Source organism: Phaenicophaeus curvirostris, chromosome Z (genome assembly GCF_032191515.1).
Source record: "Phaenicophaeus curvirostris isolate KB17595 chromosome Z, BPBGC_Pcur_1.0, whole genome shotgun sequence".
Classification (NCBI taxonomy): domain Eukaryota; kingdom Metazoa; phylum Chordata; class Aves; order Cuculiformes; family Cuculidae; genus Phaenicophaeus; species Phaenicophaeus curvirostris.
Window position 1 is genome coordinate 14,915,478 of NC_091431.1, and position 68,566 is coordinate 14,984,043.

The window sequence follows — 68,566 nt, forward strand, 5'->3', positions numbered from 1 at the left end:
GGCACCTGAATGTACACAGTTAGAGCTCTGCCACATAAAAAGTCTTTTCCTTTCAACTAAGTCCAGCCAGAAGCTCTGGCATGGATTGCAGCTAATGGCAGCTACTTAGGGCCAGGAAAATCAGCAGTGCCAGTCACACCTTTCCAGCAGGACTCTCTGGCAACTGTACAAGGGGGAAGACTCTCTGGCACAGATAGATAACTTCATTGAATGACAGACTTCAAAATGCAAACTGCAACTACTCCTTCTAACACTGGGCTGTAGCAGAGCTGTCAGCTGGATGGCTAATCCAAAGGGTAAGCAAAATGGCAAGGAGCTTAAGCAGTGAAAGATATTTTAAAAAATACATTGCACTGACCTCTTCTAGGCGTGGGGTAGGAGACTGCATGGATTCTTATTCAGGGCTATATTCAGATAGTGCTGCAGAGGGGAGTAACACTCTTAGCTGACGCTAGGACTATGGGAAAGATTTCATTTTTCTGCAGAACAAGTGGCGAAGAATAAGGCAGCATTCAAGCCCACAGGGTGTCTTGGGTGTTACATAAGTTGGATAATAAAAAGGTGCAAAACCATACCAGCACAGGCACTCCAGCAATGTGCATCCACGTAGAGCTGTTAAAACACAAAAGAACAAGACCTATGCTCTCACCTCTGCATTGCTGTGCACACTGTGAAAAGGCACAGTGAGGCACAGAGGCACCGCGCGAGGAGATGGTGCGAACCACACAAAGGATTGGATCCTGAGGGCACCCTGGCTGAAAGTCTCCCACTACACAGCAGTCCTGTACTTCTCCCCAGCTCCGTGATCCCCTTTGCCTCCCCAGCAGCCCCACCAGTTCACCTGCAAGGGCGGGACCTGAGGCAGGAGAACAGTTCCTAATGCAGACCAGGGAGAGAAGGAGCAGCAGGACAGCACTTACTTTAAGCACTGGTCTGGCCTCTGCCCTGGGATGCTTGCATGGTCACAACAAGTCCCGACATTTGGGGCTCGGCATCTCAGGGGTCAGACTGTGACACAGAAAACCGCAGGCTGGCTTTCTGTGATAGGATTTCCTTCACCATCAGAGGTCACCATTCCACCATCCATACCCCGGTCAACAGCCTGCCAGCCCTATTCCAGTGATGGCAATTTGGTGTATAAAAATGCGACTTCTGTCCACCTCCCTTTCCTCACTGCCTGCTGGACCGACAGGGTAGTGCTCACACACCAGAGCCGAGTTTGCTCCTCCCAGAGGAAGAACAGCTCAAACTAGGGGTTCTTCTGCTTCTCCTGTCACTGTTGCATGCAGTACTCTGGCTGCATGCAGCCCTTCTGTGAAAGCCTGAAACTGTACCTGTTGTGACTGCTTCCCAAAGCCAAAAGGAGAATGGCACAGCAGCCTCAAGCTGCAGCATGGAGTGGGCTGGTGGTGGTGCTCTAGCCGCCCCTGTCTGCTTCTGTCGAGACTGCTGGAACTGACTTGCTAGCAAAGAAGGAATCATAGAGTCATGGAATGGTTTGGGCTGGAAGGGACTTCAAAGCCCACCCAGTTCCAAACCCCTGCCATAAATAGTGTCACCTTCCACTGGATCAGGGGGCTCAAAGCCTCAACCAAACTGGCCTTGAATCCCTCCAGGGATGGGGTAGCCATGACTTCTCTGGGCAACCTAAGCCAGTGCCTCACCATCATCACGGTGAAAGATTTCTTCCTAAGATCTAATCTAAATTTACCCTCTTTCTGCCTAAAACCATTGCCCCTCGTCCTGTCCTTGCACTCCCAGATAAAAAGCCCCTTCCCATCTTTCCTGTATGTCCTTGAAGTACTTGAAGGCTACTGTGACGTCTCCCTGCAGCCTTCTCTTCTCCATTCTGGACAACCCCAACTCTCTCTGCCTGTCCTTATATGGGAGATGCTCCAGCCCTCTGATCATCTCTGTGGCCTCCTCTAGACTTGCTCTAACAGATCCATTTTCTTCCTGTGCTTTGACAGAGTCTTTGACTGCTTCGTGTCATGGGAGGCTGGGTCTGGCAGCCCAAGAGAGGTGAGGCTGGGTCGCACCCAAGCCCAGCCAGGTGCGAGGCTGAGCGGGTATGACCAGAAAGTGCATGGACACATATCATAGAATCATAGAATTATAGAATCACTAGGTTGGAAAGGACCCACCGGGTCTGCCTGATTCAGCCCATGTGAGGTCAGATAGTTTGAAATCACACATCAGTTCTCAATGCAGGTATTCCAGAGATGTCCCCGCTGCCCCACTCCAGGTCTGTTTTATCACCCTTCAGCTGGTTCTTTCCTTCTGCCATGGTCTGAGACAATAACACAAAGGGCTTAGGGTACCCTGGCACTCCTGGCACTCCGAGGGAAGACCTCTTTTCCTGCTGTTTCCTCTTAACCTTGGGAGGAGCAGAATATGGCCTTGCCAACAACCGGTTCTGCCGCTTATGCAGCTGCACAAGCTGCTGCCCACCCCCCTTGTTGTGCTTTGTATGCTCAGCTGGTGAAACCAGCCCTAAAAGCTTCAGTCAGAGACTGAAAAAAAAGCTAACAAGCATCAAGGCGAATACTTCAGACTTGCCACCCATCAACCTATGATTGTGAACAAGGAGAGACAGAGATAACAGAAAATTTGATACCCCCAAAACTGTGACATAACCATAGCATGCTCTGCACACATACCAGGTGATCAAACTTGGTTTCTGGTATCTTCAAGAGGTTTAACGCACTGACCTTTATGCTGAAGGAAAACAGAAAGGCTACATAATTTACATCATTTGCCTGTATCACTTTAAGAAGAGATTGCTACTGTAAGGAGAATTGGAGCATGTAGCAGAACATGATGCCACCTGTCTGCACAGTTTGAGTGAGTTTGAATCCTCAGGACAAATGTTTTCTAGTCACTTACATCATTAACAGAAGTGTTTCTCTTGCCACACTTTCTCCTTTTTGCCTTCTAGTAGAGAGAAAAAATTGTGGAGTCCTTTTTGAGCTCTAGCGTTGAAAAGTTGTCAAAGATGAGCATCATTCCTCTTGATGGACTCCAGTGCAACCACCTCTGCAATATGTCTTTCTCACCTCTTTTGTCTTCTGAGATGCTCTGATCACACATGCCACGTTATGTTTTAAGACAGTAGCATCAAGAGAAGGGTAGCCCGCAGGGTGATGGAGGTGATTCTGCCTGTCTACTCTGTTCTGGTGAGACCCCACCTGGAGCCCTGCATCTAGCTCTGCAGCTCTCAGCAGCTCTGGATAAGCAGCTCAGCATAAGAAAGATATGGATCTGTTGAAGCAGGTCCAGAGGAGGGCCACAAAAATGATCAGAGGGTTGCAATAGATTCAGACTAGATATAAGGAAAAAAATTTTTATGCTGAGGGTGGTGAGACACTGGGACTGGTTGTCTGGAGAGGTTGTGGATACCCCATCCATGGAAACATTCAAGTTCAGGCTGGAAATTTCACGGAAAGGGTCATTGGGCACTGGAACAGGCTGCCCAGGGAGGTGGTTGAGTCACCTTCCCTGGAGGTGTTTAAGGCACGGGTGGACGAGGTGCTAAGGGGCATGGTTTAGTGCTTGATAGGAATGGTTGGACTCGATGATCCGGTGGGTCTTTTCCAACCTGGTGATTCTATGATTCTGTGATTCTATGACAAGGCTCTGAGCAAACTGATGAATGTCCATTATGAGTTCTGAGCAAATGTCAGTTCTGAGCAAACTTGAAGATGTCCCTGCTAGTTGCAAGAGAGTTGGACTAGATGACTTTTAAAGGTCCCTTCCAAACCATTCTATGATTCTAAGGTAGTTTGGATCACACACATAATGTTCTATGACTTTTGATGGGTCAAATACCATCAGACAACTGGGCTGAGCAACACCAGCAGAGTGGAATGGCCAACCACATAGACAGAGCTGAAGAATAAAGTTGTGCCTTCTGTGCAGGTTTATCCTGAAGAAGGGCAGGCAGAATGTCAGGGAACTGGATCTGCTCCTGCACACTTCATGGAACTAAAAACATGCAGCATGAAGGCACTCAAACAAGGCCAGGTGACCCCACCACAACCAGACTGAGGTAGTTGGAGACAGTGCTTGCTAATCCATCAAGTTCAATTTCTCAGATATGTGAAATGTGAAGGTTTTGGGTTTTTTCTCCTTCATGAAATCTTAGTCATTCTCCTTCAGCAGACACATCTTTCTGGATCCTTAAGCCTGAAAATTTCAGAGCAATTATCTGGATCATGGGACATAGAGATGGGTTCACAGGTTCAGCTCATGACTAGGATGAGCTCCCAGAGGTTTGATATTTTTGCATTCTTCATAGAAGCTAGTTGGCAGGCAAGCAGCAATGAGTTGGAAGCTTCCAAATGGTTTTGAAATGTTTCCACAGATAGAAGGCTTTTTATATGTCAGCTGTGACATGATCAAAACATGGACAATGAAGAATGCTATTCAGAGAAAAACTGTCTTGTCATTTTCTGCGTAAATATTCCCTGGGCTTCTGAAACTTAGAATTATCAGGGAGAAGAAAACCACATGCTGGTTCCACCACACATAGAGGTACAAATCTAATACATTTGGTAGCCTGGCATAAATCCCTGGTTTCTCTTGTTAGTGGATACCATTTTTTGTCCCCAGGAAAGAGAACTATGCCTTAATTTCTTTTTTTAATTAAGCTTCTGCTTCCTGTGTGGATTGCTTTGAAAAGACCATCCAAGGGCATAAGTAGGAAGGGAAATGTGATGCAGATTGTCCAGGAAAGCTGCATGAGTCAGCAGTTGATATAAAACTTTTTCTTTGGTACTGTTTAATGGTATATTAATTACAAATGTCAGGCCCCAACCTCATTTTTTATTAAGTTCAGTGACCACAAAGTAGTACTGATCCGGAAAGGTGCCAGAAAAACTCAGCTTTTACATCAGCAGAAAAGAAAAATAGCCATAGTTTCTGTTGGGGAGTTGATATGGGCGAAGAGCAGTCCTTGAGAAAGGAGCAGAAAGAGCAGCAAAGCTAAAGGCAGAAGGACCCGCAGTGCAGAAGTACTCTGGCTAATTAGGGAGTATGAAAGAGCAAAACCAGAATGGCACAAAACAGAAAAAATCAATAACTTTTAGTAGGTGAGTCTTCGTTTCCTGCCCAGCCCTGTGCTAAATAAAGAGCTGCAGAGAGTCGCAGAGGGGTTTAAACACAGAACAGGGCATTTTTACAGCAAAGACTGGTGTCAGAGAAGGAAAGGAAGAGCTGACACAGTGGATGTGGGTTCCTGTGTCTCCATTTGTGCAGTGTCTAATGAAAGTCACACAGTGCCAGGCAATCTCCAAGCAACCTTGTACCCAATTTGCTTGTCCTTAGCATCACCAAGCCCTTTATGCTCAGAACACCAGCAGCAAGAGCACTGCACGCTGTGTGGTGTGATAAAACCTGCTCTGCACACCCACAGAGAAGCACAGAGAAGCAGAAAAGCAATGCCAGGATGGGAAATCCAAATAATATCCTGACCTGTCTACCTCAAAGCCCATACAGAAGTCACCAGCCCATTCCAGGCCCACCTTGACAAGCCCAGAGGACCACAAGGGGCACAAAGGCAGTTGGGAATGCAAATTATGAATGAATGGAAATCTGAGGAATGGAAATCCTGTCCTGAGCCAGGAAAGGCTCAGGCCTACAGTTCCAGCATGAAACCGATCAAAAGGAGTCAATGTTTGAGCACCACTGGAACCAAGAGAGGTCCCCGCCATGCTGTGGGGGGCTGGGAAAGAGCATTCCCGGATTACACAAGGATTATTACAGGATGCCCAGGGGAGGAACCAAAAGTGGAGAAATACAGGCATTGACATAGTTCGGGGAAAACAAACATGGGAAAGCAGAAGGATTAGGGATAATAAAGCACTGGCAGCATACAAATGTTTTTCTGGATGCTTGCCTGGCCATGTCCTGCACTGTGTCAGCATAGTCAGTCCTGCCCGCTCATCCAGCTCCACTTCTAGTGATTTTCCTGAGTGAGGGACTCCCCGGAGTGCACATGTGTGAGAGCAGCCCATGTGTCAGTAGCGTCTGGAGCAGTGCAGGTGTGCAAGTGATTGTGCACATGCTAGTGACGATCCAGCTGGACAAGCAGCGAGGAGGTGATGTGGCCGGGAAGTCAGGGGGGTATGGGTCAATGTGGGCAAGACCTGGCCATTGCGGGGACCAGGGCAGTCTGGGACAGCTCTGTGTGTCTGTGCTGGTCTGTGCAAGAGGGGCTGTTCCAGCAGCTGAAGTGAGGCCATGGCTTCAGGGACTCATATTTGCTTGTAGGTGCCAGCAGCTGGGGAGATTGTCACCCACAGGCAGCCACCAGGCTGGAGGGACACGTGTTAAACACACACAAGCACGTAGATATGTGATGTGGCACAAAAAGCCCCAAGACTAACTCCATAATTCAGGAAAAGAAGTGGGAGGGAGAGACAAAGAGGTGATTATAGAACATATTCTAACCTGTCACAGTAAGAAGAGGCTCAGCTCGATTGCTTCACTCAGCACGAGTGGACACATGTTCAAATACAGACATTTTCTGTCCCTTGGTCACAAAATGCTGGAGTGCAAGAGTGAACAAACAGTGAGTTAACATCAAGACACTGCACCAGACTGCAATGCTTTGTCTGTGAAGCAGTTTTTAACTAGCAACAACTTCACTGTGCTTCAGCACCCACCTTGTTCACCAGACTTGGCTCCATCTTCCCAAAGATCCAGTCAGTGCTCAAAGGAACCCACTGTTAGTAGAAGGTATGAAAGCAAAAATTATGGTGATCCTCAACAGCCTTTCAGAAAATGATCTGCAGAATTGCTTTGAACATTGGCAGCATCGTATACAGCTGTGTGTCATCTCAAAAGGGAAATATATTGAAGCTGATTGTAGTTAATTTTCTTAATTTGTTAAACAAAACAAGTTGCAGGCACAGCCTAGGGTTTTCTTTCTGTCCAGCCTCAGATGTATTTCCCACTGCAGGAGTTTTATGCTGATCAGCCAGGGAGAACAGCTGGGTTTGCTGGTGCTCTTTGCATGGTCGCTGAGCCCACACCGGTGTCATTCTGTGCTGTCGGTGTGTGTTTTCACACCTGCCTTTAGGGAACACGTTCTTAGTCTCTCTGCTGGTTGGACTTGGGGGCAAGGAGGTACAGCAGCCTCGTCCCTTTCAGGATGCTGGATTTGGCCTCTCCAAAACATTGGAAAGGCTGGGAAAACCTGGGACTTCCTAGGAAGCTCAGCACGGAGCCAGGCAGAGCAGCTGGGGAGGATGGGAGCTTGGCCTTGTTTGGGTAAGATAGGAGGACCCGAGTGAATAGGAGGACCCAAGTGACAAGTGGTGCTAGCCATTTTGACACCATAGGAGTTCAGGAATATTTCTAAAGACTTTGTTATGGAGTGCATGCATGGATGCATATGTAATGGTATGCACTGTTGTTTCACCAACTCAGTGTGACAACATTTTGGTTCGTAATATGTAGGCCAATATACTCATTAAAAATGTCTCCTACTAATAATGAATCGGAACGAATTGACGCATTTGCCTAATAAATGGATTTTATAAAGCTGAGAGCATACTAGCACAGACAGAGGTGTTTTGGCGGAATCTTCCTTTGGTAGAAAGGAAAGGGCTAGTGGTACAGTTCCTTGGTTCACAACTGGTCATTTCTCTTCTGGCTTCCTGGCCTGTATTTATCGTGTTTTAGGATGGAGCAAAATTGTAGTAAGTGAAAAGTGGTTATTTGGGTCCTTGGAGCCAGGGATAACACACATGCAAATAAAATATCTTTGCTTGCCACATTAAGAGAGATTCTTAACAGAATTCCATCCACCTTCTGACCACATCCCGTGAGCCAAGAAGTGTTTCATAGAATCAAAGAAGCATAGAATGGTTCGGGTAGGAAGGGGCCTCAAAGCCCACCCAGTTCCAACCCCCTGCTGTGGGCAGGGACATCCCACAGGATCAGGGGCTCAAGGTCCATCCAACCCGGCCTCGGACCCCCCCCAGGGATGGGGCAGCCGCAGCTTCCCCGGGCAACCTGGGCCAGGCCATCACCACTCTCACAATGGAGAAATTCTTCCACGTGTCTAGGCTAGATCTGCCCCTCTCCAGTTTATCCCCGTGGCCCCCAGTCCCATCGCCACAAGCCTTTGTGAGCGGCCCCTCCTCGGCTTCCCCGCAGCCCCCTAAGGCGCTGGAAGGTCGCTGGGAGGTCCCCCCCGCGGCCGCAGCCCCTCCCCGGGTCTCGAACCGGCGACGCGCGGCTCTTGGGGCGGGACCCAGGGAGGCACCGCCCGCCCCGCCGGCAGCGGCCGCTCAGCCCGCCAGGCGCCGCGCGCGCCGGCTGCAGGTAACAGGGCGGCCGCCGCGGGGACCGCCGGCCCCACGCGGTCCCTCGGGTCCGGCTCCTGCGGTGACGCTCGGGGTCGGGGCGGGTACCGCTGCCGGTGATGCTCGGGGTTTGGATCGGGTCAGGTCCCACTGCCGGTGACGCTTGAGGTCGGGTCCAGTCCGGCTGCCGGTGATGCTCGGGGTTTGGTCGGGTCCAGTCCGGCTGATGCTCGGGGTCACATTGGGTCCGGTCCTGCTGATGCTCGGGGTTCGAATCGAGTCCGATCCCGCTGTCGATGATGCTCAGGATTAGGATCGGGACCAGTCCCAGTGCTGGTGATGCTAAGGATTGAGATCGGGTCTGGTCGCGTGGCCGGTGGTGCTTGGGGTTCGGATCGGGTCCAGTCCCGCTGCCGGTGATGCCCGGCGCTGTGGGGCAGGGATAAATGCTGCTCGGCATCGGTTGGTGCCCGGAGCCACGTCCTAGGCTCAGGACCTTGAATTTCGTGTGCTTCTCTTTTCATTTAGGTGACTTGTTTCGTGGTTTCTGGCCTGACCTGGCACCAAATGCTGTGAGAGAACTTTCTTTTTCACGGGAGGAAGCTATATGCGCCCCTCCAAAACCAAGACAAGCCCACCAATAAACCCCGACACCTCGCTGTTGTGGAATTCACACTTGATTATTTTGGCTCTTTAACCGCAATGGGAAAATACTGTGAGAGAAATTTCACCTAAGCTTGAGGGAGCGAAGTCAGAGAGGCTTTAACATGCAAGCATCGGGCGCAGCATTCTGCGGAGAGCTTCCTGTGGGGCAGCTGGAGCACAGGGATAAGAACTCTGTGAAGGACAGCGGATAAGGTCAGGTCCCCGCGTCGGTGGCACCGCGTTTTCATCAGGTAGGTGTTACAGATCTGTGTTGCCAAACAAAGTGGTTAGATCTGCTCCATTTCTGTGTGCTCATGATTGCTATCTAACCACTGAAAACACATCTGTCTGCCAGCTTCCACCTGGGAAATCTGTTCCAGGTCTCCATCTCTTCAGCATCATGTAGTTTTCCTAACGGCTTGTTTGTGCCTCCCTTACTGAAAGCACATTTACTACAGTAGTGGGAAGGTATCCGAAGTTTCTTCCTGCAGACAGATTTGAGTGAGACTTATCCACCGGTGAGATGTGGGTGATTAGGCTGAAGGATCTGCAAGGCAAGAAATGTTAGGAAGTCTGTTAGTCATGGAGGTCTTGTTCTGGAGAAGCAGTCTTGCTGGCTCAGAAGAACCTGCAGAATTGGAGGTGGAAGTGGTAGTCATATTAGATAGGAGCCATCAGTGAGGTGTTTCCCCTGCTTCTTCTCTTTGTTTGTGCTGTTCCCACTCCTGTGTGGGGTTCTCTTCAGCAAGGCAGAGGTAGAAGTGTTCAGAGGGCTGTTGTACAACCTGATAAAAAATCTGGAGGTCTGCGAGGGAGCCTTTCATTCTCCCTGCATGAATTCCTGCTGAGGTCATCTAAGCCTTGTCTCATTCTCTGAGTGTAAGGCCAAAAGCAAGGATCATCTGCAAGGCACAGCACCACTTAAAGGAAGAGGCTGTCCCCTTTGCCCAGCCCCATGGTGCTAAAAAGACAGCAGAGACTGTAATGTGGAGACGGGTCTTTCCAGAGGAGCAGAAGGGCTCTGAATTGACAGAGGCTTACAAGAAGCTAATGAGGCCCCTCTAGGAAAGGGCAGGTGAAGTTCTTTTTCCCCAAACCTTTTCAGTCATGTCCTGTACCAAGTGCAGCTGCTATGGGGAGGAGTGGCTCAGCAGCAGAAATGGCAGTGTTTGCGTGTAGCTCGGCTTGCAGCCAAGTGTGGAGCTTCATGTGAAGACTCCTTTGCTTCTCTAATTCAGCCATTGGTCACAGGCATATGGCACACATTTCCAAGTGTAGCGCTATCTAAATTATCCCGAGTTTTCCCTCTTAATTTTAGTGAATTACCCTATATATTCTTGCTCAGCAAGATGCTAGCAAATAGAGCAGTGTGTTTGGTGCTGTGTAGTTATCTGGGCTGTAATGCTTGCAAAAAGTCAGACATTTTTAAAGCTGAGGCGAAGCTCTTAGTCTTCTTGTGAAATGGCTCTGTATGCAGCATGAAATTCCCAAATCAATATTTTTCAAGTGCATATGTTTTCTCTTTCTTTGCTATTCCTTTCTTGGCATTTGCCAAAAGACTATGCACAAGTTCATAGAATCGTAGAAAACCTAGGTTGGAAAAGATCTTTGAGATCATCAAGTCCAACCGTACCTGTCCACTGCTAAATCATACCCCTAAGCACTGCATCGACCTGTGTTTTAAATGCCAGGGATGATGACTCAAACACCACCCCGGGCAGCCCAGTGCTTGAAAACCCGTTCTGTTAAGTTTTTCCTGATGTCCTATCTGAACCTGCCCTGACAAAGCCTCAGGCCATTCCCTCTCTTCCTATCACCTGTCACTTGGGAGAAAAGACCAACACCCACCTCTCCACGACCTCCTTTCAGGTAGTTGTAGAGAACAATAAGGTCTCCTCTCAGCCTCCTTTTCTCCAGGCTAAACAACCCCAGCTCTCTCAGCCACTCCTCGCAAAACTTGTTCTGCAGCCCTTTCACCAGCTTCCTTGCCCTTCTCTGGATGCCCTCCAGGACCTCAATGTCTTTGTTGTAATGAGGGGCCCAAAACTGAACCCAGGATTCAAGGTGTGGCCTCACCAGTGCTGAATACAGGGGCAGAATCACTTGACTAAAAAGTTGTTTCCTACTGTGCAGTCTTCATGCTCAGTGAAATCTGAGGCACAGGTAAACCTTGTCTTTACTAAGAGGTCTGGGGAAACCTGTTGTGTTGCCTGCCCTGAACTAGCACGTGCTGAGGTGAGTTTTTTTCTGTACAAACAATCCTAGGAAGACACTGGAAATAATACTCCAGAGTGCTGAACTTTGCAGGCATATTTGTTGGTTTAAGGTCTGCACCAGGACATGGACATCAGTGCCTGTATGCGGAGTTCTGCACGTAATCTGTTTTTTCCCCATTGTGCAAATTGCAAGTGGCACAAAAGTGTGGCTAAGGTGAGCTGTTTGGTTTCTGGTATTGTGCGTACAGGGCCTGGGGAAAAATATCTGACTGAGCACGCAGAGGCAATTGTTTTCATCACTGTGAAAAGAGGTTACTCTTGGAAAGCTAAGCTAGGAAATTAGAGGGGAACATTCCTTCTGTGCTGACAGTTCTTGTCCAGAGAGATATAGCTGAAGGGATTAAAGTCTTCACACACTTCCACAGAAGTCTATTTTTAGAAGTGAAAGCTACTCAGGAGGGCAGGTATTGATTTTTCTCCTTTCCACCTTGAACATTCTGTTTATCATTTTCTTTGGTTTGTGTGTAATGGACTGTATACAAAGCTTCTGCTCTAAATATATGAGCCAGTCAAGGATGTAAGGCCTTTGCTAACGTGATTTTTATTTGGTGCTTGAATTTTTTGCGTGCTATGTCCAGAACCTTTTATTTTAAAACTAATTCAGACATGAATCCTGTCATGTCTGCAGGAAACCAGAGCACAATAAGGATGTAGAGGCCAGACTTGCAAATTACTTCGGCTCACGCTGCCCTGCAGACTGGCTGGGGAGAGCAACAGCGAGCAGCTAGTGCTCACGGTCACTAATGACTTCTGGCCACCAGTAGCTTGTCTGGTTAAGCTAAAAGAGACAAAGGGATCATCTTCATGAGTGTCTGGCATGATCAGGCAGTGCCAGTCATCCTGCTTCTCCGGTGTTCGTGTCTGTTCTCAGCCAAACTATAAGATGTGCTGCTGGCTCCCCGAGTCTGGTCAGGTGTCACTTGGCTTTAGCTTAAAGATGCCACATCTCATATTCCTATGGGCCTCTTGGAAGGTGGCTGTGCTTGGTGACTGCTGTGGAGAGCGCAGCTCATTTGGTGTCTCAGGTCCATCCTGATCTCTTCCTCGTGTTGTTCTGCTGCAACAAGGCCCTTCTCCGGGGTTAGGTGTGGAGCCACCTTTCCAGCAGTGCAGAGTCTGTGCCCCTGCCAGTGAACCGTGTGTTCACAGATTGCAGGCACCTTGTGCCGTTCCTCTCCTCCACAGGCACCTCGACCCCAGGCTGTGCCTGTCTGGTGACACATCTGCTGCACAGCAGGTTCCCCTCCTGAGAAAAGCACCTGCACGGTCTGCCTGGGGCTCCAAGAAACTTTGTCCTGTGTGACATGCTTCTGTGGAGAACCTGTGGGCTTTTGGAGTCTGGAGTGTGTCCATGTAAAGCCCGACCAGTGCTGTGGGAAAGAGGAAGGCTGGAGGACTTGGTTAGTCAGAATGTGCAAGTACAAGCTGTGCTTCTGGAAGAAGCAGAATCTTTCCTCTCTTTGCTGGGTTGCGAAGTGCTCAAAATTCTCCTGCTGACTGTTATTGACTGATGGCAAATGGCAAGTTTATATATTTTCTTTTTCTTCCTGGCAGCTGGTGCTTATAGGTGAAAACCTGGGTTTCCAAGAACATTAAAAAGCAATGGTGCTTTTTCAAATGTTTTTTTTTTTTTCTGGAGAATGGGGCAGTAGTGGTGGTAATTCTTTGCCTGGCATTACAAGGAGTGCTGAGCATCAAAGATTTCTCCATTTTGGATGAGAATGAAATAATGCTATGACTTGGCAGCACTTTATGGGAACTGTGGCTTGGGCACATAATGTTTCTGACTTGGATTGCACCTCCTGAAACACTTCACCCACATGACGTGCTATTTCCCCTTTTAAGACTGGAGGATGTAGTGCATCCAAGGACTGTGATTTCTTAAGTAGTTTCAGGAGGCATCAGAAATCACACTCCATCAGGCTGCTGCGATCTTGTCACAAAGCTGGTTCCATTTTCCTGGGGTCAGAAGCTGCCCTGCTTCTGAGAATGGGCTGATGAGGGGGCATCCTGGTGGCTGTCACTTTGTTGCTTGAGCTGTGATGAACCACTCAAGTGCAAAGTATTTTCATGCCATAGAAACAAAAGACTAAAACCCAAGATGCATTGACAACTTGATGAAAAACTAATTAAGTCAGATTGGTGTTTTTACACCTGCTTACTGAAAGCATGGCAATCCAAAGTGGTGGCTGCTTGCTTGAATGGTTGGAGAAGGCTTGTGCACTGTGGCACGGTAATCAAATGGTGCTGGACTTGCCTGGTTTTGCTTGGCAGACAAGGTCGTGTGTTTCTGGCACAGCACAGGTTCTCCTCTGGCTGTCAGCTGCAGTAGATGAACAGAGAATGAACAGAAGACTGTGTAAGATTGTGCTGGTATGCTGCCTCCTGACCAGCCTGGAGGGATGTGCCGCGTATTCTGCACAGCGCTATGTCTCGAGCTTGCTGACCAACTGTCTGGTGCTGTAAAGGTCTCCTTCCCCTTTTAACAAAACGAAAGCTGCTCATTTTCTGTGTCCCAGCTCAGCTTCCATAACATGAAGAACATGTCATGTGGTTAGAGGGACATCAGCTTGGCTGTGAAGTCCTTGTTAAGAAAGCCATCCTGCGGTACCAAAACAGTTATAGCCAGGGCCCCAGAGGTGATAAGACAAGCAGCTGACATAAGAGTGTAGAGGATAAACTGCTGAACAGACTTTAATCCTATTAGTGATATCTGGAAAACTGAGTGGTGTCATGAAGGTGGTTTCCTTGAGAGAAGAAACGGTGGTGCTGTAAGGTGAGGAGGCTGACATCACGACACATGGGGACATTTGTGGCCGTCGGGAGGATGCTGCTCTGGACCCTCCTCCTTGGTCAGCACAAGGGACCCCATATGGGCCCATGACTCATGTAAGGCAGAAACTTTTGTGCAGACAGTCTGGGCTGGCCTTTGGTCTGGGCAAGCCCTGTGTGAATGCAGCTTGTCTCTTGGAGAAACATCACAACTTTACTCGAGGAACGCTTGTGTTTGTGTTGGCTTATGAGAGAAGGTGATCATAGTGATTTTTTTTATTTTGTTTTGATTTTTCCCTTTTATTTTTTCTTTTTGAAAGGATTAAATCATTTAATTGAGTGATTGTGGAAACTAACAGCGGCAGCTCAATCACAGCCAAATAAAGACAGCAGCATGGTTCACCCCAAACCATGTGCTTATGTTCCTTTTTCTGTAACTGTGCACCTCCCTCGTCACAGGGACTGGAGATGGGATCCATGACACTGGCCTCTAACAACCCTTGATTTCTGTAAAACAAGCTTCATCACTGGAAGAGAAGGGAGGCTGTGTTTGCATGGAGATGAGCCTGGGGAGGGAGAGTCCCAGAGAATGTAGAAGCTGGGAGGTAATGGGAGAATGCTGGCTGCTTGACTGCACTTGTGGATGTGTGCACTGCCTCCATAACCATGTGCCATCCGACTGCTGCTGCTTCTGATGAGAACTCAAAATTGTTAGTTTGGGCATCTCAGTAGAATTTCAGAGTTAGCGTCTTGGGTAAAATACCTTCTAAGAAGATGATAGCTCTTGTGAGCAAGGTGCTATGCAGGCAGAAGCATTCTTGGAGGGGTTTCTAGTGTTGGCTTCCCAGCTGGGGTTTGCTTCCATTCTGGTGGGAGCACAGATTGCCATGCAAGTTTTAATCCTGGTCCTTTGGCTCAGTCATCTTCCCTAGCCATATCTCAGAGGATATCTTTACAGATTTTCCACACCATAGCTTCTAAATTACTGTTCTGTCCCAGTGTTTTGTCAGAGCTGGCTGACCTTCAAAAGCTTTGCTGCAGAAGTTCCCAGTCCTGCCAAAAATGTCTTCTGATGCAGCCCAGGCTCACAATGAACTATATTCGTCAAGAATGAACTTTTGTTTTGTGCTGCCTGCCTAGGAAGCAAAGAACATTCTTACCCTCTGGTGGTACTTACACAAGAGCAGCAGCAGCTGAAGGAGCAGACATCACCAGTTCTATCAGTACTTCCCTACCCTGTAGCTAACCCCATTACATGACCCAGATCCTCTGTATGGTCAGTAGAGGTGTGCTTTTGGCTGTGTGAGAACCTGCCGGTTCTGCTGAACCTGCATTTGCCTGACCCAAGCAACTCTGCAGCTGATTCTGCTGTTGACGGTGAAGACCCCTTCCTTGTTTAAGGGACCACAAAAGACATCTCTTGTCCCACAAGAGCCCAGTCTTTCTCTGGAGCCAGGGGTCTTCATTGGCTGGGGAGGACTTCAACAAGAACCTGGGCTGATTCTTTTGCTGTCCATACGATCTCAGGAAGCAGGTGGGAAAAAAGGGTAGCTTTCTGACAGCAGAGAAGCTGAGCATGAGGTGAAGGGCTTCTCTGTGCTCTTCTCCAAACCATGAAGATTGGCCGCATGGTGAAAGAGAACACTCCGCTGCTGCGGTTTCTGCTTTTCAGAGCTTGTGAGGGCAACACACAACAGATAACTGGTCTTCAGGGAAGACCACACCTGATGAGCTGGGGTAGCCCAGGCAGGGACTAGCTCTGTTCTGTCTCTGAACTGCACAGTGTGAGGATGTTTTGTCAGCTACACAGGAGGCAAAAATCATAGAATCATAGAGTGGTTTTAGTTGTTAGGGATATTGAAAGGCTAACTAGTGCAGCCCTCCTGAAACTTGCAGGGATATTTTCAACTAGATCAGGTTGCTCAGAGCCTTGTCCAATCTGACTTTGAATATTTCCAGGGATGGAGCATCCACCACCTCTCTGGGAAACCTGTGGCAGTGTCTCACCACCTGCAGCATAAAAAAAATAAAAATCTTCATTACATCCAGTCTGATTTTACCCTCATTTAGCTTAAAACCGTTGTCCAATTTCTACAGGCCCTGCTAAAATATTTGTCCCCGTCTTTCTTAAAGCCCCTCTTAAGTATTGAAAGGTTCCCCCAAGCCTTCTCTTCCCAGGCTGAAGAACTCCTCAGCCTTTTCTCATGGGAGAGGTGTTCCGCCCCTCTGACCACTTTTTATGGCCCTCCTCCAGACCTGCTCCAACAGATCCATGTCCTTCCTGTGTTGAGAGCTCCTGAGCTGAATGCAGGGCTCCAGGTGAGGTCTCAACAGAGCAGATTAAGGAGGCAAAATTACCTCCCGTGACCTGCTGGCTGTGCTTCTTTTGATGCAGCCCAGGATACAGGTGGTTTTCTGGGATTCGAGCATACATTGCTGGCTTATGTCCAGTTTTTAATGCACCAGTGTCCTCAACTCCTTTTTGGCAGGGCTGCTCTCAGTCACTTCATCCTCCAACCTTTATTGATACTGGGGGTTGCCTTGACCTAGGTGCAGGACCTTGCATTTGGCCTTGGTGAACCTCATGATGTTCTTGTGGGCCCACTTCTCTAGCCTGCCTAGATCTCTCTAGATGGCACCACATCCCTTGGATGTGTCAGTCCCACCACTCAGCATGGTGTTACCTGCCAGCTTTCTGAGGGTGCACTTGATCCCGCTGTCTATGTCACTTCAGACGTCCTTCTTCAAGTCTAGTTTAAAGCTCCAGCAATGATCCCTGCAAGCTCCTGAGCAAAGATCCTCTTCCCTCGTTGAGAAAGGTAAATCCTGTCTGACATCAGCAAGCCCGGTGCCATGCAGGGCATCCCATTATCAATACCTGAACCTATCATTGTGACATCAGCAACAGAGCCATGTATTAATATACTGGCTATGTTTGTGTCTTCCAGCGTTGCTGCTAGCAATTGCAAACTGTCCCAAGGCCCTGAAGTCTATTTTCGTTGTCGTCGTTGAACTAGAGCTTTTATATGGAAGATCCAGGATGAGCTGCTCACTTGTTTCTGGAACCATGTGCTTTTGCAGAGACTAGCAGACATTAGTACACTGGACCAGTTATATCAGTGACAAATTTGATCTTATGACCTTGGTTTAGGGACTGCATCTGCTAGTGCCAGGAGCAGTGTGCAGCAGCTTGCACTGCTCACTCATTCTTGTTTTGTTGCTGCTCTCAGTACAATTTCTGTGGCTGTATTAATCTAAGATGAAGTCTGCCACAAGGAAAGAACACACCAGCTCTCTGACTCCCCTTTACAGCCAGCAGTTGGCTCTAAACCTCGCTGTTGTGCCCTGAGGTGTTTGGCCCCCTAAGGGTGAAAGTTGCGTGCTTGTCCTCGAGCTGGAAGAAGCCTGTCTAATTTGGATCAACGCACAGGTGGGTGTTACCCAACTTATTGTACAGAGATCCCAGGCTAAAATGGAGAAGGGCTTTCCTATGACAGAATAGGACAGCTTTCTCTTGTTGAGAAAAGGTATCACTGAGAAAACCAGAAGTCATCCAGAAACCACAAAAAGAAATGCAGTGGTTGCTGGGTCATTCTCTGCTGTGAGGAGCTGTGGCCACCAACATGGACTAACCAAAAGCAACAGGCAGGGAAGCCTGGATGGACAGAAAGAAGCATAGTAAGTGTTACAGATGTTAATATCCTCTGTTAAAGCAGCTGGTCTTCCCAGGGTGCCAATGGATGTCTTTATTGCAAAATAGCTGTGATTTGGTGTTGATAACTGAACAGTGTCTAGATTTCTTCAATCTTTTGTCATTCTGTTTTCCTGTGATTTCTGTCACTTTCAGGTAGATGGAAGATTTGGAGGCTAACTTAATCCAGACACGCAAAACATGCAGAATAGAGCAAATGGTAGCAAAATGGCTTCATCGCTCTCGAGATGGAGCATCCAGGTAAACTTTTTTTTGTTTTATTTTGTGAAAGGAATAGCTGTTGATCAGCTTTGATCAGAGACAGCACAAGCTCATTCCCAATAAAGAGGGACAATCACAGGTTGCAATTCTTACTTATTATTTCAGATATTCTTGGGAAATATGCATGCAGTAGTCCTTAGAAAAAACTGTTTTTAAGCATCCCCCTTTGTTTCCAGGGACAGATGTTCCTGCTTTCACACGTTCTAGTTTCGTGAGCCATGTCTGCAGAAATATGATACTGCTTAACACAAAATGTACTATTCTTGAAAATGAGGTTGTACTTTTCTTTGTGTCTTGCCATTGGCGTATGTTTTGAGGACAAGACTGTTTCATTTACCAGGGGTCTTGACGTACAGCTGCTTTACTTTCCTAAGGTCTGTGAGTCAAAATTGAGCTGGACTGGATTCTGGCAGAAGCAGAGAGCTGTAAATTCTCTCCCTGCCTTGCTGAGTAAAGGTATTGCTGTATCTGTGGGGTCAAGGCTTGCTGCAAGGCATGCCCAGAGTTCTTCCTCCTGACGTTCTTCCTGGCTGAAAGAGTTGTAGTTACAACCAGCTGGTGCCTCTGATCCAATGTCTTCAGCTTTCTTTGGAGAGTGGAGGATCAATGCTGGCCTGCAAGGAGCAGAGCCACCCGCCAGTCCCAGAGAACAGCTGGCCTCTCTGCGCACTAGTGTGGAAGGGTGGAGGGGGGGCACTGGGTGTATCTATGCCCCTTCCATAAAGTATTTTGTGGGTAGATCTTACTTAATCGCTAGTTTCTTGTCTCACAGGGGCAGAGTGTCTGTGACAGACAGCACCAGTGATGGCAATGGCCAGCCTGCCAGCCATGTCAAACTTACTGTCACGGTATACAAAGACCTGGTCCTCCATCACTTCGGCTTTGAGATTTGTCCCAACCTTCCTCTGACGATTGCGTCTGTCACTGCAGGTAAGCACTGTTTCCTTCTTCCTACAATCACAGGTGTGACAAGCATGAGCTCTTCCGGATGGCCTTAATCATAAACTCCTGTCAGGTTTTTAAGAGTTTCTCACACGTTTCTACTTGGCATGTGATCCTTGAATGCCATGGGCAAAAACCTGGTGTGCGGAGTGCTTGAACATCTACCTGATTCTGATGACATGGAAGAAATCTAAGCCAACTGCAGCTTCACCACGAATCCTTCACCTGCACTTGGACACAGATGACCTTTAGGGATGCTTCAAAGCAAAGTTCTTTTTGGTGTTTTATCTGAAATGCAAAGGAAGGATTTCATCTAGAGTTCTTATTCTGCAGTGGCCCTGGTGTTCTGTTGTTGAAATTGATTTCTGGGCTTATGGCCTCATAACGTGGAGATCGCTGCTCAGGTGAAAATCTGAACAAATGAAGCAGTGCAAATCTTCCAGTTATAAAATGGAGGGATGTAACTCTGCTTTTTTGGTGGCTTGGGGGTTTTGAATAAAAAAAATGAATCTGTTTATTTAACTTGTGGGAAGGGTGGCTGGAGAGCTGGCTGGTGCTCTGCCTCTGGCGGGCCACGTGGGATGTGGCTTCCCCATCTGCCTAGGGAAACTGCCTGTTCAAATACTCCTGTTTGCAGGATGTTTAGCAGAAAGGCACTACATACAGTATGAATTCTGTCCTTTCACAGTGCTTTTGAGTAAATTTTCTCTTTATACACCCCCCCATGTGAAAAGTGGCTAAATTAGCTGAGAGAAGAAGGGAAAGAGGCTTTCTGTTACACTTTTCTTTTTACCTGATCAGAAGAAATCAATGTTTTATTAAAACTGAGGCACAAAGAAAGCTGTCCTTTTAAGTCCTGTCCTTTGCTGTGGACGCAACAGCTAAAAATCCTTTGGTTTAATTCTACATGATTGTCTGTGTTTTGCCTTTCACAAATGCTGCTCGGTGCTGAGGTTTCCCTGAGGGACAGGTAGCAGATACTAGGTGGGTGCATGGGCAAACCTGTCTGGCGGAGAAATTCAGTAGTGTGCCACCGCCAGCGGCTTGGCTGTGGTGGAGCTGGGGGCTGCATGCATGCTCCTCCTTCTCAGACCACCTGCACGTCAGCCTCTTGGATCCTGTGGCTGCTGCTTTCCCAGAAAGCAAAGCTCAAAAACCATCTTTTTCCCATATTGTGAGTCCTGTGAGGACAGACCGGGCAAGGTGTCGTGGACACAGGCATTGCTGCACCAGCTGGCATCGATGTCCTTTGGCGTCTTTATTTTGCCATCCAGAGGCACTGGATGGCCGTGCTGTGGCAAGTGGGTGCTGAGTGGGAGAGGAGGTTGCAGCGAGCATCCTCGGTGTTTGTCGGCATGGTGCTGTCATGATTAATGGTGTGCTTGTTGCCCACAGGGAGCACCGCTGAAGGGAAGCTACAGCCAGGCGACCAGCTCCTCCTGATAAACTCTAAGGTGGTGGATGATCTGTCTGTCGAACGAGCCGCTGACATCATCAGGTGTGGTCCTGCAGGGACAAGGTGGCAGAGGGCTGAGAGGAGAGGTGTGGGAAGCAGGTCTCTCCAAGGGTTGTAAAGGTGCATGGCTGCGTGGGGCCAGCCCCGCTCCCGAGGCACCGCGCTTGGTGGGCACCTGCCCCAGGGGGATGAGGCAGGTACAGCAGCCCAGGAGAGTGGGTTTTCCCCATTTTCCTCTGCAGTGGCAGTGCTTGTGGGCTGCCCCTGCCTCACCAAGAGCCATCCTTGCAGGGGTGGCAGAGGGGCCCTGCGGCTCCCTGTCATCGTCTGCCGCAGCAGTGGGGAGGAAGGCACAGGCAGCTGCTGACCCTGGCTGACTGCATGTCTCTGTTACAGGGAGGCCGGTGATGAGCTCCTCTTAACCGTCCTGCGCTGCACGTCGGTAAATGGCCTTTCTTCAGCACTCTCAACACTCCCAGCAGCACTGCCCCAGATGGCCCCACAGGGAAGGTGGGGCGGCTCAGCTGGCATGTAGGATGCACAACGGAACCCGTGAGGGAGCTGCGAGGGCCCTCTGCTTTTATGCATGCCCTTGAGGAGGTTTTGGGGAGTATCAGTGGTAACTCCTCACAGCTCCCCTGGGTGCAGAGACAGGGTTGCTTGCAGATCCCGCTGAGTGTTTGAGCCTGTGCTCCCTGAAGCTGCCGGCTCCATGAGTAACTGTGAGGCTACACCAACTGGAATGCGGGCAAGTCTTCTTGGCAAGCTGTGGCCACCCCACCAAGAACTGCCTGGAGTGCCTCCCATGTGCTGGGTCTGTCTGGGCCATGGGGACACCCTGGACATGAAAGGCTGGTGCCGAGGCTGCAGGCTCAGCATTTGCCCTAGGAGTTCGTTGGAAGCTCTTGAGGTTTTCCTTACTGAATGCTGCAAAAATTTATCCCCTTTTCTCCAAGCTGACTGGTTAGGGGCCAGAAACCTGGACTTTAATCATACTTTGGGAACAGACACAAAGTTTTACTCTGAAACTGGTGCTGATTGCCCATCTCTGTAGTGTAAAATTCCCCAGAAGGCCTGTGCTAGCATCATGATGTGTTTATCTACATGGATTCCAATGTGTGTAAAAGCTGAGCTGCAAAGCAAGGACAAAATTGGGTTTGTGTGCTTTTTGCCTTCTTACAATGTATGAAAGTGGCCTGAGGGGGATTTCTCCCTCATTTGTTTGGAGGTTTTTTTTTACGTTGATTTTTTCTTAGAAACAAGAATGATAATTTCTTTAAAAGAGTTACTGGAGTTTTCAGGCTTAAGGTCATGAGGTTTCTTGGCCATACTGTAAAGATACATTACAGAGAAAATATATTTTTCCTGCTCAGAGTTTCCCAGGTGTTGGCATTCAATGGATGTGCACAAAGCCAAAGTGACCATAAAACCTTCAAGCGAACCCACTGAACAGTGGCTTCCCTCTTTTGTTGATTTGGTCTGCTTTGCCTAGTACATTGGCTGTCAGTCTTGCCAGTGCTTGATCTGGCTCTGGAGATCAAGGGAAAAAATGAGAGTTAGTTATGTAAGAACTGAACGCCTGCCAAAAGAAGGAAAATACAATGGCTTTTCAGAGAGAGAAGGATTTGGAAAGCCTTCACAGGAGCTGGAACACCCTTCATAGGCCTTCATGCATTGTTGAGAAGCAAATGGGGCACAAACCCATTTTTGTTTTTTCCTTTGCAGGTCACTTTAAGGACACCTCCAAATACAGCCAAAGCTGATCTGGGGTTTGGGGTTGGCTCTTGCTCTACACTGAAGGCAGCTGTGCTTAGAGCTGAGAGGTAACGCGTCCCCGTTGATGGATACCAGACCCTCTGCTGGGGCTGCTCTGGCCATACTAAAAGGGACGTGGGAGGCCTTGGTGCTCCTCAGGGCAGCTGTGGGGCAAGATGCTCCGTACAGCCTGGCAGACTCTGGAAGGGCTTGCCGGTCAGGCACAGAGACCCCTGCCTACCTCCCTTCCTCTGTCCTTGCCAAATGGCCTCAGGGCAAGATGGGGCTGTTGTAAGTTGGGAGGCACCTGTGCCTTTGGCAAGAGTGTAGGAATTGCTCCACCTCAAAGTTGTCTAGGAGGATAGTGCCTTCTTAGGGAATATCATGCTTTACAAGAGCAAGACATTTGGGCGCAAGAGTGCAGTGGGTCCTAGGCTGCTGGGTTGAGACCAATGGCATGAGGTTTAACAAGGCCAAATGCCAGGTCCTGCACTTGGGGCACAACAACCCTGTGCAGCTACAGACTAGGAGAAGTCTGGCTGGAAAGCTGCCTGGAGGACAAGGACCTGGGGGTGTTAGTTGACAGTGACTGAACATGAGCCAGCAGTGGCCCAGGTGGCCAAGAAGGCCAGTGGCATCTTGGCTTGGATCAGAAACGGCGTGACCAGCAGGTCCAGGGAGGTTATTCTCCCTCTGTACTCGGCACTGGTGAGACCGCTCCTTGAATACTGTGTTCGGCTCTGGGCCCCTCACCACAAGAAGGACGTTGAGGCTCTGGAGCGAGTCCAGAGAAGAGCAACGAAGCTGGTGAGGGGGCTGGAGAACAGGCCTTATGAGGAACGGCTGAGAGAGCTGGGGTTGTTTAGCCTGGAGAAGAGGAGGCTGAGGGGAGACCTCATTGCTCTCTACAACTACCTGAAAGTAGGTTGTGGAGAGGAGGGTGCTGGCCTCTTCTCCCAAGTGACAAGGGACAAGAGGGAATGGCCTCAAGCTCCACCAGAGGTGGTTTAGGCTGGACATTAGGAAAAAATTTTTCATGGAAAGGGTCATTGGACACTGGCAGAGGCTGCCCAGGGAGGTGGTTGATTCACCTTCCCTGGAGGTGTTTAAGGCACGGGTGGACGAGATGCTGAGGAGCATGGTTTAGTGTTTGATAGGAATGGTTGGACTCAATCATCTGGTGGGTCTTTTCCAATCTGGTGATTCTATGATTCTATGATTCTAGGCATCTTGTTCATGTGGCATCTTGTGAGCTTGGTAGGTCTCCCTCACCGTGACAGCGTGGTTATGTGACAATGTTGCAGTGAACCTGGGCTGGCTTTTTAGTTCTGGGCAGATTTCTTAAACTTTTGCAATATGAGAGTGTGTTCTAGAAACCTGAGCTGAGCTGGGAAGTGCTGCATACACGGCTGTGTTCTTGTGATAGGCTAAGTGAGGAGGGTCTGTCTATGACTGCAAGGCGCTGCGTGTGTTGGTTTATGATAAGCTGTGAAGCCCCACTGCAAGCCGGCTGTCAGTGTTTCTACAGGATCCCAGCTTCATTGCAGGAGTTGGGGAGGTGCCTAAACACAGTATCTGTTTAACATGCAGTGAAATTGCGAGTGTGTACAGCAAGTGTTGCATATGTATCCACAGCCAGGTTTGGATTTGGAAGGCAGCAACCTCCCAGACAGGTTAAAAAGGCAAGCCTGGAGGCTGAGACACTCGTGACAGCACCTTGTGAATGCCAGGCAGCAATCAGTTTCAGTATGGGCGTGATCATGCCCTTCCCTGCACTGTGGCCCTCTGCCTCTTGTACACGACTGCAACAGGCTGAGCTGCCAACCAAGTGGTGTTCATTTTTCAGGGTGGGCCTAAGTCATCGTTTCTTACTGCAGAGAAGAGAGCAAGGCTGAAGACGAACCCCGTGAAAGTGCGATTCGCAGAGGAGGTGCTGGTGAATGGACACACACAGGTCAGTGGGGCATGGCTGCAGGCAGGGGCCTCGGGCACTGCAGGCTGGGAGGCAATGGGTCACTTGCAGACGGACGCCGAGCTGGGTTAGTGTGTCCAGGACCTACAGAGTAGTCGCTGTGCTAGTCTGCCCTGGGTATGCATCCAGGCATCTGCTCCCAACTTGTTAACCAGGATGTGACACGCAGGCTGCAGAGCTCACAAGGCAGAGAGCGGAGGCAGGAGGAGCTGCTCTGGAAACGGTCTCGGGCAGAGGTGACTGAGATGCTTTGGGCAAGGCTGGTCGTGGGATATGGGCAGACCTGAAAATGCCAGCAGTCTCTGCTTTTTCTTGTATCTGAAGGTTCACCTTAGCATCTGCTTGAAAGCTTCTGAGGAGCTGTTTTAGCCAGAGGTTGTGTGCTAGTTTTGCAGCACATGGAGGTCTCAGATCTGTGCCATTCACTTATTGACTGCAAGGCAGGTCTTGAGAGGTCCGAAGAAGGCACTGCCTGAGAGTATGCTGTACGCTGCACTTCCTACAAAGCCTCCATCTGTCAGTGTTCTGCTGAGCTAAATTAATCATACCTTTGCAGAGGAGGGCCACAATCAATGTATAGTTTGCTGTTCATTTAATGAGAACATAAAGATAAGAGAAATCAATTCAGGTGTCGGGGTCCCACTGATGTTAGCTTCCCTTTTCACTAGCTGGATATGGATGCTGTTTTGAGAAGTAAGATATTAGCACAAAGGAAGAGTAAATAAATTTGTTGTATATTTATGACGTCTTTCTGGAAAAGCACTGCTCACCGTACTAATCTGCTTGAGTGTTTTAGAGCTGATCTCCTTTCAGCAGACTGATGTATTAAGACAGCCAAAATTGCTATTATGTCCCTGAAAAACTGCAAAGCCTCCTGTTTCAGTAAATATACTACTCTTGTCATCTTAATGGAGCATTACTAAGTGATCTTTGTGGCAACTGGAAGGAACCCAGAGGCTGCCTTTTGCAGCTGAAACCTGAAACTCCAGTTCAGGAACATAAATTGTTAATAAGTCTGAATGCTATTCAGCCCCCATTTTATGTTGCAAACTTATTATGTATTTCCATATAACTGAACGATATGCAAGAGGCGGGTCCCTCAGGATGCTCAGGTCAGCATCAGTCAGTGTATGCATAGCTGTAACACGGAGTAAATCAACCTTGCACCAGACAAGATAGGAAGGGTACAGGTGCTTAAGCCATAAGAGAAGCTTTCAGAATTAATACATAGTAGTCTATTGGAGCCTGTGCAAAAGGAGAGAAATCCCATCTGAGTGTTCTGGCCAGCTAATTGGATCTGACCAGGACAGTGCTGATACTTAATTGTATGTGAATTTCTATATAGATTTCAAGTTCTGGTGTGTGCTGGCTGCACAAGGCTCTGTTCATATGATAATCCATAGCTGTGGGATCTGCCAGGGAAATGTGCAGTGTAAACCAGCATTACTTTTCTGAAACTAATGGAGCACCTAAAGCCTGTCAAAGATGTGATGTATCTGTTCTGCTTAGCATGAAGGAGTTAGAGCCTGGGCTCAACGATAGCAGCAGTGTTCAATCTTTTTTTTTTCTCAGTGGTGACTGTAGGCAGCTTGAAACCCAAGAAACAGGGAAGGAACAAGGAACAATTTCAGAAATGTATTACATTTTTTCTGGTAGCACTTCCAGGATATTTGGTCACTCAGTCAAGCGCCAAGGGCCTTGATAGGGTCTGAGGCTGTGAGATTTATGAAGTATAGCACAGAAAACGTAACATAGGAGAAAGCATCTTAGAAATGCCATTCTCAACCTGTGACTGTCCTGACGAGTAAATAAACTGCTTCAGGTTGGAGGAACGTGCTGGCCCAGGAACATAAGAAAGATAGGCTGAATAGGAAATCCAAGGGTGTAGGAGTAAACCTTCTCAGCACTGAATGATAAGAATAAGAAGGCTGAAAACAAAAAGGAAGGTGCAAATGAGCATTACTAGAGGACTGAGGTGGAAGGCTGAAATTTCCAGCTCTAGATGGAAGAAGGAAGCCCCGGAAGGACAGAGGCCAAGTTCCTAAGCCCTTCTCAGAGCACCCAGTGGAGGTGCTTTTCATATGGGAGTCATTGCCTTGTCTAATACATTTGAGACTTACCTCAAGAAACTGTGGTGACATCACACCCTGTTTGGGAAGCCCTAGAGTCACAAATCTAGGGGAATGCTCAATAAAAGTACTGCTGCACATTTGGCTGAATCCTACAGGCTTGCCATGGTGTGCAAGATCTATTCATGGTAGCATGAAGGGTTTGGGTAGCTCTTGAATTGTTCCTGGCTGCTGCCAGTGGGGAAGTGTCAGTGTCAGGGTTAGTGCTGCCTTACACCTGGTAATGGGAAGATGGCTTTTCATGCAGACATCGCTGCTTTTCTGGTAAGAAGTAGGAAGGATGGCTCCCAGCTTTCGGTTTCTGCCAGATCTTCATGTGGGAACTGAACAGTGGGTATGTCTGAGCCATGTGCAACTATTGCACTGGCTGCAGTTTTATGGTAAAGGCATTTGTTTTGCTTTCTTTTGTTCTGTGCCAGAAGCATAGTCAGGGAATAAAGCTTGGTGCCACAGAAGAGGATTGCAGAAGCAGAGAAAGATTTTCATTTATGCCAAGATGTGCTGTGTCAGGCAGAGCAGCCTTATGACCAAAGGCTTAATACCCAAGGATTAGTGCTGTTGCTTTTGTTCTGCAGGGGAATTCTCTTCTTTGTATGCCCAACGTTCTCAAGGTATACTTGGAAAACGGACAGACGAAGGCATTCAGGTTTGAAACAAGCACTACTGTGAAGGTAATGATGCTCAGTTGTCTCTTTGTTCCCACCACCTGAATTCAATGCAATAGCAAAGGTGTACGCAGGGGAACTTGCAGCTTTTTGTGTAATGACCAGCCAGTGGGAAGTGGATGGCTACTGATGCTAAGCATGCTGGATTTTCCATGCCCTTCCTGCAGAGGAGGCATTGCTTTGCTTCACCTCTCTTTTCTTCTCAGCAACCAATTTTCATAGAACTTGTGGAACTTGGCTGTGAGACCACTACAGCTTTGTGAAGTGTGACTGAATATGTCCAGGAGGACAGGTTGGTGGAGAACTGGCAGATCAGCAGCTGCCCATATGAACTTTGCTTTCCTTGGAAACCACATGGCAGAACACGGAGGAAGTTGTTTAATGTAGCAGTGAAAATGTGCATCCCTGAGAGGGAGAAAAAAAATCTCCTGGCTTGGGACCTGGACAGTGAAGTCCAGGTCTGAATATGATGTGAAGTCAGCAGGCGAAATTGTAGCAGTTGTTACTTAAAGTGTCTGTGTTCCAGCCACATTTCTGTGCTGGTGAACACATCTCCCAGTGGAAGCAAAAAAAATTATTAACCCCTTGAGATGGAAAAGCAGTGCCACCTCTCTAGGATCACTTCTGCTTGGAGGCATCATAGAGAGGTTACCATAATTACTTTCAAAATACATGGTGCTGCTCTCCAGAGCCATTAATCTAGCACTTTCTGTAGCTGCCCTGTTTAGACACAGGCTTATAAACTTCAAGATTTTCTAGCCTGATCTTTAGAGGTGCTCAGTATTTATGTTGGAGTTAATAAGATTTGCCTGTGCACGGTGTTTGGAGGCCATAATTTCTTTAAAGGATATTTCATGGCCTGCAGCAGTGCAGTTACTGTGGAAAAGATGCACAGTGGGCAATCATTCTGGAGTTATCAGGCTGAAAGAATATTGAGTGGAAAAGCAAGGAGATTTTATTTATAATGCACTGAAAACTTCCCTCAAAAAGAAGTGGTTTATTGTCTAGTTCATCCAAAGTTCATGGTCTCACATGCAATTAAGTCTCTCTAAGTCTTGTAACTTGCAGGGCAGAGAAGAAGAAAATATTGAAATAAAGCAAAGAGGTACTAAGAAAAGGGGAGATGCGTTGTAAGGAGGGATTTGAATGCCCACCTGCATGAGATGGATTTCTAAAAGATGGGTTAGCTCTTTATGTGTGACTTGAGTTGCTCATGTTTGATCTGCAGTGAATTTTTCCCATAGTGGAGCTGAGTACAACCCTCACCAGTGTCCTCACAGTAACACTTAGATTGGTAAAATGCTCTCCAAGTTAGGTGTTTTCCAAAGGTCTTCTGCTGTTTGAGAGAACCTTGCCTAACATTTGAGATGATTCAAACATTTATGCTTACCTCAAGAGGCTTGTGTGAGTCAGAGAGTTCTCTTTCAATTTGTACTCAGTCAAGCCTTATGTAGTATTTTCTGTTTGCCAAAAGTAAACCTCATTACTTGCATGACACAGTATTCCAACAGAATTCTCCAGACAACTGAAACACCAGTTTCAGTAATATTTGGTAATATTTTTACAATTATACTGTCAAATTCTTGTTTCTTGCTGGGGAGAAGTATTTTTTCTCCTGTAGTTTTCTCCTTGTAGTTTCTTAAAGAAGTGTCTTAGAGTTCTAGAAAGCTAGAATTGTTAACAGCAAACATTTGGATCAAGGGTGACAAAAAGTGCTTGACACCACCAAACTGCCAACTGTAAAGCCAAAACTTTCAGCATCAACCAGCCCAGGACATGCAGCTCTAAGAAACAGATTCTGATACCTGTTGCACCTTGAAGTTTGCATCTTACTGCACTCCTACCACAGCAAGCTGCAGTTTCCCTGCCTTGTCTTCCTGGTGTACTTAAATGTGTTGTCCTCCCGTTATCTGTGCTTCCTTCGTGTCCTCTGCAGTTCCCTTGACTCTCTTCCTCACCATCTGGCTGCCGGGTGTCACTGACCACCATCCTTCCAACTGCTTGGTTGGCATATTTCTTTGTTGATCCAACATCCATCTGGGACAACACAGCAGCTAAATGCCAAGCTTGTGCCTGGTTTCTCAGAGAGGTTGCCATCTCCTGTACCTGCACTCCTGATGAACTTGCAGGCTTTCTCTAACCTTGTCATTTGTCTCATCAGTGAGTTCAGAAGCTGTCACCAAAGAGAGGAAGGCAGTACTCCATATAGGCACTGGTTTGCTGTGAAAGAGCACTAAAAATTTTGTTCCGTGTTGTAGCATCAAGCATGTTCTTGGCTGCAGAGAATTTTGTCTGGCCACTGCCCTTTCAGCAGGCCGGCCAGGATCATCCACATTCCTGTGGTGTGCTAGCAGCACTCTGCAACTGTGTCTACATTCTGTTTGACCATCTGTGTGCCTTCCCTTCCTAGGACATTGTTCTCACCTTGAAGGAGAAGCTGTCCATCCAGAACATTCTGCACTTTGGCCTTGCTCTGGAGGAACAGTACAACGTGGCAAAGATCCACCTGCTGCACGAGGAGGAGCTCATTGAGCAGGTGAGGAGAGCCCCTTCCATGCCCTGTAGCCATGGTGGGCACCAGCACTGACGAGTTGTGGCCAGCAAGGTGCAAAGAGAACTCAGCAGTTCAGGTAAACAAGAGGAACTGAGCTTGGCCCACCCTCTCTGCTGTCCTCTTTTTGCTGCTTGTTGTGCGTGTTACCACTGCACTAGCCAGACACCCTGGAGAAATGGTGCTATCAGAAGCTTCTAGCGGTTTAGAAAGCCCACCAAGCAGTACCCATGGGCTGTTATTAGACTGTGGAGAGCAATTGAGGATGCATGTGCTTTGTGCCACAGGTCAGATAGAACCATCTAAAGAGGACTATTTAAGACAGTCTTTAAATAGCTGTGTACCCAGCTATTTACAGTTCCCTAGGTAGTCAGAGAGTTAACCCAGCCAGGTGCCACTTTGATTAACTTGTAAATCAGAAGTTTATGTCCTGTGAACGTGAGGTTATCTCTTTTAGTAATTCTGTTGCTTTACTAGTAATTCTAGGCTAATCTAATCTGTGAGAATGTGCCTAATTTGGAGTCCATTCTCCATTACGTTGACTTTGTTGGTTGGTGATCCACTGTGATACAGAAGGGTTCAGTAACTAGCATTGTCAAACCACTGAGCGCATGTGCCAGAGAATTTCATCTTCCGTTCAGTTAGTAAGCCTGTATGGGATTTGCTCAGAATAAAATATGCTAATATATAACTCAGAGGTCTTAACATTGTAATTGACATTATGATGATGATGATCCAAGTGTCTGTTTAGGGCTGCTGCATCTTATAACAACTTAAAAGCAGAAAAGCTTGACCCTTCCTCTGTCGTTGTCGTACAGCCTTGAAGCCTCTGTCCTGGTTATACTGCAAGCATATGAGATCAATGGACATTTAATGAAGTTTGGCTGTCAAAGGACTTACAAGCTACCACAGGGAGAAGCAAAAACCAGGAAAAAAAACTAAGATAAAATTACAAAGACTAGCCATGTCTCCTTGTATTTGCTAAGGACAAGGGCTAATATGCAGCCATCCCACTTGCCAGTAGCTTTAAATGATTTCTGTGAGTTCATACAAGCAAGAGGCTTACTATGCATTTATGATGGGAGGGACTACAGCAGTAGTTGTAGCATAACGCTGTCTGTGTGTTGCAGGTTGTCCAAAAAAGAGACTCTCATGACTACCGGTGCCTCTTCAGAGTTTGCTTTGTTCCAAAGGATCCCTTGGACCTGCTGCAGGATGACCCAGTTGCCTTCGAATATCTCTACCTGCAGGTGAAATTGAGGCATTCCATGCTTCAGGATCTCTTCTCACCCAATTTTCATTTCTGCTTTAAACCAAAACATACTTCAGGGCAGTTCAGTTATGTGAATGTGGAATGCAGCGCACTTAGGAACAGACCATTTGAGTTCAACTTGCCTTAAATTCTTCAATCAAATTACGTGCTTCACGTTCTGAGAATTAATTCAGAATGAGATTGAAATGAGCTAGGTGGCTCCCTTTATTTGATACATGGTAGTCGTATCGGAGGTCTTATCCTGACTTTTTCTAGACTTCCTGTCTTCATGCTAACTCAGCTCTGTTTGTTCCAGAGCTGCAGTGATGTGCTTCAGGAAAGATTTGCTGTGGAAATGAAATGCAGTGTGGCATTACGTCTGGCTGCTCTGCACATACAGGAGAGGATTTATGCTTGTGCTCAGCCACAGAAAGTATCCTTGAAATACATTGAGTAAGTAATCTCTGTGTTATGTTGTGACTAGGTCTGGCAAAGGAAGGAGCCAACTAAAAGTGGCATCACCTCTGTGTTTGCCAAAGTTAAGCTTTGGATAGGAGGCTGTCTCTGGCCCAAAGAAACTGCAATCTCTTAGTTGTGCTAGTCATTCTAAGGCAAAGTGGCTTCACAAAGCTTCTTTGTCTTTAATCTGCTGAGCTGCTCAAATATATGGGCAGTATAACATCTGGGCATGTGTGGAGAATGGTTCTGATCAGTAGCTAGAGCAGGAATAACAAATTGCAAATCTCTCACATAGTTACGGTTACCAGGCTGCTCCTGCCAATAGACTGAGATTTCATGCTGTAGCTGAGAGACAGGATAATCATCAGCCTTCCACAGACAGTACTTTACAGCTTTTCATCCACTAAGACTACCTCAGAAATACATCATTTCATTATTAGTTGTAAGTCCTGTGAAGACATGGAAAAAATACAGAAAAATGCTTTCACAAGCAGCAGGTGTGCTGTGCTGCATGTCAGTGCTGCTAGACCACACCTGCCCTAAAGAGCAACCCTGCTGTAAGAACTTGTGATGGGCTAATCATTAAATAGCAGACATTTCTCTGGTAACTGCACCTCTGCCAGCCCATGCAAGCACGACTGATTCCCTGCCTACCACCAGCCATACCCAACCACGTGCAGTTAGTGGAGAGTGAGGAGTGACTAAGAAAACTGCAGCCTTCTTATTTCCTGGATAATTAGTGATTGGGATGAATAAACTTTTTAGCAGAATACATGGCCCATGTCTTTTGTTCTAAGGAGCTAGGGATGTTAAAAAGTAATAATCTTGTAACTGAAGCAACATAAAGAGAATCTTTATTCTCTGTGTGGCAAGGACAGAGTAGGACCATTATGCTGACTAAACTTGTAGATTGTCTCCTGTATTACCACGTAAAAGGCATTCTGTATGAAAGTGAGTGTTCCTTCAACCCTGTCTCCTGAGTCAGTAGCAGATGCACACAGAAGTGAATTTGAGTGAGATAATCATGTTGCATCAGACATGTAGACCTGTTACAGATTTTACCCTGAAGCTTGGCACACCTTGGCCTGCCGTGGTGACTTTCCCCTTCCCTGCCTTTAGCCAGCTGCCCTTCTTCACATTCCTGTGTTGCTGGGGGACAACACAGCTGGGACTCCTTTTGCTCCCTTCCCATCTTCCTGGCAGGAGGGACTGGGGAATCGAAAACTTCGTCTCACCAACTTTGCTTCGAAACATGAGAGGGAAGGATATCAAGAAAGCCATCAGCTACCACATGAAGCGGAACCAGGTGCTGCTGGACCCTCGGCAGAAGGTAATGTGCATCCCCTGGGTCCAAGGTGCCTCCCAGGATGGCAGCAGTGTTTTTTGGGGCCAAAAAGGCAACGCTTTTCCTCTTTGGGTCTCCTCTCCATGTGACCACTTTGTGGGTTTTCTCTCGTCATTTCCTCTTGTACTCTCCTCTGCTGCACACACCGTAATTTCCCTGCATAGTCTGTTCTGTCGTAGTTTGCTTGTGGGTTGCCAGATGGCAGATGGGATAGCACCCATCCAGGCCAAGCTAGATGCGTTGGTCAAATACTAATCCTACATGAAAAGAACGTAATGTAGCCTACAGGCTACCTGGCAAATCTTATTTGTCTGTTATGTTTCTAAACATTATTTCTTCTCTTGCAAAACAAAGCATATGCTTGCAGCAGTCCAAGTGCGCCTGTGCTACTTGCAAATACTGGGAGACCTGAAGATGTACAATGGGAAGATCTTTAATGCCACACTGATGGTACGAGTGCTTTTTATTTATGTAATTGGGTTTTGGCATGCTGTCTTACTGCCTTGCTTGCGCATCTCTTACAGCAGTGTATTCAGATGAAAGCTGCAAAGATAGGGCACAAGAAGCAGTTCTAACCCTTTGTCTCCATCAGTGCATAAGATCATGCCTTAACCAAGCATATGTTCAAATATTTTTCTAAACTGATTGTTGATTGTTGATGTGAGACTAGCAACCCCTTGCTGAGCCTCCTTCCCTGTCTTTGCTTTGATGCTTGTAGAAAACATAACATTATCTCTGGTGATGCTGTTTCAGCCAGCTCCAGTAATACTACTTTTCCCTGTCCCAGGACATCATGTTAAAAATTGGTAAGGGACTTTGCTAGCGTAACTCATCATGGTTCCATTGAAGTGAATAACATAGCAGCCTACACAGCAATTGTGCAATAATTTTTCTAATCGAAAGCTGTGACTCTTGCTCTTCAGATGAGCTCTGTCTGTACCTTGTATGTCATAAAGTACTGAAGAGATCAGGGGTGGGGCCACAGTGTCAAAAACTCTTGAAAAGATATTGGCCGTGCTTAAACCTTGCTGCAAAAAAAAAAAAAAAGAATGCTGGTCTTTTCACTAAAGGTTTCTTGGATTTTTTTGCCTGTCCCTACTTGGATCTGTACTGAACTGTGGACCAACAGCTGTTTTGTACAGGGAGCTGAGCTGTGTAGGTAGGCCTATACCAGAGGGGGAACTTACTGATAGAATGTCTGGGTTTACCCCTGTTGAAATATTTCCGCCAAACTATATGGTTGTTAATTCATTTTAAGTATCTGATCCTAACAGAAAGCGTTGACATTTCTTCCAAAACCAAAAACGCCTTCCTGAAGTCTCAGCCAGCTCAAATAGGTCCCACTAGGTCCATCTGGCATAGCCTGCCAGGTGACACCTGCAATATCAACCTGCTGCTGACCACTTCTTTGGATCTACTTGATGGCTGGTGCATCTCTGGGGCTGCCTGCCGTGGGGGCACAGGGAAACTGGCAGTCCTCAAGCCAGAGAAGAGAACAGCCAGGAGCAGGTGACCTGACAGCCTGTAAGTAATGAGGAGATACCTCTGCAGCTGGTTACAGCCCAGCTGTAAAGAGAGTCCAGCGCTAAAAGATAAAACAAAAGGTCGGGTGGCTGAGGAGTCTCTGCCCAGCACAGGTGAATGGGGTTCCTGCTCAGATTGTGGTTACAGGTTTAACTTCTCCCTCTACAGCTGCAGGACAGAGAATCGTATGTTGCCTTGCTCGTGGGTGCCAAGTACGGGGTGAGCCAGATTATCAATAATAAGCTCAACATCGTAACAAGTCTGGCAGAGTTTGCAAACATCAGCAGGGTGGAGCTTGCAGAGGAGTCTGAAAGAGTGAGCACGGTGAAAATCTACCTGCAAGATCTGAAGGTAAGCAGCGCTTTTGTGATGGCTAGTGTGTGGCTGTGTCAGGGCCAAAGAACAAGGGGGGAGTCAGTTACACCATCTGTTCTTTTCAAAACCTGAACATTTAGCTGATGGTGTCATCGGTACAAAAGGCTTAGAACCATCTTAGAAGGGAAAGCTCACAGGAAGAATACAAGATGACCAAAGAAATGTGGTTCTTCCTGCTGTTCTCATGTAGAAACAGAGTACTCTGCATTGATGGCGGTATAGGAGAGGGTGAATGGCTTTTTAGTGGGCAGTATTTTCCTTCCTGGAGATTGTGGTACAAGCAGTATTTGTCTATTCTAACATTTTTTACTGTTTCCCCTTCCCGGTCTTCCCTGCAAAAAAAGGTGCTGACTCTGCTGCTGGAATCAAACGGTGCAAAAGACCTTGTCTGCCTCATCACTGGCTATTACAGACTGTTTGTGGATGTGAATGTCTCCATATTTACCTGGGGAGAGAAAAACCAGCAACCACACCGTGTCTCTGCTGAAGAAGGTTTCTTAAAAAAAAAAAAAGCTTTTTTTTTTTTTCCCAAAGGATGCCATGAAAGCTTGTGGATCATCTAGCATTAGAGGTGTTATTCCCTTCTGGGAATAGCATCATGCAAGAATAGTATCTCTGGGGTGTGCAGTTGTGTCTGCAAATTAGTAAGGCTCCCAGTCTTGGTACAGGCGATGTCAGGTTTCCATCAAGCCCAGACATATCAGGCAGAGGAAAAACAGCAGTAATTGTCAGCTTTTCACAAGAAGTATAGGCTGAGTACCTGTCATCAAAATGGCAAACCTGTCACTGAGTACTTGTGCTCTTTACCAGCCTCCTGAACAATTCTCTGCTGATATCCCTCAGCCAGCAGAGGCAGGATCTGTTTGTCATGCTGTCCTGTCCCTTGTCAGGGTAACTCCAGCCCCATAGTGGTTTCAGGCTGAGGCTCTAGGTGACAAGTTATCTGGCTGCAGTTCTGCAGCTCTGTCTGGTACTACTGTGCAGTAGAGCATGGCAGAGCAGGCAGGAGCAATTAGGTCTCCACTGACAGGTTGTAGTGTAGCAGCTCAGACTGCGTCTTCACCTTGCTTGCTGATGAGAAAGTGGGGGCATAGCTTCTTCAGATCTGAGTTCTTGCTGTGCAGACAAGCTCATAACCCTTGTCTGACTGTTCCTTCTTGCCCCAGCAAAGGACAGGCTCATAGATCTGTTTAAATCTTAGGGTACGCATCTCGAACCTGCAGCGACTCTGAAGACTCCTGGGAACTGGATTCTTCCTCAGGGCATTGCTTGGACACTGCTATAGCATACAGCAGCACCCATCCTGTGTGCAGCAAGGAGCAGCTACCAGAGCTTCTGGAGAAGGACAGCACAGAGCCCCAAGCTGGAGGGAGTGACCAAGGCAACGGAGGTGACAATGCAACAGACAGCACATCCGAGGCTTCAGATTCAGCCAATAATGAGAGCCGAGGGTTTAAGACAAGTGGTTCCAGTGATTCTATGGATGCACTGGAGGAAGATGAGTTGGAAGCTTGCTCTTCCTCCAGGCCAGAGTTCTTCCAGTTCTGCACACCAACAGTGCAGGAGATGAGTAGCTCAGACAAGAGCTTCTTCCCCGTTCATGCTGCAGGAGGCTCCAGCAGTGCAGAAACGGGAGAGTACTTCTGTTTCTTGCAGGTACCACGTGCAGAGGAGCCTGGGCGTGAAGAAGGCCCTTCTGAGCAGGGAGGGGAGGACACTGGTGTGTCTGTACTGGGGGCCAAGCTGTGTGAGGGAAACACCGTGGGCTATTACAGTTTGTGCTACAGCATATCCCCTGCAGGCAGCGTGACCAGGAGCAGCATCAGTCACAGCCCACAAAGTAGTCCTTGGAAAGACGAGTCTGTGCAGGAGAAGGCACTAAGTGGAGCAAAGCTGATGGCAGAGGTGAATGACCTCACTCTGGAGCCACCCCCAGGCTTTGGAGACTCCAGCTCTGAGGAGGAATTCTATGATGCTGCAGACAGGCTCAGCCCTCTGGATGCCCTGGCAGGTATACCTTCACTCACTCACTGCAGGTTACCTTCCTGGGCTTGGGTGTTGCCTGTTTCCCCGTGTCAGTCCTAGACAGATCATCTTTCAGCTTGTCATAGTTTGCCCAAGATTTTTGAAGGATCTTTGAACTCCTATTCTTCATAAGCCACTCTTAAGCAGAAATACCATGGATATGCACATGGGTCAGAGCTGCAACTTCGCAAGATTTGTCATCAGATCCAAGCACTGCATCCCAGAAAAAAAAGTCAGTTTTCAAGTGAGTTTGGCATTCTGGAAAGGCCCCAGGTTTCTGCACGTATTCCAGAATTCCATATTATATGGCTCTGCCTGGTCCTGAAGCCAACATGCTGCATAAGTAATTTCCTTCCACATAGGCTGAATCTTTGGTGATGAGAAGAGTGATGAGTCCCAGGAACAGAACACAAGAGAGATGTGTGTCCTTGCACTGACAGGGAGCTTTGTGGCAGCTATTCCTACTGTCAGGCAGTACCTCCACTCTGCTATCTTCCTGCAAGATGAGGAGAGTGAAAACCCATAAAACATTGTTGTCCCGTGTAACCCCAAGATCACAAGTAATTTTGGGGTCAGGGCATGTTATGGGTCAAGGAACCCTGTGGCTGAGCAGCTCCCTGGTAGTCATGTTTTCTCAGAAAGGAGAAGGTTCTTGTTTCTGAAGTAATTAGCTCTGTCAACATTAGCAGAACTTTTTCAGAATTCTTTTGTGTAGCTAGAACAATGTTGGCTTTTGCATTTATGCACAGTAACAATATCATGTTGAGGCACAAAATTATAATATCTGGATTTTTTTATCATCTAAGTATCCAGGCTGGGAATTTCTGATAATGCTTCAATTCACTGTTGCTAAATCTGTAGGCAGTGCTCTGCAGCTGCTGCCAATTCACCAGCTTTAATCTGAGAGTTATAGCTGTACCTGCAGTCAGACTGCGTGATTCCAGTGAACAAGGGGAGAGGCTACACAGCACTCTTTATCACTAATCCTGGACTTCACCCGTTGTAGCCACAGACCCAGGCTGCTTTCTTTTTCTTGACACAGCCAGTTCCAAGTAGGTGCTTGATTGTAACATAAGAGGCATATTCTTTTGGCACTTGGGAGCCAGGCTTTGCTGGCAAACATTTATGTCTGCAGTTCCAGGACCTGTGTTAAGAGCTTTTTGGCCCATGCAAGGCTGCATGGGTATTCTGCTGCCTGGGGCTATTTCCTGACTTGCATGTTTTTTCTTGCCAGTAGGCTACAATATGACATCCCAGGAGGGCACAGATGACGACAACAGCATCCTAAAGAAACCAAGGTGTTACAGCCTGGGGGAAAACGTCATGACAAGGCAGACAGTGAGGGAGAAACACAGAAAGGAGAAGGAGCTGACCTATGCCAAGAGCCTGAGGAAGAGGAGATCTTTCCTGAAAACAGATTACACCTCGCAGGTCACATTCCCCTTGGCTTTGCCAGGCTCTCTGCAGAGCTGCTGCTCATGGCCACCTCCTGCCCCGCTCCTGGCTCAGCCTCCCGCTCCATCCTCTGCTGAGAACATCGGGAAGGTTGCGGAGCTGAGATTTCCTGCTGCTGCACAGGCCCGGAGAGACACTGCTAGCACGAGTCCATCCTCTGACCTGATGGAAATGGAGCCTGACACCATGGAAACAAAATCAGTTACGGACTCAGTGGTTTCTTCCATTTCAGCTGTTCGCCTGCAGGGTGGTGGGCACAGGGAGGGGAGCACAGGCACTGCCACACCTGCGGGCTGTGGCCTCCGACCTGCGCATGCTGCACATCCACCTTTCCTGCCCCTGCGGGAAGATGTGCCCCTTGCTGGGGGACAAAGTGGAGGTGCCGAGGAAGGTTTCCCCGTGAGGACAAGTGCTCTGTGGCCAAATGAGGAGAGTGGAGTAGCCCAAGGGGCACAGGAGGAGGTGGGTGAGGCGATGCCAGCCCAGAACAAGGTCCTGGGCCAAGAGATGACCTGCCCTACTAATCAACACGCGTTGCCACCATTGGCTCATGGCTCCAGCATTGTCTCTCCCCATGAGGTGGCCCAGGAGCTGCTCCCCACTGCCGGGGGACAAGCACCATGTGAGCAGGCTGTTCTGGCTCCCTGTGAAGAAAAAGCTGGTCAGGACCAGTGTGCTGAAAACAGGTGTGACCATGTCTTCTCACAGGCGAAAAGCAGACAAGTGATAAACAAGGAGGCCTTACAGAAAGTACATGATAAAAATCATGTGGGTTTTCCAGATGCAACCCAGCTCTTAGCAGACTGCAGCACCAGTTCAGGGGTTATAACTCGCCTCTCCTTGCTCTCATTTGGGGTGAGGACAGACCTTGCATCACCCAGCCCATCTCAGGAAAGGGCAGATATCCAACTAGAGCATTTGGCCTCCCAGAAGGATGGTGGGTGCCTGGGGGCAGAGGCTATGAGAAAGGAGATGCAAACATCCCCAGCTGGACCACCCTTTGAGAAAGAATTGGTAAGCAGCCAGGGGCTGGATGAAGGAGAGCCCAGAAAAGATGCAGGAAACGTTGCTCACAGACAGCCACAGCCTGTTCAGACTCCTCTTCCCAGTGAACAGGGTGCTGAGGTGGGGAAAGACTTTCCTCTGATTCCATCTCTAGGGCTTTCTATCTCGGGCTCAATTCCTTTGGGGTCACTGGGGAAAGGAGCAGGAGATCATGGGGCTTCAAAACACTCCTTCCTCTGCTTTAACCACAGGGATGAGCAGACCCCTTCTGAACCTAGCATGACCAGATCCTTGTGTTTTTCCACAATGAAGAAGATATCACCGCAGCCTGGGATGGACAAATGCAGCTGCCGGCTGTCCTACATCAGCTGTTTCCACAGACCTGATGACAAGGGGGAGCATGAAACCACTGTTCCCGCATGCAGCACATTTCTGCCCCCTCTCACCACCCCACCACCCAGCAGCTGCAGTCTCCCGGGGACCCCAGGGGGCAGTCACCCAGTCCCCATTGCCAGGAACGTGGCATGGTGGGACCCTCACGTCCAAGCCCTCAGCCAGCTGAAGGACCAAGCACGGATGAGCCCTGCAGATTTCTCCTGCTTCCTAGACTACACCACAGAGCTTCAGGAGGTTGTGAGGAAGCTCTCTGGGACCCACGGGACCCACGTGCAAGATCAATGTGCAGAGCAGGGTGCTGAGAGCAAGGGTGCCCTTGGGTTAGCCTCCCAGGACCTGCTTTTCAGTTGTCAGGAGCTCCTGAAAACAGAGCAGCCCCTCAAGGAGCTGCAGGGTGTGCTGAAGGTGACATTTGACCACCTAGTTCAGCTGGCCGTGGCCTGCTTCCAGGTGACACACTGCCAGCAGTGCAGGCAGAGGCAGCCAGAGCTCAGGGCTGCGCTCGTGGATGTGGTGGGCACCTACCACCAGCTCGTGCAGGCTGTTCACCAGCAGCTCTGCAGGCAAGGTTGCCCAGATCTGGGTGCGAAGCTCCTTGCCCGCCAACACATGGCCCTTACAGCTGCCATGTTTTGTCTCCTGCAGCAGTTCAGAGTGTCCCCACTGTTGTGACGGGGCTGTTCGGTGGCACGTGGGTGGGAAAGAGCCCAGCCATCTTCCCTCTGTCCACTACCAGGCAATCCCCTGCAGGATGTCTGGCCCCACAGCCTGAGAATGGTCAGGGAAGGATGCGTCCACGTGTGTCAGCTTAGCTCCACCAAGAGCCACCCTGTCCAGGGGATGTTCGCGGGGCAAGGTACACTGCCCTCCAGCCTAGCTTTGTGTAACGCTGCGTACACAACCTCTATGTAATGCGCAAGCTTGTTGAGTATGTCAGTGGCTTTATGTATCTTGCCTGGGGTTTGTCCCTCGCCTCCCAGAGGCCTCACAGGGGGCCAGTCTCAAAGCGTTGTCTTAGCTTTCTTCTGTCACCAATGGAGAAAGATGGTAGCCCTTGGGCCTGACTTTCCTTGTGCTCTTTACAGAGAGCGTTGTGAAATCCCACCCTGGCCTGACATGAAGGAACTGAGGCTGCTTTGTCCACCACCTGTGGCTGAGGATGTGTGTGGACTTCTAGTGGAAACCTCTTCAGGAACAATGCTGTGCTATACTTAACTGCTTTTCCTTGCAAGGACAGAAGTGTTGTCCCACACAAGGGAGGCAACACCATACCCTACTCTTCAGATGTGGCTTGAGTGTCAGATAGCTCTTCTATTTCCATTTGCTGCTGCTTGAGAAAGTCCTTGAATAACGCCCATACTACTTACTTACAGATCTGCATCTTCCAGAGGGAAGAAGTGAGCCCCAAGGATGATAGGCCACCTTCAGAGCTGGGGAGGCTTTATGTTGGCCTCCTAGGAGAGGACAAGCCCCTTTTCCCAACCTTGCCAGTAGGTGTTTTTCCATCATGCAGTGTCTCCCTAGCTGCATGTGAGCTGTTTGCCCTTGGAGGTCATCCAGGCATGCATCCTGAACGAATCAGCACTTCGGTGCCAAAGGCACAACCTTGGCACCTTCTGATGCAGAGGCAGGTAACCCATTGCTGGTGTCAGAGGGGCTCACGTGGGAGCTCCCGGCTGTCTCCGGGACACCTGCAGCAGGTGTGCTGCATGACAGCTATTGCTGCAGGTAGCTGGTTTCAGCAGAAAGTACTTTCAGGACTGAGGGGTCTGCACTTGGCAGCAGAGGAGCATGGGGACAGGTGGCCAAAGTGCCTTCAACCATGGGGATAGCGGCACCGCCAGTGGCTGGTGTTTGCGCAGCAGAAGCCACGGCTTCACTGGAACCTTGAAGTCTCGTACGCCAAGCACAGACCTCTGACCACACACCAGCAGCTGCTGAGCTGGGGGACTTGAACAGAAAGAGCTCACAGAGCACTGCAGAGCAAACAGAAATTCAGCCTGTGTGGGAGCAACACCCTGCAAACAGCAGCAGCTGCTGCAACATGGACACTGTCTCATGGGCTCTAAATTCCTGCTGTTGTGAAAAGCTGTGGATAGGAAGGAGAAATGAAAACACAGAAGCAAATAAGATACTAATTTACCTCAGAAGGCCTTCTAGCCCTGCTGGTGGGTACATATCGTCATTGACAGTGAAGGGGATTTTTATTTCTTAGCAACAATAGCTGAGGCAACATATCGACTTAGATGCATCAAAAATGCTTTCTGCTGTGGCTATGAAATATGTCACTGCTCTGTGTGCAGGACACAGTCAAATCCTCGGTACATATCCAGGAGGAACGTCAAGGTTAGTGAACTTCACATGTAAGTGTGTGATCAGCAACGTCAGGATGCAATGGGAGCTTAAAAGTAAATATTTTATTTTGGATTTTTTAGATTAGATGCACAGGATTAAGTGTAGGCTTCCATAACTCACCAAGTCTTCAGTTCAGCTGGTTTAAAGTTGTTCGGACATGGTGCCCCTCAGAACTGTTTCTCCATGGGGGCAATCACTTCCTATCTTGCGCTCCCCAATTGGAATAGCACTGTCCTTTCCCAGTGGAAGGAATTTTGCACACAGGTTTGCAATTCTAACTACACCTTTCTCTTCAGTCAAGATCAAAAAAACATACCTTAAAGCGCTTCCCTTGTCCCAGAACAAGTATAAATGCAAGAGTCAGAAAGGCTCTTCACAGGCATCTGCAAGGAAGCAAAACTGACATCCTGTCAGTTTTCGATTGATCACAGAGTTCCATCTGCTTTTGTTTTCTGTTCAAGGGGAAAAGTAATGTCCAGCACTGTGCTGCTGAGGTAGAATATGTCACTTTTGACAAAGTACTTAAGTAAGGTTTAAGCAGAGCTGTTTTCTCTCTGCATATTCATGCTGGTGCCTCTGCTTGAAATTGGGAGTTTGTCTCTCTTGTCTGCACTGCTCCTTAACACCACAAAATAAAGTTTTCTTGTGCATCGTCATGCTGAAGTATTTCCTGTTATTTCACTGCATCTGGTAACACATAGCCTTTTCCAGAAGAAACTCCAGCTTTCAAGGCTGCTGGCCAGCTTCGGGTCTCATAGTATGTTGATAAGACTTCAAAGACTGTCAGGAACAGAGAGAGGTACCATGCTGTGATACCAGGATCGGTAGGAAGCTCTGGAATACACACCCCACTGGCTGCACATCAGAAATGGTAACAGCTGATGCCAGAGAAAGTTAGCCTGGAGACTGCATTCCCTCTCACTTAAAACCTCACAAGCAAGTGTTTGAAGCAGCTCATCTAGAGGCAGATGACTGTTTTGAAAATGGCTTTGGTGACTTCTGGCTAGGGAAAGCAAAGGCTGTGTCACCACTCTAACTAATGTGTACCACTGATCTGTGCTGCTGACCATACATCCATGGTGGATCACGCCTACTGTGCTTCCACCAGCGCTTCTGGGATGCCATGTCTCCATGTAAGGGGTCCGCTGGGATGCACAGTGGTCTGCAGCAGCTAGGCTTGGTGCTCTGGAGAGCCCTATACCACCTCCCTTGCCTTGTGCTCACAGAGACGGCAACAAACTCCTTCTGCTAGAGGTGAGAACTTAATGAGGCTGAGATAAATGTGAGCCTCTTCGTGTTCCTCAGCACAGAGATTAGCCAGACTGGCAGCAGAGGAGGAGCATGGGCACATCCACTGAGACCAGGGGGTGCAGACCAGAGTGATGACACGGACCCATCACAGTGGTCCAGCACACCAACACCCACCCTGTGCTGAGAGCCTGGCCTTAGCTGAGCCTGGCGATGTCAGCCCTCCCTTGTGCAGGACCTCCTCTGACATCAGCCTCCTCGCAACTCCCCATGCCAACCGTTCTCTGCTCTGTGCAGAGCTGGAGCAAAGCATACCCTGCCCCCCTGAGAACAGGCTGGCACAGAGGAGCCTCAGGGGGCAGCAGGGGCAAAATCCAGCAGGAGAAATCTCTGCTCCCAGTGTTTTCCCCTTCACACCACACTGGGCCCTGTTTTGAAAAGTCTGCTGTTTCAGTAATTGGCAGCATCCCCCTCCTCCGGCCCAGCCCAGAGACAGGACATGGCTCAGCCTCTCACCCTGATTGATCGCCAGTGTCTCTGAGTGGTAGTTCTTGGCGTTAGCAGCCTTCACCATGTACTCACGAATGGGGAGGCGGGCTGTTTGCAAGGACTGCTCCTGTGCCCTCTGCAGGGTAAGCTTCTGCAACGGAAACAAGAAGAGAGTGCCCAGTGTGCACAAACTTGGAGGTACTTAGCATGCACATCGCTTCTGGTGCAAGCAGCTATGAAGCCAACAGCTGTCCTGGGACTCATTTCACCCAGACCACTGCAGGCACACTCAGCCTGGCACTGGATCCAGGCAGAACCCTGAGACAGCAGCACTCTGGGTGCTACCGATGAGACATCTCTGTTCTTATGAAAGAACGGGGCAGATTGCATCTGTAGGTTCTGGCAGGCTGCTACCCACCTTGTGAATACTTTCATCCACCAGGCCTCCGAGGACGTACACTTTATTTGGATCAATATCTTCAAGAACTAGAAACAAGATAAGCACTTGCTCACCACCGCACAACAGTAAAATCCTGCACTACACCATTCTCCTAGGAAGACCCCTTCCACAAGAAAGCTGTGGTCAGAGCCCCCCCTTCACCCTGGAGCCCCAGACCGTGGCAGCGGCTGAGGCTTCAAACACAGACATGTCTGCCTGAACATGCAGACAGACTGAAAGGGGGAGACCAGGCGCAGGCTGAGAGCATGGAGTGCTGGAGATACCATACAGTGCTCTCTTTAGCCAGATACGATGTGGCTGATCTGGTGAATGTGACGCCAGTTTGCTCCGTGGATGCCTCTCCATGGCCAAGGTGACCTCCTAAAACCTTCCCCTGCCCTCACAAGATTCTTGAGTACGGCACTTGTGTAAACCAAGAAAGAGATCTATGTCCCCAGGAACATGTGTATGGATAGAAACAGAAGAAGAGGAGAAAATAGACTCAGCAGCAAATTAAGTGATAAAAGGAACGTTGCAGCTACTGTGTTATTTCAGCAAAAGACATTTAAGCTGTGTCCAAAAGTGCCACAGCATCTCTTCTTTGCCACCTGATAGTGTTGCGAGGTGCAGGGGATCTGCACACACGTTTTAAAGGTAAGACTGCTGCAGATCACACACAGCCCTGACTTGTAACACCATCAAAATACACTTGTATTTTCAAGTACAGAATGCAGCACTGAGAACACAGGTTATAAAAAACATCTCACAGGAAATTATTCTTATCTAACTTTACTATAAAAAGTACCTCAAAATCTGGAAGGACAGCAATTACTTTCAGCGATTAAACATTGTTCATAAGCAAGCGTTACTCTATAAGCAGTTCTGAGCAGCAGCTTTTCTTACACTTTTCAAGTGACTCACTTCAGTGAAGTTAACAGCTACAGCATAGCAATGGAAGGCATATTTTGATTATAAGCAATTAATGCACATTTGTGAAAAGAGCATCTAGAAGGTTGCTGCCAGTCACTGAGCCAACATCAGCAATCACAGGAAAACTCTACTAATTTACCGTGATACAGAATATGACTCATAAAACCTGGGTTTTGCACTTAAGAGTGAAATCACTCAAAACCCTATCAAAACCGATTGAGATGTATGGATTGATTTAGCATCAGATCTAAGTATATGCCATGCAATATGAGACTGTGAATACCTGGAATCGAATCACCTGAAGTATAAAATACTCTCAAAAAAAAAAAAGCTTAAAAATGATCCTTCTGCCCTAGTTTTCCCATGCCAAGCGAAATACTTACCATTCTCAGAATCTGGAGTGAGATAAACAATGGCATCTAAAGGGAACAGGTCCAGGTAACTTTCTGGTGTTGTATCCATCTGAAAAATGCAAGACAGGGAGAAGTAGCTCATCAACCCCAAGTCCATCTGACAGAGCAAAACACACTCAGGTACAGAAGCACACTGGAACTGACACTACCGCCACAGGCATTAGAACTCCTATGGCTGGAGTGTTTTTTCAAATTGGAAAATATTTCTATATGGGCACTGAACAACATGTATCTCAAAATCCATTAAGTTCTCTTCCCCTGAAAACACCTAGTCATAGTTTGAGGAAAGAAGATCAGCAAGGAGACTACCTAATTTCAAACAAGATTCTAATTCTCGAGAGATTCAGGAATCTCCACTCCAGCTGGTTTTCCCCCTCCATGGTCACCAGGAGCAGCCCCACATCTGGTGAGGAACACGTGGCTCCATCACCGACACAGCGTGTGCGTGTGGGTCACATGCTTGAGCCAGACCAAGCTTGGAACAAGAAATCCAGGCAGGAATGTGTGATCTGTCCAAGCCTATGTGTCTGCCTGTCCCCAGCACCACAGCCCTCTTCGCACCTGTAGAAGGAATCCTCCTGCAGGCGGGAGGGACAGGAGCTCTAACTGGAAAGCCTTGGACATCGCCCCACTCATTACCTATCAGTTCTCTCCTGCCAAAGGGCAAGAAGATCCGACCTTAGCTGCTGTCGCTGAGCTGCATTCTCACACCACTTGCAGCTCTCATCGCAGCCCACTTGAGCCCGTCTTGGGTCAGAACAAGGGGTGAGCGCCACGGCCGCTGGGTGCTGCGTGCCTCAAGGCACTGCAGCCAGAGACCCTTACCAAGTAATTGGAGAAGCCGTCGTTCATGCGAACACACTCCCGATAGATCAGCGAGCCCACTGCGAACTCCGTCAGACAGAGCCAGAACGGCTTCTCAGCACGTCTGTTAGCCCCATAGAGCCTCCTGATCTGGGAGGCGAGGCGGCTTGTCTCCTTCCAACACAAAGAGCTCGGTGACTGTGGGGCAAGGACCCGATTCCAACCCCCAGCACCTGGGGACGCCACGCAGACTGGGTCCTCAAGGGCTCTGCAGCCCGTACCTTCTCGGTCATGCAGCTCGCCATGCCGAGGTCCACGCAGAGCCGTGGTCCTGCTGCCCGTGCAACCAGCAGTCGCTCCTGGGCAGGGGTGCCGCTCCTTGTGGGTTCTGCGGTGAGAGAAGCAGAGGGGCAGCTTGGGCAGGTGCTGCACCCCACATGGCCCTGCGGCTCTTCGGGCCCGTATCACCCCCCAGGACCTGCATCGCTCCCTGTCCTGCATCGCCCCGCACCCTGCGCTCCCAGGACCCGCACTGTTCCCCACCCTGTGTGCCCCTGGGACCCACATCGCCCCACACCCCAAGACCCGCACCACCCCCCAGACCCGCATCACCCACCGGGACCCACATTGCCCTGCACCCTCCAGACCTGCATCACCCCCCAGGCCTGCATTGCCCCCCAGGACCTGCATCCCTCTGCACCCCTCACAGACCCGCATCACCCCTGAAACCTCCACCACCCCCACAGACCCACATCGCCCCACACTTGCATCACCACCTGGGACCCGCACCGCCCCCCAGGACCTGCATTGACCCCCAGGATATGCATCCCCTCGCACCCCCTCAGACCCACATCGTCCCTGGGACCCACATTGAACCCCTGGGACCTCATTGACTCCCGGGATCTGCACTGCCCCGCACCCCCAGACCTGCATCACACCTCAGACCAGCATCGCCCCCGGAACCCGCATCACCACCCCAGACCTGCATTGCCCCACACTCCCCAACACCCACATCGCCCCTTGGGACCCGCATCAGCCCCAGAGACCCACATCGCCCCCTGGCACCCGCATTTCCCTCCTGGGACCTGCATTGACCCCCAGGACCCGCACTGACCCCCGGGATCTGAATCGCACCACAACCCCCAGACCCACATCGAACCTGGGACCTGCATCACCCTTTGGGACCCACATCCCCCTGTACGCCCCAACCCGCATCACCCCCCAGGCCTGCATTGCACTGCACCCCCCCAAGACGCGCACTGCCCCCTGTGACCCACATCCCAGTGTAACCCCCAGACCCACATCACCCCCTGAGAACCACATCCCCCTGTACCCCCCCAGACCCACAACACCCCCCAGGACCCGCATCACCCCTTGGGACCCACATCCCCCCCAGACCCGCATCACCCCCCAGGCCTTCATCGCACTGCAACCCCCCCAGACTCGCATTGCCCCTTGGGACCCACATCCCCCTGTACCCCCCCCGACCCACACCACCCACCAGACCCACATCACCCCTTGGGACCCACATCCCCCTGTACCCCCCAGACCCACATCACTCCCAAGAACTCGCATCACCCCTTGGGACCCACATCCTCCCCAGACCCGCATCACCCCCCAGGCCTTCAACCCACTGCAACCCCGCCAGACCCACATTGCCCCTTGAGACCCACATCCCCCTGTACCCCCACAGACCCACATCACCCACCAGGACCCGCATCACCCCTTGGGACCCACATCCCTCTGTACCCCCCCAGACCCGCATCACCCCCCCAGACCCCCATCACCCCTTGGGACCCACATCCCCCTGTAACCCCCTAGACCCGCATCACCCCCCCAGACCCCCATCACCCCTTGGGGCCCACATCCCCCTGTACCCCCCCAGACCCGGATCACCCCCAGGCCTGCATCGCACTGCACCCCCCCAGACCCATATTGCCCCCTGGGACCTGCATCAGCCCCCCAGACTCACATCACCCTTGGGACCCACATCCCCCTGTACCCCCAGACCCACATCACCCCCCAGGATCCGCATCACCCCCCAGGACCCGCATCGTCCCCTGGGGCCCGCATGGCCCTGCACTCCTCTAGATCTGCATCACCCCCTGGGACCCGCATTGATCCCTAGGACCCACATCACCCTGCACCCCTGAAACCCGCATCGCCCCCCGGGACCCGCATCACCCCCATCGCCCCCCCGCCCCGCTCACGGGTGCCCGCCCGGCGCCGCGCCCGGCTCCGCTGCCGCTCCTGGGCCCGCCGGCTCCTCCTCGCCGCCAGGACGCGCTCCCAGCGCCGCCGCTTGCGCAGCGCGTTCCTCTAAGGGCACCGGGTCAGCCCCCACAGCCCGCAGAGCCCCCCGAACCTCCCTGAGCCCCCAGCCCCGCAGCGACCGAGTTCCCCGTCCCCCCGTCCCGTAGCTTCCTCCCCCTATCCTCCCGCATCGCCCCCCGCCCCGCATGGCGCACCGAGCCCCTCCGAACCCCCCCCCCCCCCGAACCTCGCACCTTCACCGAACCCTCCCGAACCGCCCCCCCTCCGGCATCGCGCACCGATCCCGCCTCGGCGCCGCCCTCCCGCCCCGCGCCGGCGGCCGCGGGTTCGATCCGCATGAGCCGCAGCGCCTCGCAGGCCAGCGCCGCCTCCCCGTCCGGCTCCGCCATCGCCGGGGGCGGGTCCGCGGGCGCCAGCGCGATGGGAGCGGGAGTCGTCAGCCGCCCCGTGGCCGTGAGTAGCGGGGAGGAGCGGCCCGAGCGCCCCGGGGCCGCGCCTGACACAGCGATGGATCGGGGGGAAACGGGCTTTGCCTGCAGGAAGGGTTCAGTCCGGGGCCCCTCACCACAAGAAGGACGTTGAGGCCCTGGAGCGAGTCCAGAGAAGAGCAACAAAGCTGATGAAGGGGCTGGAGAGCAGGTCTTACAAGGAGCGGCTCAGGGAACTGAGGTTGTTTAGCCTGGAGAAGAGGAGGCTGAGGGGAGACCTCATTGCTCTCTACAACTACCTAAAAGGAGGTTGTGGAGAGGAGGGTGCTGGCCTCTTCTCCCAAGTGACAGGGGACAGGACAAGGGGCAATGGCCTCAAGCTCCGTCAGGGGAAGTTCAGGCTGGACATTAGGAAAAAATTTTTCACAGAAAGGGTCACTGGACACTGGCAGAGGGTGCCCAGGGAGGTGGTTGAGTCACCTTCCCTGGAGGTGTTTAAAAGATGGGGAAGACAAGGTGCTGAGGGACATGGTTTAGTGGTAGATAGGAATGGTTGGACTCGATGATCCGGTGGGTCTTTTCCAACCTGGTGGTTCTATGATTCTGTGACCGAAAAAACCTTCTGCCATTCAGAATAGTTTGGATTGGAAGGGAACTTAAAGATCACCTGGTTACACGGACTACCTGAAAGGAGGTTGTGCTGAGGAGGGAGCTGGCCTCTTCTCCCCAGTGACAGGGGACAGGACAAGAGGGAATGGCCTCAGATGCTCAGGGACATGGTGTAGTGGCAGATAGGAATGGTTGGACTCAATGATCCAAGAGGTCTTTTCCAACCTAGTGATTCTGTGGAAAAAAAAAAAAAAAAAGAAGGGCCTTGAATTTATGCTTTGCAATTCTTTGTGCTGTCCTCTTAGGGTCATGGCTGGATGTCTGTGTGATGCGGCTGTGTGCAGACTGGCAGGAAACAGCTTTTAAGCTTGTGACGTGCTGTGGCTTCCATGTTGGTGCAGATGGGCTGCTGGGAGCAGCCTGCGGCTGAGACGGTGCCTCGGAGCAGGACAGGGGCAGCTGATGCCTGCTGGGTACCCACACAGCAGCTTAGGGCTACAGCCAGGAACGGGGCTTGGGTTTACTTTCACAGAGTGCCAGCTGCCCCACTGATGGAGCAGCGAGGGCCTTATGGCAGCAGAGGTGCCTCGGTCCTGTCAGAAAAGCAGGAGTACCTGAGGAAAAGCTCCTTAGGCTGCTGAGATGATGCGTGTCCTTCCAAATAACAACCTCTCTGCCCTCCTTTCTCCCCAGCTTCTGCCTCTCCTGGCCTCCCGGGGACTCCAGAGGCAGCTCCAGGCAGCGTACAGCACCAAGGAGGGCAGTGCAAAAAGGCCTATTGGACGCTACCCGGTACCCAACAAGAAGGACTTGCCATATGACATCGTGGAGCTCATGGAGGAAGTAGAACTGAAGGTAGAGGGGTTCTGCCACTAAACTCTGTCAGTGGAAAGGGTCCAAACTCTGAAGTTGTCATATGCCCTAGGAGAGGAGTTCTGGTCCAGTTAGGTTTGACCCAAACCTGGTAGGAGGCAGGAGAGCAGTGCTTCCTCGCTCCCTGCAAGGCTCATTCCAGTCTGCAGGATAGGGATTTTATTAGAAATGATGCGCTGGCAGGATTGTAAGTCTCCCTGGTTCCATGAGACTAGTGATTGTTTCAGATGGCATCTCATGCAAGGGGTTAGCTGGAACATGTGTTTCTTTTTCTTGGAGAGCGTCTGTGTTTAACACTTTTAATGTAGAAAAAAACAGAGGAGGAGCTGTTTTGGTGACAGCGTTTAAAGGTTCGGGGGCTATTTCTTCATTTGAGCTTTGACCTTTTTTCTCCAAAGCCAAATGGGCAGCGCAGTGGCAGAATGGTCAGCCTAATGCAAACTGTGTACAGGGGAAAAAGAGGGAATTGGGCAAGAGTTTCTTGCCCTGCTGTTGCTGAGAAGGAATGCCACACAGTCCTTCCTGATAGCTAAAATTCTCTACCAGCCACAGCTCTGTAGAGGCTTCTCTCTTTTGAGAGCTTCCTCTCAGAGGACTGCTGATCCTTGCCTCCGGGTCCATCCTGTGGCCTGTTGAATCTGTCCTCTGCTGCAGTTGCAGTGGCCTCAGTGAAGTTTGTGTAATGATGAAAGGAGTCAGCAGAGTTGAGGGTAAATACCAGGTCCAGGGAAAGAGTCAGCTTCAATTTCACACGCTGTGACACAGACCCCTGTGTGCTGGTGCACTGAAGGGATCAGGATACCTGTGTATAGAATCCAATCAATCTAGCAGACCTGGATATTCAAACAGCGTTGTCAGCCTCTGTTGCCAGAGGTTCCCAAGTAACTAATGGGTTGTGGACAAATTGGGAAGAGCCTCCCCTTGGTTGGCAAATAGTAAGGCAATGGAGGGAGGTTGCCAAAGCGCTGCTGTCCTTTTCCATAAACAACCCGAGGAACAGTAGCTGGTAAACTGATGGAGCCTGCAGGCAGTTGCCACAATTGCAATGAACCCAGACCACTCAGAACTGCAGTAGGCAGCGAGGCACTGAGGCTGAACCCACCCCGGTAAACGTCGACTCCTGAGATGCACACTGGTGGGTCCTGCATCAACTGATCCTACAAATAGAACCATAGAATCACTAGGTTGGAAAAGACCTCTTGGATCATTGAGTCCAACCATTCCCATCTACCACTAAACCATGTCCCTGAGCACCTCATCTACCCATCTTTTAAATACCTCCAGAGATGGTGACTCCAACACCTGTCTTCCTGGGCAGCCTCTGCCAGTGCCCAATGACCCTTTCTGTGAAAAAGTTTTTTCCTGATGTCCAGTCTGAACCTCCCCTGGCAGAGCTTGAGGCCATTCCCTCTTGTCCTGTCCCCTGTCACTTGGGAGAAGAGCCCAGCCCCCTCCTCTCCACAACCTCCTTTCAGGTAGTTGTAGAGAGCAATAAGGTCTGCCCTAAGCTCTCAGCTGCTCTTCATAAGGCCTGTTCTCCAGCCCCCTCACCAGCTTCATTGCTCTTCTCTGGACTCGCTCCAGAGCCTCAACATCCTTCTTGTAGTGAGGGGCCAGAATTGAACAGACTATTCGAGGTGCGGTCTCACCAGTGCAGCAAGTGATTTATTGGGAAAGACAGCTGCACATGCCATCACAGGGATGGACTAGGCAGTGGTGGTTACGGGGGGCAGCATGGGGAGAGGAGCAGAGTAGTGTTGTGCCAGTATATACATGCGTGGTGTGCTGGCTTCTCAAATATTGTGCTGTTCAGATTGGGCTGGCCGTGTCTTTCATCCTGTAAGCTTGGAGGGAAGAGGAGGGTTACAGGAGGCTTAGGGTGGTCGAACCGGCATAGCAGCATCAGTGCAGGGAGAACAAATGGGGACAGCCTCTCCTTTTGGAAAGGAGTGTGCCAGTGTGTTAAAATAGTGGTTATTACTGCTGTGGCTGAAATGAGCAGGGCAATCTCATGCTATGAAGCTGCAGCAACAGCTCTTAAGAACCACATCATTATATGTTCAGTCATATGTGTAAATGGGCTCAAAGGGCAAGAAAATGGCTCTGCAGAGATTCACCAGCAGTGCTGTGCTAGCAAATTATTCTTTAAGTGTAGTGCATTAATGTTGTCCTCTGTGCAGAGTTACAGTACTTGACTTGTTTCTGTTTTTCCTTGAACAGACTGGATTTCTGCCCAATGTGTTCAAAGCAATGTCTCACCGACCTGATGAATTCAGAGCTTTTTTTGCTTATTACAACACCATTATGAACAAAACCAGAGGTAAAACATACAACGACACAAAACTGCCCTTCCCTTTGTCGATGCAAAAAGTTCCTAGAAGTGGCGTTGCAGGCATCCTCAGATGTGTTACCTCACTGTGCCTTCTCCTAGCCCATAATAACCTCTGGGAGAGACTGGAACTGCACAACTGCTTCTGGCTTTGCTTGTGTTGCATACAGCTCCATACTCGTAGTCTGTGGTTACAAAGTCACTCAAAAAGCAAGCTCTGCTGTCTTGCTGCGTCGTGCTCTGTGTCACTACATGCAAAGGACAAGCTGCTGCCTAAGGGGAAGATGAGTCGGGAGCCGAGTGTGCCAAAAAGGTGCAGGCAGAGGTGGTAGTTTCATGGGCAAGGCTGCAGCCCCACACTACTGGAGCAAAGATTGCAGGGGAGGTCTGTCAGTGGTGACCAGGGCCAGCCAGGAGTCCCGAATTCCCAGGTGAGCGCCCATGGAGATGAGGCAGATCCAAGATGAAGCCAGGAGGCTGGTCTGGAGTCAGTCAGGTTCCAGACCAGCTGAGTTATGCAGCCAGGCACTGCAGCCACTGTGTGGCTCAGGTCGGGTCACCGTGAAAGCCTAACGTAACACAGCTCCCAAGGGAGCTGCGCCTACCTGCAGCTCTTCCTCCACAGGGTTCTTGGTGATGAGCTACCCACAAGCCGTGCTCAAAATCTGCATGGGACGCTGTGCCCTCTGAGACCTGACACGCTGTGCTGGGGACTTTGAACCTGGGGGTGTCTGTACTGGTAGGGAAAGGACCCAGGTGCTTGTTGTGCACTGGGATGCCTGTGCAGCAGGTGGTCTCCGGGTGCTCTGGCATGGGCGCGAGGGAGGGATGGCTGCAGCACGCCACTGGGCAGGGCTGTAGGGAACACTACACAGCTCTCCAGCCTTCAGGGAAATGCAGTTTGAGGACTGCCTGTTCCTCCCTCATGCTTCCAGTGGCACTGGGCTCTGAGAGGCTTCTCCTCGTTGCCTTTGCTCTGAAGGTACATTAGTAAAACCCAGTTTTTGTAACATGAGCTGGTGTGTGTAGACTGCTCCTCCTGCTTATAAGAGATGAGGGCCGGGGAGGAGTGACTCAGTAACTTCTGGAGGCAGGAAGGAGAGCAGCCCTATGCCTCTCCGATGTCGCACATGCAAATCTCTGTGTGAAGCTTTCTGCTTTGCTTGTGCTGCTGGAGTGAAGCCATGCCCCTAGTTGTACAAGTGTCTGTTTCTCCACCCTTTTCAGCATCTCTCCTGCAGTATCACGGGGTTATCACCTTCTAGCACGGAACCGGTGCAAGAAGGCCTCTTTTCCTGACTTCTCTTTACCCTTGGGATTTCAGCAGTCTTTCATGCTTTTAGAAGACACTAGTTTTATGCAAGTATTTTCAAAGTCCAGTAAAGCAGTAGCTTTTGTGGGGAGGAGGAGGGACCCCAATCTTCCTTGTGAAGTGTAGTTTCAAAAGAAACCTCCTGCTAATTCTCTTAAAAAATGCAAAGAGCATGAATGCTGATGCACAGCTAGGTAGGTTCCTAGGATCCTGTGCAGAGTCCTATTGCGAAGCTCTTTGTGAAAATTACTAGGATTGATTCTGAGTATAATCAAGCACAGCCACTTTTTCTGCAGCTTCTTTAGAGCAGCCACAGGGCTAGAGAGTCTGTAGAAGCTGTGGTTTGTCTGGTGTCGATAGGAGTTTTCAAAGCACCAGTCCTACAGTACCTCATTGTTCCTTGTATTTTCTTCTTTATGCCTTCAAAAGTTGGAGATAAAGTTTACATCCTGAAACTTAGCGGATTTGATACTGAAAATCCCAGCAAATAAACATTCTAAGACTCGTTTTAGAGGTTTAGAAAGCAAGCATCCTTTATCAGGCCTAGGCAATGTGAGGGAGTGATATCCATCCATCGTGTGCAACAAGATATATTCCTCACTTACATGCCCATGTATAAATTTTCCCAGAAATCTTCCACGTATTCGTTTACTTTCCAAGGACTGATTTTAACCTTATTATGAACTTCACAACAGTCAAAACTCTTGATAATGTGGAGCTTTGGAGCCAGCTCTCTGTCTCACCTTCAGTCGAGATAGGAAAACACTACAAACAGAGGTGATTACAGAAGAGATGTCCATTTTGCACATATTGCACTTCACATAAGATGTTATCACCTCCAAAGAATGAACAGTGTCTGAAAAAAACCACTCTTTGAAAGAAAACTTGCTATCAGAGGGATAGCTTTCCAAAAAAATGCGATTACTCAGCTGAAACGTAACTCTAGCTTAAATCAAAAATACTCCACCTTTTGCAGTAGTAACTGCTTCTTGTACCAGGTTTTAGAACACTGCATTTCTCTGTGAAAGCAGCAATTAAGCATCAGAGGAAGAACAGACAACACCTTCCCTAGCCATTTGCCTCTGAGATGTACATGGAGAAGTACCAGTCAAGCTTCCTGCTAGGGCAGCAAGTAATTTTGCTTCTCTGAGTTTTCCTGTTACATAGGATTGTTTCCCTGTTGACCAAATTTCACGTCCCTCACCCTAATTAGATGCCTCACAAGCAACTGTCCTGGTAAATCGGTTGCCTGGAAGATCATAGAATCACAGAGAGGTTTGGGTTGGAAGGGAGATTCAAAGATCATCTGTTCTCTGCCCCCACCCCCTGCCATGGGCAGGGACATCTTTCACAATATCAGTGTGCTCAAAGCCCCATCCAGCCTGGCCTTGAGTACTTCAGGAGTGGGACAGCCACAACTCCTCTGAACAATCTGTCCCAGTGTCTCACCACCCTCAATGTAAAATATTTTCACCTTATGTCTGTCACTCCCCAAGGGAGACAGAGTATGACCCAGAACTGCATTTAAACATTTAGTTTATTATCTATAATGTTACAATTCTAAGTCAAGAATATAAGCTTAAGTCTAGACTAATATTAGCATCCTGTAAGGGTTTGTGAGGGACTATACAACCTGTAGAGAATTCAGTGATAAAGTCTTTTTAGATGCTTCCATGAAGTTGCTGCAGGTGAAGTTTTGCAGATTCTCTGGTGCTCAGAGGGATTGGATCCATGATGTTATGTTGACGTCAGTGGAGATCTCAGACCAGCTGAGAGGGAGCTCCAGTTACGACCCGCTCGTCTCATCCTCTTACAACCCCTTCTGGAGTGATAACATCTGGGGTCTTTGGCCCCCCTGCTGGTGCAACCTCCACCAGTGTGTAGGGATCCAAAAAACTCCAGGGTACATCAAGCCATTTCCAACACACAAAACTCACAGTTTCTGCATCCATAAGTCATCCAAGTACAACATATATTGGTTTTTATTCATAAATCTTATTAATACTTATGTTTCCATGATCACCTCTGAATCTTTGTTCTGTGGCTATGGTGTAGCTCTGCATACCTGTGTTGATATATGAGGGGGTGACCAGGGGCTAGTTTGGTCATCCTGATAGGCAAATGAGTGGTGGAGACATAATGGGTAGCTCTTTCTCCCCAACTCATCCTTGCTGCTCATGTCGGCTTTGATATAGCTGCTGATGTGGAGTGGCCAACAAACTTTTGTCTTGCTCCTCTCCACCCACAGAATCACAGAATCACTAGGTTGGAAAAGACCCACTGGATCATCGAGTCCAACCATTCCTAAACCTGTGACTCAGCATAGCAGCAGCCCTCTTCAGCACCTTCAAGCAGGGAGGAATCTGTCAATGTCTAATCTAAACATACCATCTTTCAGTTTAAAAACACTGCCCCTTGTCCTTTCAGCTAGGAGCTTTGGCGCAGTGTCTTCGTGTGTGCTCTGAAGCTTTGTCTCAGGGTTCTGCTGCAGGCAGCTTGTACCTGCAGCCCTCTGCTCTGTGTTTCCCTGTGATCCTTGCTGTGATGGACATACTTAATAGCAAACTGTGCTAAATCTTTTGCTGTCCCTGCAGGGCGACTCAGCAAGGCAGACAAGGAGCTCATAATTGTGGCTACCAGTGTTGTGAACAGATGTCCCTACTGTGTAGCTGCACATGGAGCACTTCATCGGATATATTCCAAGCAGCCAACGCTGGCTGACCAGGTCAGTGGGGTTGCAACAGTGTGCCTCCTTCACCTCCCTTGGGAGGTGGGGAATGGCCTTCCCACATTTCTGCTTTCTCATCTAAAGTTTTGGTCCTTCATCTGTACTTTGGACCTTAGATCTATGTTGTTCCCTGCAATCTTGATCAGTTTTGACATGTCTCGGGCCCTAACACAGTACTTGGCTTACTAAGTTTATTGGTGACCTGTCAGACCAGTAGCCAGTGCAGGCAGGACCCTGAGGTCTCCAAGAATAGAAGGTACCAAGACCTTGTAGCAACCTTCCAGTACCTGAAAGGAGCCTACAAGAAAGCTGGGGAGGGACTGTTCACAAAGGTTTGTAGTGATGGGACATGGGCCAATGGGTATAGACTGGAGAGGGGCAGATTTAGACTAGACATAAGACATTTCTTCACCATAACAGTGGTGAGACACTGAAACAGGTTGCCCAGGGAAGTTGTGGCTACCCCATCCCTGGAGGTGTTTAAGGCTGGGTTGGGTGGGGCCTTGGGTAGCCTGATCTAGTGGGAGGTGTCCCTGGCCATGGCAGGGGGGTTAGAACTGGATGATCTTTAAGGTCCCTTCCAACCCAAACTATTCTATGATTCCAAGCAAGATGGGGGTAGGGACAGTGGACCCACAGAGCATTCACCCTGCTGTCCACATTCTGTGCTGATGTAACCTGGTCTGAGGAGGGATTTGCTTCCAGTGGCGAGCTGCCGCATCCTGGTGGTGTTCAGTCCTGTTTAAAGAACTCCTGTATAGCCTGCTCAGCAGAGCTGCCAATTTCAGAGATGAGAAGGGCAGTAACGCAGGGGAGTCCTTTGACTGATGGCAGCCAGGTCGCCCGGCTGAGGGGCTGCGTAAAGCCTGTGCACTGCTGTCTCTCTGACTGGTGGAGCAGAGAAGGTAATCAGCAGCTAGAGTGTTTGTGGGGTCCATCCATGCTTCCTCCAGTTTCTGCCTTCTTACAGGTCATTGTGAACTGGAAATGTGCCGACCTGAGTGACCGGGACCTGGCGATGCTGGAGTTTGCCCTTGCGGTCTGTCGAGCTGATAACATCACAGAGGAGCACTTCCAGAGGCTGGAGAGGCACGGTTTTGACCGTGAAGACGCCTGGGACATAGGCATGATTTCTGCTTTCTTTGCCATGTCCAATCGCATTGCTCACTATATCGACTTGCGCCCAAACACGGAGTTCTATGCCATGGGCAGGACGCCCCAGGGACCCGAGGGAGCGGAACACGCCTGATGTGGCCCTGGGACGCCCATGCACCTCAAAAAGGTTCTTGGCTGTCATGCTTGTGTGGCTCTTCTTGAAAGGGTTACAATAGGGAGATGGGCTGTGGGTTTGCCCAGTGCTCCCAGCGCAGCTGGAGGAGCGTTGAGCGCTGGGTCATGGTGCGGCAGTGCCACTGGCGCCATGGGCAATAATGGGGTTCTGTGGACCTTCATGGGATAACAGGGTTCTGCAAGCCTTGATGGGATAACGGGGTTTGATGGGCCCTGATGGGATCATGAGGTTCTGCAGGCCTTGATGGGATAACTTGGCTTGTATCAGAAACAGCATGACCAGCGGGTCCAGGGACGTTATTCTCCCCCTGTACTCAGCACTGGTGAGACTGCTTCTTGAATCCTGTGTGCAGTTTTGGGCTGAGTGGAGACCTTACTGCTCTCTACAACTACCTGAAAGGAGGTTGTGGAGAGGAGGGTGCTGGCCTCTTCTCTCAAGTGACAGGGGACAGGACGAGAGGGAATGGCCTCAAGCTCCACCAGGGGAGGTTCAGATGGACATTAGGAAAAAATATTTCACGGAAAGGGTCATTGGGCACTGGCAGAGACTGCCCAGGGAGAGGGTTGAGTCACCTTCCCTGGAGGTGTTTAAAGGACAGACGGAGGAGCTGCTGAGGAGCATGGCTTAGTGATTGATAGGAATGGTTGGACTCGATGATCCGGTGGGTGTCTTCCAATCTGGTGATTCTATAACGGGGCTCTAAGGGCCTTCATGGGATCACAACGCTCGGCGGGCGCTGGCGAAGGGGTGGGGTCTGTGCAGGCGCGGGCTGCGCGAAGAGGCTGAGCATGTGCGGGGAAGCGGGGATTTGGGGCGGGACATGGGGGGTGCTGCGCGGCAGGCAGGGGCTGCGCATGCGCACTGGGGGAGGGGACTGCGCGTTGTGGACGAGGGCGGCGCATGCGCAGTGCGGAGGCAGCCGAGCGGTGGCGGCGGTGGCGTGGCTTAAAGGGGCGGGGATTGCGCGGGGCGGAGTTTAAAGGGGCAGGAGTGGAAGGGGGCGGGGCTTGTGGGATGGCGGGGGTGGCGGGGCGGAGCTTATGGAGGCGGGGCTAGTGGGGGCGCGATTTTCTAGGGCGGGGTTTGCGGGGGAGGGGGCGGGATTCGTGAAAGGGCGGGGGTTGTGGAGGGGCGGGGTTTGCGAGGGGGTGGGGTTTGAAGAGGGGGGTTTGTGAAGGAGAGGGGCTTGTGGAGGGGCGGGGCTTTTTCGAGGGGGCGTTTAGAAGCAGTGGGGTTTGAGGAGGAGGCACGGACTGTGGGGGCGGGGCTTGAGGAGGGCGGGGCTTAAGGAGGGGCGGGGCTCGGGGGGCTATATCTGGAGGATGCGGGGTTAGTGGGGGTGGGACTTTGGGGCAGGGCTTCGGGTGGGGTGGGGTTTGTGGAGGTGTGGGTTTGATGAGGGGCGGGGCTTGCACAAGGAGGCGTGGCTTTGCAGGTGAGTCATGTTTGGGGGCGGGGTTTGTGTGGGGGCGGTGCTTGAGATGGGCGGGGTTAGCAAAGGGGCGGAGCTTACATACAGGCGGGGGTTGTGTAGGGGTGGGACTTGCAGAGGGGCAGGGCTTGTGGATTGGCAGGGTTTGTGGAGGGACGGGGCTTAGGGAGGGATGGGGCTTGGGGAGGGGGCGTGATTCGTGAAGCGGTGGGGCTTGTGGAGGGGCGTGACTTGCAAAAGGGGGCGTGGTTTGCAGAGGGGAGGCGTTTCCATAAGGGTGCAGCCTGTGAAGGGGCGGGGCTTGTAGAGAGACAGGGCTTGTGGAGGGGCGGAGCTTGCGGAGGTGGAGGAGCGTGTAGAGTGGGCGGGGCTTGCGGAGGGGCGGGGCTTACGTAGGGGTGGAGCCTGAATAGGGGCGGAGCTTGCGTAGTGGTGCGGAGTTTGCGGAGGGGTCGGGGTTTGATGGGGCGGTATTTACGGGGGCTTGAGAGGACGGGGCTGGTGAGGGGCGGGGCTTGAGGGGGGCGGGATTTGATGGGGCGGAATTTCTGGGTTTCCATCAAGAAGGGGGCGAAGTTTAAGGGGCCGAGCTTACCGGGCTATACTTGGAGGGGGCGGGCTTGGAAGGGGGCGGTGTTTACGGGCCTCTATCAGGCGGGGGCGGCGCGGGGGCGGTGCAGCCGCAGGGGTCGCGGTGGGCGGTGCGGTCACCGCGCAGGCGGGGTTGCGGTGGGGGCGGGGCGGGGTCGCAGGATCGGCGCAGCCGCAGGGTCGGTCCCGGTGCCGGTCGCGTCCCGGTGCCCGCGGCGATGAGCGCGGCGCGGCGCCCCCCGGCCCCCCCCGCCGGGCTGTTCGCGTGGCTGCGCGGGCGCTGCCTGGGCCGCGGCGCCGCCGTTGACCCCGCGCGGGACACGTTCCGCGCCACCACGGCGCTGTACGGCTCCATCCAGCCCGCGGACTCCGTGTACCTCAGCACCAGGACGCACGGCGCTGTCTTCAACCTCGAGTATTCGCCCGACGGGTACGGCGGGGTCTGTGTCTGTCTGTGTGCGTGGGGTGAGCGTCTCGGCTCGTGTCAGAGACGGCGGGGCCGGCAGGTCCAGGGAGGTTATTCTCCCTCTGGACTCGGCACTGGTGAGACCGCTCCTCGAATACTGTGTTCAGTTCTGGGCCCCTCACCACAAGAAGGATGTTGAGGCTCTGGAGCGAGTCCAGAGAAGAGCAACGAAGCTGGTGAAGGGGCTGGAGAACAGGCCTTATGAGGAACGGCTGAGAGAGCTGGGGTTGTTTAGCCTGGAGAAGAGGAGGCTGAGGGGAGACCTCATTGCTCTCTGTAACTACCTGAAAGGAGGTTGTGGAGAGGAGGGAGCTGGCCCCTTCTCCCAAGTGACAGGGGACAGGACAAGGGGCAATGGCCTTAGGCTGTACCAGGGGAGAGTCAGGCTGGACATCAGGAAAAAAATTTTCCACAGAAAGGGTCATTGGGCACTGGAACAGGCTGCCCAGGGAGACAAGTGGTGGTGTCACCATCTCTGGAGGTATTTAAAAAGACGGATAGATGAGGTGCTCAGGGACATGGTTTAGTGGCAGGTAGGAAGGGTTGAAGTCGGTCATCCAAGAGGTCTTTTCCAACTCGGTGATTCTATGATCCCACTAGAGCAGGCTGCCCAAGGCCCCATCCAACCTGGCCTCAAACACTGCCGGGAATGGGGTAGCCACAACTTCCCTGGGCAACCTGGTCCACTGCCTCACTGCTCTCATAGTAAAGGAATTCCTCCTCATATCTAGTCTAAATCTGCACCTCTCCAGTTTATACCCATTGCCCCTTGTCCTATCACCACAAGCCTTTGTGAACAGTCTCTCCCCAGCTTTCTTGTAGGCCCCTATCAGGTTCCCCTAAGATCTCTTCAGAGCCTTTTCTTCTCCAGGCTGAACATGTCCAGCTCTATGTGAAGTTTTCCTGGCAGAAGGGTCTTGCAGCCCAGGGAGGTCTTGCCAGTGTTATCCCCTTGGGTAGGCAGCAGTGAAGTCCCTGTTACCCTTGTTGTCTTGTCAGCTTCTCTGTTTTCAGTGTGCATCAGAACAGAGTTCAGGTGTCCATGAACATCTGAACTCTTGACAGTTTTGCCGTGGCAGTGCTACAGAGCCAAGTTGCAGCTTCTTATCTGTTCCTCTTCTTCTTGAAGTTTCGGAAACTATCAAAACCGTTCTCAGGTGCCTGCTGCTGGAAGGTGATCTCGTTTCTCTATCCCCAGCAGGTATGGTCATGGTTCCTGAGGCGTGAGACCCGCTCTGCGCTCCATGGAGCAAATGGGCCAGGAGAATTGCTCTGCTGGTTCAGCCACAGTGGCCGAACTGGAACAATATCCACGTGTGGGTGTTCTGTGTTGATGTAGGAAGCGTTGGCAGCAGTATGACTGGGCTGTGGTTTAAAGTTGTTTGTGCAAGTTTCTGGCAAAAGGGCTGGTTCTTTATTCCTCCCTCATGCCTGGTGCTTATGAGGCTTCCCCCTCCAAAACTGAACCTGGTAAAAAGGCCCTTGTGTTGAAGCAATGTGTGTGTGGACCTGGTGTTTTGTGTGGCGGCATCGCTTGGCCCAGTGATCCAGAAATGGTGTTGGGTGTAGGTTAGTGATATGTGCCGTAAAGATATGCGTATGTTTGGCTCGGATATTTGGACACAGAATTAAGACTCATATGAGGTCAAGTGCCACTGTTTATTTGGTTATGAGGCATGCACCAAAAGGAGGACAGAAAGAAAGAAAGAGAGATAGACAGCTACCACCACAGCACTGCAGTGCCCTGTTAGTCTGATGCTCAATCTGGTGGGAGAACATCCTTCAAACCTCACTCTTGTTTCACCCCTTAGTATGCTTGGGGTCATGCCTTACTGATAGGCTAATTTCACTAACTTCACACCTTCTTTTCCCACCAAAAACATGCATCTGTTTGGGCTTGTTCAGTTTGTCTGGTGCATGTAACCATTATCAGAGTGGACCGTGCAAACCCGTCCTGCTCAGCGCTGCAGTCCACATGCAGTTTTCTGGGCGATGAGGCCTTCAGGTTAGGTGTGATGTTGAGACAGACCAGTTCTTTCTGTGGCAGGCTACAGTTAGGGCTGTGGTGCTGGATTTCAGTCGCCAGAGTGCCAAATGGAACAGCCCAAACCGTGCTCACTTCCGCAGGACTCTGCTGGTAAGGCTCAGCTTAGAGCAGGTGCAGACCTGCTCTGGCCAGGCAGTGGAGGCTTCTAATCTGTCTCTGTAGCCTCCCTCAAGGGAACTGAGCCGGGTCAGTGATGCTGTGTCCCCTCTCCTCACCCCTTCTGTCAGCCTCTGGCTCTTCTGGGCACTGTTCTGGGGCCGTGGCGGGGATCTTGCCAGCGTGCCATATGCATGCTGCCGATTAGACCTGGTCTGCCTGCAAGAGGGCAGCGCAAAGTCCATATTTTCTGCACCTGTGGGACCCCTGTGAACTCTGCAGAGACCTCTCTGCTTTCATTCGCAGATAACATCTGTCCTGGGTAAGGTCTTGGATTTTGTTTTCTCTGAGAAAAGCTGTAAATGGGTAACACTGGGGTCATTTTATGGAGAAGAAAATGTGTGTTATTTAAAGGGGGTAATGTCCTTGAAGTTGTAGTCCCTGGAAGTTGTCCTGGTTTTGACAAGTGAATTGCATGATGTAGTAAGACCCAAAATCTTGCTCCAGACTTTTCTGTGTCCTCAGAAGAAACTGTTCGTGTGGCTTAGGGGCCGTTGTGAGATGAATCTAAGAAAATGTGGGTAACAATTAGCTGTGCTCTCAGCTTGAGTCTCTGCTAATGCTGAGTTCAGGCTGGTGGCAGTGCCCTGCTGTTGCTGTCTTTGCCCATCACTTCCATAACAACACAACCACATACAGAGAACAACACCTTTCGTCGGAGAACTCCTTTTCTTTGTTAGTGTCGTGTGATAGCAATCCCCTAACTTGCTGTTTTAAAAAAATAAAACCTCTATATCCAAACTTCATACTATAAGCTTTTAGTGAAAAAAAATTACTCGGTTGCAGAAAAGCTAGGTATTTTAAATAAACCTTTGAGTCAGTCTCGTTTCTGCTTTTAGCATTTTCTGGCTTCATGCTCTTCTGGTGCAAAAAAACCACAGTCAGTCATCAGAGCCGCTTGAGTAGTCGGATTATCAGAGAAGGTTCCTTTAGAGTTTGGTTTAAAAGTTGCACTCCTTGGTATGCAGTCTGAATGTCATCGTTGTGCTGCTTTGGGTGGGTGCCAAGCTAAGACATCCATGGAAGTAAAGTCTTAGGGAGGGAGGTGAGGAACTGGGGAAGCCAGGTTCATTGCTGGATGTTTGTTAGTGGTGCTGTAGCTGAGATCGTGTCTGTGAAGGTCTTAGGGGAGCATTGTGGTGGTGGACAAGGGAGCAAGATCAGAGGGGGCTGTCACGGCGTGTTGCCCTCCTTGACGAGGGTTGGTGTCGGTTCCCCAGGAGGTGGCTGGCAGTGGGTTGGTTTGGGTATGAGCAGGCTGCCAGCACTTGGCCAGGCTTGCGCGTCTGTTCTCAGCGCAGCCTCTGTCAGACCTATACAAAACACAGGGATCTTCAGCTGGTCGTCTGGCACTCTGAAAAGCAAAGTATGGTGCCTTGGAGTCCCCCAAAAACTGAGTAGACAATGGGGAACCATGGCATTGGCACAGGCAGATGGGAAATCTGCAGCAGAATTTCAGAGTTAGAGGCCTTTCCAGTTACTCTTGGTTACTGCTGTCTTTTTTTTTTCTTTCCCCTCTTTACTGCAACATTAAGCAAATATCCTCACCTGAACAGAGCAGTGGGTTTTGTGTCAGAGTTTGATTCTGCTTCTTTCACAGAGAGGAGCCACTGAGTTCACGCGCTGCACTGCAGCGATGGGACAAATCGCCCTCAAGTAGTGTCCAAAAAACCCACTCATATAAATGCACTTAACTGTGATTTAAATAATGCCATCACTGGATCTATGAAGTGCATAGCCATTATAGAACCAACACTCTGTGTGTTTAAAAAAAAAATGAATTGGGAGACTATGTGGTCTGTCCAGCGTGTGCACCGGCTTTGTGTTTGTTCTGCCAGCAGCCAGGCAGGAAAGAGTCTTGGTCCCTCAAAAAGGACTTAGAGAAGGTAACTTCTCCAGAATAAAACAACATGCTGTTTTCTTCTACATCTTTTTTTTTTTATTAGTTGCTTGACAATAGGCATTTGCAAGAAGGAAATAAGAAATATAAAAGCTGCTACAGGTTTTGTGCAGTGACTAGGTGATGGTGGAGCTGTGTTTCTGTGGGGACAGGGAAAGGAGGTTAGTGGGATGAGCACAGACGCCATTTCTTTCACCAAATACAAATGTTTCTGCTTTTCTCTGCTCCCCTGCAGGTCGGTGCTGACTGTTGCATGTGAACAGACTGAAGTATTGCTTTTTGACCCAGTGTCTTCAAAGCACATCAAAACTCTCTCTGAAGCTCACGAAGACTGCGTAAATAATATCAGGTAGGTCACAAGGGATAAAAGACCTCGTATTTTGACTTAACATAGATGTTTTTCTTATGACAGTGTGGTAAGTCTGCATTGTGGACTTTCTTGGGGGGAGTGGGTTTTGTGACACTGTTTGGGTGCAGTGTGCTTTGTGCTGTTTTCCTTCTTTTCTGTATTGGAGATGAGGAAAGGCTGGAAAGGGGAGGAGGAGGAATCTGGAAGTGGTGATGGTATATGATGCTGGGTGGTACTTTTGTTAACGGGGGAGCTGTGCTTTAGAGGAGGTGGGGAGTCTCAAGATGTTATCTGTTTTAACTGGTCTTTGGAATGCCCCGAATGAATGCAGTATATCAGAGCCTAAGAAGTAACGTGTGATATATGTTTGCAGCGCAAGTCCAAGACCATAGAACGGTCAGATATTTATGTGGATATGGCTGGTATTTTGTATCATGAGAGTAATTGCAATAGATGCATAGCAATTTCCCAACAAAGATTGTCTGTTTTAAAAACAGGTATGATAGAGGACCTGGGAAACCCAAACGGCTTCTGCAATTTAAACTCAGTCTTTATGGTTTAAATCCTTTGCCTGTTTCTCAGAATGGAGTGGGAAACAGCAAGTATCGCAACATGAATCAGTATTTTTATCGTGTGATGTTTTTCCTTTAAAATGCTATTATTTTTGGTTGTTCTGGTTCTGATAATAGCCTTTCACAGGTGAACTCAGGGCACTTTTTAACCTTGTGGGCAATACTGCAGCCTCTCTTCACTTGGATTCTCAAAGCAAAAAAACCCAAACTCACCACCAAGAAAAACCCCAAAACAAACAAAAAACCAAACCCAAACTAAGAAAACTGCAGAAGCAGTCTGAGCATTTCCCCTCAAAAGAGCTGAATAAAATGTGGAGTGCCAGTGTTTTTATGCATGCATCAGACAGGTTGATGTTTTTCACAAGCTGCCTGTCCTTTTTAGAAGAAACTGAAGTTTTACATCAGTTGGGTGTCTTTCGGGAAAACTAAAGTAAAAGCTCAGGCTAGCTGATACAAATAGGAGATGTTGAGAACATGCTTTTCTGTAAGGAAATACAGCTTTTCACGTGTTTTTTGTGCCAGTGGTTGTCCTTTAAACATGCTTATCTTTTAGACAAAGCTAGGTGAGAAATAAAGCCATGTTATCAAGATATTGAGAGGCAAAGGCAAACAGGATTTATTTTGACATTTATACCTCCCTAATTCCATATCTGATCCTTGCATTCAAACTGCTCTTGCTAGGGTTTCCAGTGAGTTAGTTTGGGCCATGTTGTACAAAGAGCATTCTGTTGCAGAAAATTTATCTCATTCCTTGGTTCAGGACAGCATTGAAACTTGCTGCCACTCTCTTTTCTTATTGAGAGGATCTCTTTTATTTCCACTTTGGCTCTCTGTGAGGCTTTGCAAGTCTGTTCTTGGTCCTTAAGTGTCTTTTCTGATCTACATAAAAATACAAGTACTGCCACCACACAGGTAACTCAGATCCGCTGTTAATCGCCAGGCCAAGATCCTTCTGAGCAATGTGTAGTAAAATTTCTGCTTTCCTTTGAAAAGTTTCTTAAAGCTTTATTTTGACTTTGTGTGTTGTGGGCATGTTTTGCTGTGTTCTCCTGCATGTTCCCTTTTGTTTGTCATTATAAACTTAGTTACAAGGAACCAAGCTATATTCTGTAACATGTGGCTGGTACAGCGTTACCTGGTACGTTGTTTATGCTTAATGAGCAGGACTCTGGGTGCTGTACTACTACAGAACTGCCTTGTAATAAGCACCTACAATAAATACTGTTACTGCCATGCCCTGTAGCAGCTGCCTATGCTTCTACAAGTTTGCTAGTGTGCAACTGATATTGTATGACTGGTTCATATCCCAATAGCAGTTTGGCTGCTTTTTAGTTGAACTGTTTTATTGGCGAATATTCTGCCATATGTTGATTTCTTTTTATGTGACCACTCCATTTATTTCTGTGTTAGCTTAAATCCTTGCTTAAGAATCTTTAAATTTAAATTAGAAAAGTCACTAAGCAGCCCCAGTATTTCTGCTGTTTTCAGGTTTCTAGATAATCGACTGTTTGCAACTTGTTCTGATGACACTACAATAGCACTTTGGGATTTGCGAAAACTGAACACAAAAGTGTGTACTTTACATGGTCACACCAGCTGGGTTAAGAATATCGAGTATGACACCAATACAAGATTGCTGGTGACATCAGGGTTTGATGGAAATGTGATCATCTGGGACACAAACAGGTACGTGGCTGTTGGTGCAGTTATGTTTCTAGATGCACAAGGGCAGGGCAGTTCTGTACAAGATGTAAAACCTGCTTCCTTGAATGGCGCTATAGCGCGTTCTTAAATACTGTGATTAGTTTATAGACATAATCAAGAGTTTTCATCGCCTTTTTGTGGTAGTAGTCTGGTAGCTAACAAGGGAGGGGTTTATTTTCTTCACATGCCGAAATTTCCTTTTTGAACAAGTTCTGTCTTCATTACTGTGGTAGTATGAAAATGTGACTTCTGCCCTATCATTAAAATCTGATTTAAGGAGGATAAGAAAAGTAACGGGAAAATTTCAGGGTGAACAAGGATGCCTAGCACATCTTCACCTCTTCTGGATATTGTTAGGGAGTCGAGTTGAAGCTAATTGCAGCCATTTCTTCTGGTTTTTTTGCTCTCCAGGTGCACAGAAGATGGATGTCCTCACAAGAAGTTTTTTCACACCCGTTTTCTTATGCGAATGAGGCTGACACCAGACTGTTCCAAAATGTTGATCTCAACCTCGTCTGGATATCTTCTGATTTTGCATGACCTCGACCTAAACAAATCTCTAGAGGTTGGCAGCTACCCAGTTTTAAGAGCCAGAAGGACTACGTCGAGTTCAGGTAAATGCTTGTGGCAGCCTCTGTGATAGAGGTGTTTTATGTGATACTCTTAGGTAGCAAAAGAAGGCAGAGAATGGAGTCAAAAGGATTCTGCCAAAGAACTCTTCAGCACAGTAGTTGCTGTTCAGGGGTCACTCACATCTGTACTGTTGTGTTGTGTGGCGTGGCTCAGGTGTAACTCAAGTGTCAGGTTGATCTTTAGTATCCAGACTTGAGCACTATGGGGTATAGTGCCTTGAGCTGTCAGTCTCTAACTGTATTTATGTGTTGTCCTTAGTCCTGTAATAGAAACTGAACCCATGATGAGTGGGCTGACTGCGTGTGGGCTCCAGCAGCTACCGATGACTGTGGTGTAGTGGTGTGGTTGCTCTTGACAGTAGACCTGGAAGAGTTGCATACTCTTAAATTTCTCTGCTTGCTGCCTCCTGCTTTGTGGCAGTGACAGATCAAAATAGTGACTAACTTTGCCATCTAGGGTGTCAGGATATTGTGGAAGTGTCCTGGGGAAAAATTCATATGCTAGCTTCCAGGAGAGATCATGGTATGAATGAAGGAACGCAGCTAACCTCATAGTCCCAGTGGAATTCATTATGCTCGCAGTTTATTTGTATGAGGCACAAACAGAATAGTACTTTTGGACTATAAACTGAGCTTTGAGGAGTGTTTTCTTGAGGAGTGCCTTACCCTTTATTTAACATTTCTAAGGAGGATTAGGTGATAGAAAGCTCGTTGTGCTGAACTGTTTTGTTCATGTGGTTGCTGCCATTTGCAGATATAACGTCATCAGGTTCCTCGGGTCCTCGAAGTGTTGGTTCACCGTGTCATCAGAATGATTCAGGTCTGCTGTCTGAGAAACACATGTCGCGGTCCTCCCAGAGAGAAGGTAGGAAAATATATTTAAGAAAATAGAATAAATCATGGACTTTGAC

General features: G+C 49.5%; 4 protein-coding genes across 8 annotated transcripts in view; 3 read left to right on the forward strand and 1 right to left on the reverse strand.

Moving 5' to 3' along the window:
• The first annotated feature begins 8,845 nt into the window (after positions 1 to 8,845).
• Positions 8,846 to 41,383, forward strand: FRMPD1 (FERM and PDZ domain containing 1). Of its 5 annotated transcripts, XM_069881051.1 has the most exons (17): positions 8,846 to 9,208; positions 16,260 to 16,324; positions 17,853 to 17,957; positions 18,751 to 18,908; positions 20,316 to 20,418; positions 20,773 to 20,818; positions 23,978 to 24,085; positions 26,808 to 26,903; positions 29,308 to 29,433; positions 30,579 to 30,698; positions 31,017 to 31,153; positions 32,363 to 32,489; positions 32,859 to 32,954; positions 34,197 to 34,379; positions 34,748 to 34,895; positions 35,605 to 36,414; positions 37,663 to 41,383. In XM_069881051.1, the coding sequence occupies exons 3-17, from the start codon at positions 17,857 to 17,859 to the stop codon at positions 39,954 to 39,956; spliced, it is 4,653 nt and encodes a 1,550-aa protein (XP_069737152.1). In that variant the 5' UTR covers positions 8,846 to 9,208; positions 16,260 to 16,324; positions 17,853 to 17,856; the 3' UTR covers positions 39,957 to 41,383. The 5 variants fall into 5 exon arrangements, with proteins under 5 accessions (XP_069737152.1, XP_069737151.1, XP_069737154.1 ...); XM_069881050.1 differs by lacking the exon at positions 16,260 to 16,324; XM_069881053.1 differs by lacking the exons at positions 8,846 to 9,208; positions 16,260 to 16,324 and adding an exon at positions 11,469 to 11,637 and having other exon boundaries at positions 17,857 to 17,957.
• A 302-nt stretch (positions 41,384 to 41,685) lies between these two features.
• TRMT10B (tRNA methyltransferase 10B) lies at positions 41,686 to 48,574 on the reverse strand. Its single transcript, XM_069880695.1, has 8 exons — positions 48,470 to 48,574; positions 48,173 to 48,281; positions 46,244 to 46,350; positions 45,984 to 46,136; positions 45,129 to 45,207; positions 43,795 to 43,862; positions 43,404 to 43,527; positions 41,686 to 42,419 (listed from the first exon to the last, which is right to left on the reverse strand). Exons 1-8 carry the CDS (start codon positions 48,572 to 48,574, stop codon positions 42,313 to 42,315), a joined length of 852 nt encoding a protein of 283 aa, XP_069736796.1. The 3' UTR covers positions 41,686 to 42,312.
• LOC138733654 (uncharacterized) lies at positions 48,553 to 57,811 on the forward strand. The gene is made up of 5 exons (XM_069881104.1): positions 48,553 to 48,689; positions 49,967 to 50,128; positions 52,367 to 52,466; positions 56,382 to 56,512; positions 57,486 to 57,811. The coding sequence occupies exons 1-5, from the start codon at positions 48,573 to 48,575 to the stop codon at positions 57,762 to 57,764; spliced, it is 789 nt and encodes a 262-aa protein (XP_069737205.1). The 5' UTR covers positions 48,553 to 48,572; the 3' UTR covers positions 57,765 to 57,811.
• Positions 57,812 to 60,047: 2,236 nt separating this feature from the next.
• DCAF10 (DDB1 and CUL4 associated factor 10) overlaps positions 60,048 to 68,566 on the forward strand; it is a 13,334-nt gene continuing 4,815 nt past the window's right edge. Inside the window, exons 1-5 of the mRNA XM_069880697.1 lie at positions 60,048 to 60,259; positions 64,634 to 64,747; positions 66,808 to 67,005; positions 67,435 to 67,637; positions 68,410 to 68,520. Coding sequence (XP_069736798.1) covers positions 60,048 to 60,259; positions 64,634 to 64,747; positions 66,808 to 67,005; positions 67,435 to 67,637; positions 68,410 to 68,520 — 838 coding nt within the window. The remainder of the gene's footprint in view (positions 60,260 to 64,633; positions 64,748 to 66,807; positions 67,006 to 67,434; positions 67,638 to 68,409; positions 68,521 to 68,566) is intronic.

What these genes read in the sequence shown, in the direction of transcription:
- FRMPD1 (XM_069881051.1), top strand. Translation starts at nt 17,857, where the DNA reads ATGGAAGATTTGGAGGCTAACTTAATCCAGACACGCAAAACATGCAGA. An exon ending in TCTACCTGCAAGATCTGAAG is followed by an intron (nt 34,380 to 34,747) that starts GTAAGCAGCGCT and finishes CTGCAAAAAAAG; the next exon opens with GTGCTGACTCTGCTGCTGGA. An exon ending in CCGTGTCTCTGCTGAAGAAG is followed by an intron (nt 34,896 to 35,604) that starts GTTTCTTAAAAA and finishes TTTAAATCTTAG; the next exon opens with GGTACGCATCTCGAACCTGC.
- LOC138733654 (XM_069881104.1), top strand. Translation starts at nt 48,573, where the DNA reads ATGAGCCGCAGCGCCTCGCAGGCCAGCGCCGCCTCCCCGTCCGGCTCC. An exon ending in TCGTCAGCCGCCCCGTGGCC is followed by an intron (nt 48,690 to 49,966) that starts GTGAGTAGCGGG and finishes CTTTCTCCCCAG; the next exon opens with CTTCTGCCTCTCCTGGCCTC. An exon ending in TGGAGGAAGTAGAACTGAAG is followed by an intron (nt 50,129 to 52,366) that starts GTAGAGGGGTTC and finishes TTCCTTGAACAG; the next exon opens with ACTGGATTTCTGCCCAATGT.
- TRMT10B (XM_069880695.1), bottom strand. Translation starts at nt 48,574, where the DNA reads ATGCGGATCGAACCCGCGGCCGCCGGCGCGGGGCGGGAGGGCGGCGCC. An exon ending in TTCGGGAGGGTTCGGTGAAG is followed by an intron (nt 48,282 to 48,469) that starts GTGCGAGGTTCG and finishes CGGTGCCCTTAG; the next exon opens with AGGAACGCGCTGCGCAAGCG. An exon ending in GCGGCGCCGGGCGGGCACCC is followed by an intron (nt 46,351 to 48,172) that starts GTGAGCGGGGCG and finishes CTCTCACCGCAG; the next exon opens with AACCCACAAGGAGCGGCACC.